This window comes from Balaenoptera ricei, chromosome 9 (assembly GCF_028023285.1).
Source record: "Balaenoptera ricei isolate mBalRic1 chromosome 9, mBalRic1.hap2, whole genome shotgun sequence".
Classification (NCBI taxonomy): domain Eukaryota; kingdom Metazoa; phylum Chordata; class Mammalia; order Artiodactyla; family Balaenopteridae; genus Balaenoptera; species Balaenoptera ricei.
This window is the reverse complement of record NC_082647.1, coordinates 73,641,990-73,714,078: the sequence shown is the minus strand read 5'-3', so window position 1 is coordinate 73,714,078 and position 72,089 is coordinate 73,641,990. Positions and strand designations below refer to the sequence as shown.

At 35.3% G+C, this 72,089-nt stretch overlaps 2 protein-coding genes across 4 annotated transcripts in view; one reads left to right on the top strand and one right to left on the bottom strand.

Moving 5' to 3' along the window:
* Positions 1 to 194, bottom strand: part of LOC132371555 (ADP-ribosylation factor-like protein 6-interacting protein 1) — a 916-nt gene extending 722 nt beyond the window's left edge. Inside the window, exon 1 of the mRNA XM_059932844.1 lies at positions 1 to 194. This exon is cut by the window's left edge and continues 722 nt beyond it. Coding sequence (XP_059788827.1) covers positions 1 to 131 — 131 coding nt within the window. The 5' untranslated portion in view covers positions 132 to 194.
* Positions 195 to 16,064: 15,870 nt separating this feature from the next.
* On the top strand, positions 16,065 to 66,602 carry TMEM196 (transmembrane protein 196). Of its 3 annotated transcripts, XM_059932846.1 has the most exons (5): positions 16,065 to 16,211; positions 58,138 to 58,194; positions 62,194 to 62,448; positions 63,606 to 63,679; positions 66,504 to 66,586. In XM_059932846.1, exons 1-5 carry the CDS (start codon positions 16,065 to 16,067, stop codon positions 66,508 to 66,510), a joined length of 540 nt encoding a protein of 179 aa, XP_059788829.1. In that variant the 3' UTR covers positions 66,511 to 66,586. The 3 variants fall into 3 exon arrangements, with proteins under 3 accessions (XP_059788829.1, XP_059788831.1, XP_059788830.1); XM_059932848.1 differs by lacking the exon at positions 63,606 to 63,679 and having other exon boundaries at positions 66,504 to 66,602; XM_059932847.1 differs by lacking the exon at positions 63,606 to 63,679 and having other exon boundaries at positions 16,065 to 16,229; positions 66,504 to 66,602.
* Positions 66,603 to 72,089: the final 5,487 nt, after the last annotated feature.

Below are 72,089 nucleotides of genomic sequence, written 5' to 3'. Positions count from 1 at the left end.
AACCAGGCTCTTCCCCATTGGAGGACTTCATCTGCCATCAGCATCACTTCTCCCCATCCTTGCAGCTGCTCTTCCAGACTTGCAGTCTCTGCAGCCAGCAGGTTAGTGCTGCGATTATCTCCTTCCGCCATTGTTCCCGAGGTGCCCCCTCAGCGAGCGCAAGACGCCCCCAAAACCCGGCCTTCCTCAGAGGCACTCACGACAACCCTAGCCCACACTGTGTTTTAATTTACATACTTTGACTTAAATCACCATTTCCAGAGTTTCTAATAAAAGTCATTACGATGGAGGCCCAGGGAGACATTTTTGTTTTGCCCAAGAATTGTTGTATAAGAGTTCAAGAGATCATAAACAATTCAGAAAGTTGAAAAATGATTTTGTCCTTGATTTATCGTGGTCCACCCTGAGAAGGTCATTATCCAAATCAACCCCTCCCCAACCAACAGTTCCATAAAAGTTAAGTCCAAAGCCCTAAATATTTCATTGTATATAATGATTAACTTTTTTCTTTTGCTCCAAGAATGGGACTACCTATAATTCATCCCTGGGAGAACTGACAAAATATTCATTTCTTGTTAAGGAAATATTCATTTCCGGTTAACTTTCTTGTAGAACCTTGGTTGGGAAAGGGTGGTCTGAATCCATGTCATCCGTTTTAAGCCTATTCGTTGACTACTTACAACATGCATTCATCTCCTCTCAGCCACTGGGACTGTTTAACATTTCCAAGGCCCCTGTACCAGCAGTCACGTGTACCAGTTCCATCAGATCTCTTTCCACCTCCCAGGCCCCTTAATGAGCATGAGGACCAGATTTCATAACCCAGGGAGAAATTACCTCCTTCACTATTCTTAATCCTCATAAATCCAGTCTTCCCCAACCTCTCTTCAACCCTTCCAAGAGTTCTCCAATTCTTCCCCCCTATCAAAACAAAGCCTCCTGGCTCTCTATTGGAGCAAAGGAAGTCTTAAGATCAACTTGCTCTTTTGAAAGAGGAAATAGAAATTACCTCTTATTCTTTCTTGAAGAGCCTAAGAAGCAATAGAGCAAGATAATTTCTCAGTTAGTCTGTTTAGACATGAATATCTGAACTGGCTTCATGCTCTTAACTGTTCCTCCCTGAGGTGCAGTATTTCTTAAGCTTCACGACCTTCTTCAAGTCATGGCACAGAGAGGAAATCATGGGGGATGTATGGCCCGTTGGAGAAAGATGGAGAGAATTTGGGGACATCTCTATGGGATTTTATTTTTTAAAAATCATTTCATTTCCTTTTTACAGCATAATTTTGATTAAAAACCATTTAAAGTATTAGGGAAAATATTACATTTTGAATTTGTATAAAATTTCTAGATATACTCTAACAAAAATTTTATGGAAAATAATATTATATCAAGTTTTTTTTCCATGAAATGGATACATAATCCCTGATCAAAATTTTGCTAAAATTCAAATTCTTGACAAGAAACTTTTTTTGGATCAGTAGTTGGTAATAATTTTTTAATTTTGTTTTTATTTTTTATGTGCTTCTAATACATTTTTTTATTGAAGTATAGTTGACTTACAATATTATATTAGTTTCCAGTGTACAACCTGGTGATTTGCTATTTTTACAGATTATACTCCATATAAAGTTATCATAAAATATTGGCTATATTCCCTATGCTATACATTACATCCCTGTATCTTATATATTGAAAAGATATATGCACCCCAATGTTTATAGCAGCATTATTTACAATAGCCAAGATATGGAAGCAACCTAAGTGGTCATCAGTAGGTGAATGGATAAAGAAGATGTGGTATATATATACAATGCAATATTAGCCATAAGAAAAAGAATGAAATTTTGCCACTTGCAACAGCATGGATGGAACTAGAGGGTATTATGCTTATTGAAATACGTCAGACAGTCAAAGACAAATACTGTTTGTTTTCACTTATGTGTGAAATCCAAAAAATAAAACAAATGAATATAACAAAACAGAAACAGACTCACAGATACAGAGAACATACTAGCAGTTACTGGAGGGGAGAGGGTGGCAGGAGGGAAAAAGTAGAGGAAGGGAATTAAGAGGTACAAGCTACTAGATATAAAATAAAGCAGATAATAATTTTAAATCATTACTATAAATCATCATAAATGATAACATTTGAAATGTAAAAATTCTAGCAGCAATTTTTTTCTGTAATTTACAAATGTACTTCTGAAATTTTTTATGGTAGTGTGAATGCTCTTCAAATTCAAGTAGATTTTTTTATATCAAGTGTTTCCTAATAACCATCTGTAATTGTAAAACTGTTTGCACCTGGCTTACATAGAACTAAAAGGACACAAGAGCCACGAAAGGAATTTTCCAATAAACATGAAGACACTACTACCTAAAGCTGCACCTTTCAGAAGCTTCCACTTGGCCACCATTCCTTTTCACTGACTCTATCACCTTGTACTACTCCGTTGATCCTTAGGTACCTGGAGTAGGGTTCCTCCGTGAGCCACTTTATCCAGGGAATATGTTTGCACCTGGCTAATTAAGCAGATGTCCAAAAGATAGAGCACCTCCTTGGCAATGTTCACTATCACATACCATACCAGCAAGTACTGGATGGTACTGAATAGTCTACTGCCTGCAATGATTGCAGATTCACCCAGCACTGAGAAGTATCCAGCAGTGGGTATGGGGAGTGATGAGGGTAAGGAGGAAGGGTTCCATCCACCCAACACCCCACCCTACCAAGCACTCTAAAGCCTGACAAGCCAGATATTTCTTGGCACATATGTAATACATTTTACCGTGCTGCCAAGTGGTGAAATACCAGTACCAACCGCTGACTTAGGCAATTTTACAGGATTCACTCTTCCTGATTGTCTCCTCTTTGATTCCTTGGCCTTGTTTCAATTTCTCAGTCCAGCACTATAAAATAAGATTGCAGTTGAATGTTCTACTTTTTAAAAATCTTCAGATTTCTCCCTTGTGTGATATTGTCAAAATGTACTTCTCACCACCTCTAACACTACCTTTCTAGTTCAAGCTTTTATTTACAATTGCAATAGACTCCAACTGCTTCCATCCCTCAGTGGATTGTGTCTGGAGTCAGCAGATTAGGAAATTGATTTTATTAAAATGTAAATCATATCATGTCACTTCTTTTCTCAAAATCCCTCAATCTATCCACTTAGAATTAAATACAAAGTATTACTACAGTCAAGCAGGCCTAAATAATCTAGGCCCTGGCTACCCCTTCAACTTCATTTCCACCCACTTTCCCCCTAACTTACTAGGTGTTTAGCCATTCTAAAAACACTTAATACTCACTTCTTCCCTTTGTCTGCTATGCTTTTTCTCCAGTTCTTCTTTGAGTTCACATGCTCACTTTATTCAGGTATCTCTGATCGTGTGTCATGTACTGGACACTATCTAAACTACCCTTTTATCACTTCATTCCCGTAACTTGACTTAATTTACTTCACTATTTGAAATTATGTCATATAATTATTTGTTGACTTGTTTGTTGTTTGAATCCCCCACGGGATGTAAGCTCTTTTAGGGCAGATATTCTGTCTTGTTTATGGGATATCTTCAGTAGCTAAACTAGTGTCTGGTATATAGTAAGCACTCCATAAATATTAGCCATTATTCATCTTCAATATTATCTCATGAATCAATATTACCTTGTCCTTTTGCCCAGAAAATGTTTCCAGAGTCTGAGTCCATACCTAGAACCCCAAGTCAAGATCTGGTGTGAGGGTGAGGTTAAACTAATTAGAATAATTCAGAATGAAAATTAATTTAATCAAACTTCAAAAATTATTATGTAATATCTCTCTTCCTAACTCGAGGCCCTCATAATAAAGTTTGATCTACTTCTTTAAATCTTCTTCTGTTATAGACAATGCCATTGTGACTGTCCAGCCAATCAGTAAACCTATAATTTTTAGTTACTGTTGGGTATGTACAGAGTTCTGAACTAAGAACCATTCATAAGTTATCAAGGAAATGTAAAAGCTACTTTTATTACTCGAGATTTTTCTGATTGAAGATAACAGGAAGTGAAATTAAATAGTAATTTTATTGGTGTCTACGTGGCCTGAAAATGGAACAGAACTTTCGATCTTTCGTGTTTATTCCCAATAATTGGCATATTTGCTAAGAGAATATAGTGTTGACTGAGTAGAAAGGGTTTCCTTTGAAATCTCAGAAACTTTATGCTTACTCAGCACCTGTGGCATAATGATCTACTACAGTTATGGCCTATCAACCCTTTCATATTATTGGATTTTTCATATTCCCTTATCATTACTTAAGGGCAGAGGAATATGCTTTTTTACAGCTTAAAGATTTCTGATTTTAAAAAAAGACCTGTTTAAAACTTGTAATTTATTCCCCTGGCTTCTTAAGCTGACAATATTTAACATAACTTCAATTTCCAAGCATTATCATTATTAACTTTAATTTCTAAATTAAAGTATCATAAAACGATGTTCTCTGGAGGTTTTGAGATTCATATGCATTTTCCCACCCATGTTAAGTGACCCCAGACTGCTGTGCTTTTTAGTTCCTGTTTCTTATTGTATGACTTTTCCTGATTAAAAAGTAATACAAGTTTTTGTTCCCAAATTGAAAAGTACAAAAAGCATAAGGGAGAAAATAATAAACATCTAATAAACATTAGAGTACTAATAAAATGGTTGTGTAGTTCCTTACAGTGTTCTTTATATTTATACTTTTAAAGAAAACTAGGATTGTTTTGTTTATTTATATGATTTTTAAAGTATAGTTTTAAATTCTATTTATAGCTAGAAAATATATGATTTTAATATAATTTTAACACTATGAATTATTCTATCTTATAACTTTACAATTCTTTATTTCACTGTTAGACTTTATGTGGAAAATTGGGCTGATTTTAACTTTTTTCCTACAATAATACTGTTGTTAACATTCTTATATGTAAATCCTTTTGATCATCAATGAGTATTTTATTACAGTAAAATGCAAAGGTTATTACTGAGTCAAAGTGTATAAGCGTTTTTAATACTCGATATGTATTGCTAAATATCTTTTTAAAATATCGTACCCATTTATATTTCCACAGTATTTATGAGAATAACCATTTAACTTTACTCCAGTAACAATAATTATTATTTTAAAATAATTTTTTGCCAGTCCAATAGGAGAATTAACGACCAGCTGCACATTTTGTTTGCTCCTGAGTCTGAACATTTTTTAACGTGTTAACTGGCCATTTGTAATATTTTGTTTGGGTGTGAAAATTGCCTACTCATACACTGTGACCTTTTAAATCAGGTTGTTTTCTTTTTGTTTGAAATAGTTGTTTATATGTGAAGACTAAAACTTTATCATAAATGTTTCACATTTTTTCCAAGTATTTATTTTATTTTTATCTAAATGAATCAGTGAAGGAAGCAAGGAGAGGCAGTCACCATGCTGATCTGATTTTTTGTAATTAAATATAACTAGCTGAAGAAGTTGAAGTGGATAGTCTTAGAAAAATAACATCGTTATCTCTCAGTTTTTCATCAATTCTTTTTTCTTTAATTTTTCACATATTTGTTAAACAAGTATTTATTAAGTATTTGTTCAGTAAGTTTACAAGTTAGTGTCAACTCAAAAAGCAGGAAACAAGCACTGACAGTAAAATATACACCCAAATCTCTAGAATACATAAGATGAGGCACTGACCAGACACACTAGTTGTAAGATAGCTGAACTGGACAGGATTCTCTTGAAACCAAAATTGTGATTATAACTACAAATTCCTCATTTGGGGGAAAATAAAAAGATAAAAACTATTAAGTCTTGTGCCTGCCCAGGAACTACTCAGCCGTGTATTTTGAGGGAAATAGGAAAAGCTAAAAGCGGGGGCATATACATGATGATAAACCTTTGAGTGACAGGAATCTGGAAATATAGAGGCAGAAAAGCAAGAGGCATAAATGAGCAGAGACTTGTTAAAAATGCCAAAGACAGTAAAAATGACATTTTTAGAAATGTTCAGAACAAGAAGAATGAGGCCAGAATAGGCCCACTGCTTGGGGGGAATATGACATACATAATTCTGGAAGGAATAGCTAAAGCATGGGATGACAAAAAGAAGATTCAAAAAGATCTCTACAGGAAAGCATGAAGGGCTGAAGCTAACAAGATGAAATTAGATAGTGATAAATAAATCAACCTGTCCTTATGTTAAAAAAAAAATCAACTGAACAAGTGCAAGATTGGGGAAACAGGACGGCCTACAGGAAAAATACTCTGGGTTTTTCATTGATTGAAAACTCAATATGAATTTGTCATTCAGAGTGCAGCCAAAAATGGCCACAATCATTATAGAGCACATTTACAAAAATACAGAATTACAGAGATAATTATGCTGCAGTACTTGGCCCTTATCAGAACACACCTGTTACACTTTACACAGCTATAAATGTTTTTACTTTAGAGAAACAGGAGCAAGTTAAGACTCACTACTATCAATGACCTGGACCATTTTGAATGATCTTTAAGAGACTCAGAAATTTCTCCTGTAAATGTTGAACATGACACAAGGCATGAAAATTGTAAACTATTTGAATGACTGTGATAACAAAAATAGGTTTTACTTGTTCTCTGTTGCTCCAGAAGATAGAACTGAGTGCAGTGGATGGAATTCACAAAAAATCTAGATGTTGGTCTAATATTCAGACTTTTTTTTAACGCATTGTGTTCCTAGTCACTGGAAGAGTTGAAGAAGAGGTCAGGAATATGGTAGAAAGGATTTAAATATAGGATGAAATCTAACAAGAGGGATTTTCGTGAACCTATCAACTCTACCATTCTATGCTAACCTACTTTTCATATTTGTTAATGTAACCTAATAGCTTTTTCTCATCAGTTAATCTGTTTCTAAAATAATTATATAAATAGTTGCTCAGTTAATAAATGCATAACAAAATGAGTATTAAATATCTTAGCACTCATTTTTTAAAGTGTTTAAGAGAGTATCAGAAATCAGAAATAAGTGTGAAAACTGTCTCTTTCTGACAGCAAAAATTTGAGCAGAACACTGCATTTCACTGAACCTCAATAGTCAAGCAGCTGGTTCTTTTTAAGGTAAAAAGCAAGTCTCAGCAGAAATTATCCCTGGTTTATTGATTAGGACAGTTGATGGATAGTTTTGTTTATTTCTTCTACATACTTGCTGATTTTTTTCTCTAGTTGTTCTAGCAGTTGGGTATTTAAAATCTCCAAATATAGTGGAATTTTCCATTTCTCTTTTAAATTCTATCAATTTGCCTCATATGTTTTTACATTTTCTTTTTGGGATTTTTTACATTTATGATTGTTATGCCTTTGTATTAGTTAGTTTATTGCTCTGTAAAAAAAAAAATTATGCCAGAATTTAGTGGCTTGAAACAACATTTATTATCTCACAGTTCTGGAAGTTGGAAATCTGAGTGCATCTTAGGTGGGTCCTCTCTTGCAGTCATGGTGTTGGCTAGGTATTCAGTCATCTCAAGGCTTCCATGGTCAAGGATCTGCTTCCAAACTCACTCATGTTGTTGGCAGGATTCAGTCCCTCCTCCTGTTGTTGGACCAAGAGTGTTAATTCCTCATTGCCCATTGCTCTGAGGCTGCCCTCAATTCTTTGTCTGTGGGCCTCCTAACATATTAGCATATTACCATCAGAGAAGGCAATAGAGATGACCATAAGATGGTAGTCAGAGTCTTTTGTAACCTAGCTACAGAGGTGACATCCATCACTTTTATCAAATTCTGTTAGTTAGAAGTAAGTCACTAGGTCTAGTCCTCATTCAAGGGGAGGGAATTATACAAGGGTTTGAGTACCAGTAGGCAGAAATCATTGTGAGACATTGTCAGAAGATAAGTACCACAATCTATTTGTTAACTTAAATTTTTATCCTTTTATTATGTCCATTCCTATCTCTGGTAATAATTTTGTTTTGAAGTATATTTTATCTTTTATTAATATAGCCACTGTTTGCATGGAATATCTTTTTCCTTCCATTCACTTTCTATCTAACTTTTTTTCCTTTAAAGTGTATATCTTGTGTACAATATATGATTGTTTTGTTTTCCTTCTATTGTTTCTGATAATCTCTGCCTTTTAGTTGTAATTTTTATTTCATTAATGTTTAATACAGTTTTTTAATATCATTGAATACTGTTGTGCCATTTTATTTTTTGATTTCTACTTGTCTCCTCTATGTTTGTTCCTGTGTTTCTCCTTTCCTGCCTTTTATTTGGATTCTAAAATATTTTTTAGAATTGAATTTAAGTTTCCTATTTTACTTCTTGGCTATATTTCTGTGCTTAGTTATATATTTTGCATTTCCTTTTGGTTACATCAGGAATTACAATACATCCTTAACTTGTCATAATACACTCAGAGTCAATTATGTACTACTTCATTTAAATATGAAAATCTTGTAAACATAAAGAATCATAGTTCCCACCCTTTTCATTATAATTTATTGTATATAACAATCTACATACATTATAAACCCCACAAGACAATGTTATGATTTTGCTTTAAACAGTTAAATGGCTTATAAAGATATAAAGAGGAAAAAGTCAAATAGAAAAAAGTAACCTTTGTATTAAACCAGATATTGACTATTTCTGATGTTCTTTATTCCTTTCTTAGGATCTGAGTATCATTTTCCTCACTTTGAAGAACTTGTGATTTCTTACATTTCAGGGCTGAAGGACGTGGATTTTTAGTCTTCTTTTATCTGAAAATATTTTTATTTTGCCTTTATTTTAAAGGACATTTTAGCTGTATATAGAATTCTGTTTTTGTTTTGTTTTTTTGTTTTTTCTTATTTAAGCACTTAAAATAAGTTATTCCACTGTCTTCTGGTTTCCATGGTTTCTGATGAGAAGTCATTGGTGATGACACATATGCCACTTTTCTCTTTTTGCTTTTAAGAGATGCTCTTTATCTTTAGATTTCAACAATTTGACTTGGCCTTGTGCTTTGTTGTTAGCCTCTTTATATTGTCTCTGCTTGGTGTTGATTTAGAAACTCAAATATGTGAATTTCTCCCTTTCATAGATTTGTGAAATGTTAACCATTATATTCTGAAATATTTTTCTGTCCAGTCCTCTTTCCCTTTCTTCTTCTATTCCAGTTGTACCTATCTTTGACCATTTGATATCATTTAAGATGTTCCTGCACCACCACTCATTTTAAAAACATTTATATTGTTTACTATAATTATTATTTATCTATATTTAAATTAGCCTATGCTGTCATGTTCATTGAACTAAGTCCTTGCAGTTTTATTTCAAAATTGTATTTTTTACTTCTAGAATTTCGATTTTAAACTGATTTTATCTTTGTTAAAACTTCCCATTTCTCTACTAAAATATTCATCTGTTGAAAAAAATGTTCTCTTTTAGATCATTGGGGATAATTGTAAGTACTGTCTTAAAATCCTAATCGGTTAGTTCCAACATCTGATTTATTTTCTGGTCAGACTTGCTTGATTTTTTTTCTCTCTCATGAGAGAAAATGTATTTTATTTTTGGTTCTTCATATGTTGGATAATTTTTTATTACATCTAAGATATTAGGAATATTAAGTTGTAAAGATTCTGGATTCTGTTATTTTTCTTTAGTAAGCATTATATCCTTTGTTTCAGCTGTTAATTTTTTGGGCTGTGCTGGAACTGTAAACTCTGTTTCTTGCACAGCAGCTCTGGTTTCTGTGCATATTTTTAGTCTGTTTGAGACAAAAACCGAAAAAAAACTTTTGTTCACAGTTACCCATCTATGTACCATTATGATGCTCAGAATTTCTTTGTGTAGATCCAAGTTTCCTTCTGATATATTTTAATTCTGTTTGAAGAATATTTCTTTTACTATTTCTTAAAGTGAAGATCTCATGTCTTCACTTAGTAAATTTACTAAGTAAATTGTCTCAGCTTTTGTTGGTCTGATGGATCTGTTTCCTTTACATTTTTCAAGGTATTTTTGCTGGGAATATAATTCTAGATTAATAGGTTTTTCTGATTCTTTTTAAGTTTCAGTAATTTAAATTGTCATTCACTTGTCCTCTGGATTGAATAACTTTAGATGGGAAGTTTGGAATTCTTGCCTCTTTTCCTCTACACATAATGCATCCTTTTTCCTCTGGCTGCTTTTAATTTTTAATCCTTATCACTGTTTTCCAGCAATTTGATTGTGGTATGCCTTGTTGTGTTTATTCTATTTGTATTTTACTGAACCTCTTGGATATGTGGGTTCGTAATTTTCACCAAACCTGGGAAATAATTGGTCATTTTTACTTAAAATATTTTCACATACCTATTCTTCTAGAATTTATATTATGTCCATATATCATTTCTTAATTGTTCTACAGTAATTGAGTCTCTCTTAATTTTTTTTCAGTCTTTTTTTTTTCCTCTGTGATTTAATTTGTATTGAGATTTTTCTCTGTGTAATTTAATTTCTGTTGTTGTATCAATGTTCACTAATTTTTTCTTCTTCGGTGTCTAATCTAATAAATCAGTGCACTATTTTTCATTTCAGATATATAATTTTTCTTCTATAGGAATTATATTTTGTTTTTTGCTACAAATTCAGTTTATGTCTTTATTACATTAATGTTTTTTCTCTGCATCTTTGAACGTATTTCTAATACTTATAATAGAAGTCTTCAAGTGTTAACAAATTCCATCATCTCTGAAATCCTGGTTATGGATCACATTTTCCTGGCTGTTCATATTTCAGGTATTAATTAGTATAGATTGTGACTGTTACATTGTTGAATGATTGTTTTTGTCATTTTATTTAAGATGTGTTAGACTTTGTAAGTTACTTACCAAACAGATTGACACTTTAGAAGCCTGTTTTAAAGCATTTTTATGCCAGATATAGAGTTGCCTTTATGCATAGTTTAGCCCCACTGCTTATGTGTGCTCTACCTGTTTTCTCCACCAAAGGCTGAGTATTCAACAAGAACTCTCACTGGCTATTGTGAACCTGAAAAATTTCCCAGACATCTTGTAAGCTTCAGATGTTAGTTCTCTGGTCATTCCATTTCTAGCCTTGTGTAGTTGCACCCCCTGATTTTGCGGCTTAGATTTAACAAGAGACTCAAGGGAGCCCTGTGGAGATTTATGGATCTCTTTCTCTATTAAACACCCTCCTCTCTAGTACTCTGTCCTGAAAATACTGGGTACCTCAGCCTCCAAGAATTCTGCAGTTTCTCCCGTGAATTCTGTTAAGACTACTGTGCTCTGCTTGGTACCCCTCTTGTAACACAGCTTGTTAGATGCCTATAGTCAAAAGACCAGGAGAGAAAACCTTGCTTGTTTCTCTTCTCGCAGGGATTAAAATTCTGCTCTGCCTGTCGTATGGTATCCTAACACTGTTTATTTGAATATATTGTATATAGTAGGAGAGTAAATCCAGTCCCAATTACTACATAAAGGCTAGAAGTGTAAATAATCACACTCTTTATTAAAAAATAGATGTCAGTATAAAATACATAATTTGGGTTTTTTACATGCTTAAGTCATTAATAATCAAAAGATATTTCAGACATAAATGGAAAATTGTGATAAATACAATACTGAGTACTATACTTATTCTAATTAATTTTCATAAGCACTGATGTTACTATTAGATAATGACTTCTAAGCTATATTATCACTAGAAGACAAAAAAGGCAAAAGATAAATTCAGGATTAATTATCTCTTCTTCTTAAGCTTTAAATAAGGAAAAAAAGGTCCTCACAGTGTTATTTCCTTTTTTCTTTTTTTAGCAGAATTACTTTATAAAGTCCTAGCTAAGTCTTAGGTATCATCATTTCTAGACACACTGACAAGAGTATTGAAATATTAAATAGACTTGTAGCACTTAAAAACTGCTATATGATTTGTAATAATTTTGTGATTTTTCTTTTTCTTCATCTTCTATACTACACTGGTCATTCAGTGCAGTTCCTAAGATCACCATACAAATTTAGTTTATAATAGCTTGAACAATTTAAATCAATACTCAAAATTAATCAGTTTAAAATTTTGACCTTTTCATTTACTAACCTTATATTAGTGACTGAATTGATTATTTCACCAACTTACTTGACTATATTGAGACAGGTGGTATTTGTTTACCAGCTCCTGGATTTTCCTTTTTCCATGTATTAAAATTTCTATATATGGCATAGGGAATATAGTCAATAATATTTTAATAACTTTGTATGGTGAAAGATGATTACTAGACTTATTGTGGTGATCAATTCATAATGTAGATAAATATCAAATCACTATGTTGTATACCTGAAACAAATATAATATTGTATGTTGACTATACTTTAATAAAAAAATTCTATAAATCTTATTTGGGTAAATGGATGTATGAAGATCTCAGAACTCTTAGATACATATTGGCAGAACTTAGGTCCGTAAAGAGAGCAATTACAGAGGATTTTCTTCTGATTCGCTAGTAAGTTTAATAAAAATTATTTTGAGATTGCCTATACATTCATATTCACTGTATCCTACATAAGCCAGCAGGTGGCAAACTTGAGATTTTTTATACTATTGCTCCTATTGAGGAAGTACAAGTGTTGAACCATATATCTATCAATGGATCTTATGAATAGCTTTTTTGTTGTACTGTAACATAACAAAAATTAAACCCTCTAATTGTAGAGCCACTGGTGTTTAGATACCAATGTATCAATACTTTATTTGTGTTTCTCTTGATTTATTGTTTTATCCTGTAATTCTTTCTCTAACAAATAATTTTGAGAGATAGAGGATGCCAATTGAGCCCCCCCCCTTTTTTTGGTCATGATTTCCACGATTAAGAATAAAATTTAGTGTTGCTGTATTTAATTGGGAGTGGGGATCTTTCCATCATTTGAAAGGGCATGGAAAATATACTTTGTCTCCCAGAACAAGTAATGTAAGATATTTTTGAAAGTCCTAACAACATTGATCTTCATGTTGTTAAATACAAACAGTAACTTGTTCATGGTAACGATTATTGTTTTTATTTTATTCCTATAAATATTTCTGTTTTGGTGTGACTCATTGGTAGTCATTTATAAGTGAGGATGGATTTAATTTCTTATTATTTTAAATTTTCATTGGAATATAGTTGATTTACAACATTTTGTCAGTTTCAGGTGTACAGCAAAGTGAATCAGTTATATGTATACTTGTATTCACTCTTTTTTAGATTCTTTTAGTATTGAGTAGAGTTCCCTGTGCTATACATTAGGTCCTTATTAGTTATCTATTTTATATATAGTATTGTGTATATGTCAATCCCAACCTTCCAATTTATCCCTCCCTCTCCCCACCCCCTGATAACCATAAGTTTGTTTTCTACATCTGTAAATCTATTTCTGTTTTGGAGATAAGTTCATTTGTATCCTTTTGTTAGATTCCACATATAAGTGATATCATACATGTATATTTGTTTTTCAAAAAATGAAGATTGGTTATAGTCAAGCATATGATTAGGCCTTGGGTTTATAAGAAAACACATTTCTAGCCATTGCAGTCAGAGATGAAAATTCAATCATAATTTACTCATTTCTTTCTCTCTGGGAAATTCATCCATTGTTAACACTACCTCTAAAAATTAATTTTCCATCCTGTAAGTTACACTCCTTTTTATATGGCTGCATTAAGCAGTCTACTTTAACACTTACTATAACTTTCTCTTCCAATGGGGAAGAATATAAAAAGAAAAAAAAAGGAAAACAGTGACTAAAGACAAACAAAAAGTTAGGCAACATAGTTACTCCATTATTTCTACATATAAATTGGATCATTTAAATGACTTTTACAAGATTTAAATAAAATAAACTATCCTTTATTAAAGCCAAAAACTATATGAAGGATTCTAATGATTGGCTGTTTGGTGGACTAAGTTTTCAAGAAGTGGAAGGTGAATTCACTAATTATTGAAAATAAATGTTTGAGTTTTTCTCCAAATATCACAGTAGCTGAAGACTCTTTAAGACTTATTAAGACTCTAATAATTCATAATTCTTCCTTCCTTGCTTTTTTTTTAAGGGAAGAAGACTCAAATTTTCTAAAATGTGGAATATAAATACATCAAAAGGAAAATAAATTATACTGTACATTTGAATTTAAACTCTGAAAGAAGCTCTGAAACTTAAGAAAACTAAAATGGGCACTTACGATATAGATTGTATATTATTCCACTTTAGTGTTCTCAGCACTGGGGCCTTAAAAAAAAAAAGAAGCTTCTAATCAGAGGAAACTGCCCTGCTCTAGTCAGCATGCATTCAGAGGTCAAGATGCCCTGGTCTTGTGCAATGTGTTCTAACTCAATCCTCCTTTCTTCTATTTTCCTTCAATCCATCTCCAAGTTCCCCAGAAACCAGTTTTTGAGAAAGATGACCCATAAACATCTTCTCATCCTCCCCACTCCCTGGATCTTCCTGGTGGAATACCTTGGGATTTTTCATGAAGTAAAATCAGGGACATGAAACTGGGCCCAGACTCAGTGATACCCAGACTTCTAGAGTCCCACGTGCATCAGACTACAACACAAAAATACCTGAGCCATAGTTGGCCCTTGCTCTAAGGATTCTGACGAGGTCAAACTGTCATAAACAGTTGTGCAGTGAGCCAGATTTTTATTTTTAATAATTCCCTTTCCAATGTAGTACTTAAATATACACATCTCTTGAATATGAGTGAGAACACGCAGTTCCAGGCATGTGGTCTGGTGATGCTACCCCAGAACGCGTAGCTGCGCTGCTAGGAGAGAGCTGGGGAGGAACCGCGGCCACTTCCCCCGCAGGGGTGAGGCCCCAGCCAATTGCATCTTCCCAACCTTCGGACATGGAAGGTGACAGGTTGTGACAGCAGGGAGTGGCCAACTCCTTAAAGCAGGCTTGAGTGTAACTCTTCTTGAGAGGGGAGTTCCTGATGAGTGTCCTTTGGAGTCCTAGTGAATTTAGGAGTCTGTATTTTCTCCATCCCCTGTGCTCTCTCTCTGCCTTTCTTTACACACTGTGCTCCCACGTCACCCCGTGTACACGCAGAAGAAAGTTTTATACAGAATGAGCCCCGTGTTGACGTAGGCATCCCCTCCCCTCCCATCTGGACAGAAGCCCAGAAGGGAGTGAGAGGGGGGTTGGGGGAATGCGAAGGTAGGGATCGCTTGGATCCCTGTGTAAGCGTCCCGAGGCGGGGCCGATCAAGGGCCAGACAAGAGTATTGGTTCTGGACCCACAAATAGATCAAGCTTTTCCCTCCTCCATCACCCTCTTAAATCCCAATGAGGTCACTGCAATGAGAGAGAATCAGATCAAGAGAGAAGGGGAGGAAGAGGACGACGACGAGGGAGAAGAAACCCAGACGGAAAAAGGCCATCAGACAAGGTCGCTTTTTCTGGCGACACAGTAACTGTGAGGAGTGTGGTGCTGAATATCATCTGCCCGCTCAGCCTGGGGACCAAGGGACTCGTAGAAGCACTTTGTGTTACCACGAAAACAAAGGAAAGAAGACGAGAGGGAGGGAGAAGCTCTGAGCAGTTCCGCCTTGGATCTGGGGAAGCAACGCTCATCTACTTGGCAAGGAAAGAAAGGGGAGCCTGAAAGGGTTTGGGAGGCTGAGGAGGGAACGGGATTTCCCTGCGGAGACTTGGGACGCGGCAGAACTCTGGACAGCGCCTCCCGAGCCGGATTGCAGGCTCGGGGCTCCGGAGCTCCGTGGCTCCCCCAGGGTTCCAGCTCCTTATTGAAAGCCCTTTCTCCCGGTGTGCTCTCCTCTCCTGGACTCTGACCACCGAACCGAACCGGGAAAATCCTTCTACGATCCCTGTCTGAACGTGCCAGGGGGTGGAGCGACTCTGCCTCTGACCCGGTCAGGGAAGAGGGTCTCCAGTTCTGGAAATCCAGTCCTTGTGGATAATGCTTCGCTGGTGAAGAAAGAAAAGTTTTGGGGTCTGGTAGGGGGCAGAAGGGGTAAGGAGGATAGTGGAAGAAAGAAGGTGGATGGTTGGCTTCCCTCTCTGATCTGGAAGGAATGATGACCGAGGAAGGATGTGCACCAGCGGCCAGATTATTGGGAGCCTCTTGGTTCTCTCTGTGCTGGAGATAGGGCTGGGGGTGTCCAGCGTGGCCGTAGGAGCGGTCAGCTTCAGCCTGGCCCTCCGAGAGCACAAGCCGCAGCTTGGAGACTCGTCCCCGGTATGGAGCGGGGTGTGTGTACGTTGAGCCATTTCACTCTCTCTTTACCTCTTTACGGTGATGGTCAGTGTGCGTGCGTTAGTCACTCCCTCCCTGGGGAAGGAAATTATAAATCTCCTCTGGCTTGCATGTAGGTTCATGTTGGCAGGCTATATTTCTTTATGTTGTCCTTTATTTATTAGTGTGTGTGTGTTTTTTTTTTTTTTTCTTAACTTGACTTGATACCAAATTAAATGGCTTTGTTTAAAGTTGGGGGGAGGGCAGTTTCCACTGGCTGAATCTGCAAAAGCCTGCGGAGTGGTGCTGATTAGGGGCATTACACCTGTCAAGGGCAGACTCACTTAGCTTAGTTTCTTTTACAAGGAAAATCAAAATGAAAGTGTCATTTCATTTTCTTATACCAGGAACAAGCAAGGATAGAATTGTGCATTTATTTCTGGGTAACATTGCCCAAAGTACACTAAAGGCAACACCGGTATCACAAAGAGAGAAATGGGGTGTGAGTGTGAAAGGAGCATTTTATCCCAGAAAACACTGCTCTTAATTTTCCCTTGTTAGCGTCTATAGAACTCCTTTGTAAGTTCTAGGCAATAAGTTAAACAACAGATTATGATATGTAACATTCTAATTGAAGAATAACTCAGCTTAAAGAGTACCTAATGCTCAGAGAAAATGTCATAATTTTCTCTAGGTCAGAGGGCAGACCCAGTGAGCTTCTTGTTTATCTTGTGAATCTCCAGGAGAGCTTTGGAGACCCATTCCTTCCACCAAGGATCAATAAAATAACTCAACACTATTCCTAGTGTGAGCCTAATTGTGAAAATCAGCTTTTCTTCTCCTTTAAGTTATATAGCTTCTATATCCATATCCTTCTGGGTCTCTGGCTCGATTCTATTTTCTCAGATAATTTAATAGGATGTTATTCTGTCACAGATAATCAGTGAGTATAATTAACAATCATGGCTTAGTCATGCTCTAGGTCACTGAGGAAAAAATTATTTAGAGTTCAAGAATAATTCTGAAGCAATTTATTTTTGAGAGAAGTTCTAGCATTCTTAAAACTGGCATACTTGTGCTTTAGAAAATTAGTTTTTATATTTTAACTTTTCAGAATGAAGTGTTTTTAAATTGCAGAAGTTAAAAAAAAAAGAAAAATATTGCTCAATTCTAACATTGAATTTTTCTAGGAATCCTTGTTCTGAATTCAATAAGTTACCACTAACCTCAAATAATTACCTTTTTCTTTATTATGTAATTTTATCAATGTATATTTTAAATTTAAGTATGAAAGACTAAAAGGCAAATCTTCAACCTAGTAATTTTACATCTTATATGTAGTAGTGATTATTTTGAGATTTGTAGTATTATTTATTGTTATTATTAGTTAAATAGAAATTGTTAGACTTTAAAACTTCTATCAGACAGTTGTCAAAATTAACTGTCAAAATTAACTGTAATGTCAACATTTAAATCACGGGAAGAAAATGTGATCTTTTGGTGGCTTATGAGGAAGAAGCCTCAAATACTCTTCAAATCAATTCCCCTCTGAAATTCAAGAAACTGAGTAAATAAATGTAGGTTATCTCTAAGTAGCATTAAAGTATCCAGTTTACCTTCAAGAATAAAAAAAGTGGTTACATTTGCTTAGTGTCAAGTAAGAAAAATAATTAAATTATTTTTTTCTTTCTTTCCCAACTATTTACTATTATCTAGGTGAGTCGACATATGCGTATGTACAGAAAATGAAAATTCTGAAGCAGCTCAGTGAAAAGCAAATAAAATAATTATACAGTCATTATCATAAAGAATTATTTCCAGCTTTAACATTTTGTTTCCTTAGAGTAACCAAAATTCACCTAGGATTCTCAAATAACAGTTTCAAATTCTATTGTCTGATTCAGTTTAAAAAAAAAATCCATATGATTGAATGAATGGATTTAAAACTTGAGTGCCCAAAGAGTTGGTCACTTTTATAACTCAACATAAAAAATCAAATTTGTGGAGATATAAATATCCAGATTTGATCTTTGTTTATCACATTATAGGCATGCTAAATTGATTTTTGAAATAATTTTTCAGAGGTCATTTGTGACACAGTCTGAATTATCTCTTAATTCTGGCAATGATGAATTCATATAACCAATATTTATAGAGGGCTTACCATACACAAGGTGTTTTACTATTTAACACAAAGCCTATTAAGGTGAATCAGAATGCCTAGCAGAGGAAACAAGATGGGTATGTCGCAAACTATCGGTAGTGAGAAATTAGTTTGACTTCAGGGAGTTACAGGAGTAGATAAAGGGGAGAGAGGAAATACCCATGGGAGAACTATTATTTTTCTCTTGATCTTTAAAGTTTATTGAAACTTGGAATTAATGTATCACAGTGTTAAGTAATGTGTCAGAGTATGAAATCTGGAGTTTGCTTGGGTACAAATCCCAGCTCAGCCATTAGCCATCTACTATCCGGATGACTAGCCAAAGTTTCCTCATACTCTGTAAAATAGGGTTGCTAGAAGTCGCAAATGAAATAATGCTCTTAGTAAAATGCATGGTATGTACTAAGCACTGAATAAATGCAAACAGCTAGTACTGGGTGCATAGACTAACAGTGAAGGGCATGAAAAAGAGAAACTTTTAGGCAGCAAGGATGAAGACAAAAAACTGGGGCAGGATGGGTTGTGTTTCAGGTAGAATAGGCTCTTCTATTTTTCTGGGGCTTAGGTGTGTGAGGGAGAGATAAGGATGGAAAGAGTGGAAGGGACCAGACCATGGGAGGCTGTGTGCCAGTCTAAGGCAATAGATTTATTTCCTCACAGTTTTAATATAATAATAATAATAATAATAATAATAATAATAATACCAATTCTTAGTTCCCAAAGAGACTGCAGGAATATGCAGCAGAAAACTAGATTGAAAACTACTAATCTCTTTGGTATTTGGTGAATTAAAAATCTGTGTTATTTATAAACAGTGGATGGGATTTTATATTAATTAACCTTTCAGGTCATAGTGTATAATCAGAATGTGTTTTGATTGGTGCCATGAAGTTTTATTCAACACATAAATATCATTATTGCCAGATTTTGAATTAAATTTTAGAAGCCAATGGAAATAAAAACTGCACTATGAAGGGATTACTTATTATAATGGACCTCAACATCATAAGCTTTTTTCTAGGTCAAATGCACTAAGAGTTCAGGCAACTATTTGATTATTTGGACTTAAATTATTATTGGATATTTTTGGATTGTTGGAAAAATTATTGGACCAAATTTTTTAAGTGGCTTAAAAAAAGAAAAAGGGCTTAAAATCCACAAGGTGGATGCTTATACAGACTGTCTCCAGTCACTATTTCACAATCAGGCAAAGGGTACATCCTGGGACCAGGCTAAAAGATGTGGGCAATTAGAAGGAACAATTACTTAACTATAATTTCATAGTGAAAGAAAGCTATAAATGCCTTATAGGATTTTGGCTGCCTCCTGATTCTTTGTTACAGTTTATATAGACACCTCATTGAGAACATGAAAGAATACATTATCACTAGATAACAATAAATGTACCATTGAGTAAACTGCTTTGGAAAAGAGATAGGCATGGTGAAATATAATTGATGTGTAAGGTATATTGACAGGGAGTTAAATAGACAGGGCTATGCTTCCAAGCTGCTGTGGGATAGTCATTTTTCTCAGTCTCACTTTTCCAGTGAATCATCATTTTTCCAGTGAATCATCTATAATGGAAGTGGATTATATTTAGTGGTACACAGATCCAAGAGAATTTTATTTTGTTGCTCTAAGTTGGTACTTGAAAAATCTAAAGATTCAAATGGCGGTGTCCAGAGAAGCATCTGATACTGAGTTTTATTTGATACATACCATACTGAATTCCATCCATCTATATCTGATATTCATTCTATAAATTATATTAAAATAACTTTTCTTAGGATCCTTGCCCCACATGTAAAATAGTCTTTTAAAATATTCAAAGTTGTTCTGATCAAAATCATATAAAGTTTGAGTGATTTTTATTGCTTATTTTTCTGAAGCATACTTGATTTGTACATCATAACTTCATCTGCTTAAAAAATCCTATACTTTAGGTGAGTGAAGTTTATAGCATAATCAAGTCACATACTTAGTATGTAGACTCCTGATTCACCATGGCAGCAACTCAGCCAGTGGTAAGATTGTGTTGAAATTCACCTACTGTACATTCTGACCCATACCGTAGCACCACAAATGAGGTGCTGTGTATAAATGATACTTGCTAAAAAATGTTATTTCTAATATTTAAGTCTGTTCAGTTCATTTAAGGAAAAACAAAATAAAGTGAAAGAAACCCCTCAAACAGTTACTTCAATTGTACAAAATTTGAAGCTAGTGTGTCTCTGGCCAGATAATACATCATTTTTCTCTAAAGTTAAAATATATAATATAAAGGACGCATATAATTTGTCATGAGATGAAAACACTGCCCCTATCCTCAGAAAAAATTACAAATGTACATTTATATCCAATTTTTAAATTTTAATTATATAAGTAATTCATAAATATTGTTTCAAAGGGTTAAAAAAAAGATCAAAACTGAAGTTCTCTTCCCTACCACCTCATCAAGATTAGCCACCATTATAAATTTAGTGTGTAATCTCAAGATATTTCTTTATGCATAAATAGTATTGTTTGAACATATAGACTAATTTTAATACCAAGTTTCTGGATATAATAAAGCCCCTTCATGCACTCTCTCTAGAGCCCAGGTAAAGAATATCTTCCTTATCTGAGTCACACTCTTATACTCAAGTCCTACTTGTTATCTACTCAAGTCAGGGCAATTAGATAACTGGCAATTAGATAAGTTAGACAAGCTAAACAGTTGGAAAATGTAGTTATTATTCAAGGAATCATACTCTTGTGTCAAAAAAAATAAAATGCCGATTTCTGGTGTTGATTGATAATGGTAAGATGGAAGAAAAATGGTGAGTTTTGCCATTATCCGATGATATTTTTTTGTTTTAGTCTGTATTTCACCCACATGTAAGTGACATGTGTTGAAATTTCTATCCAGAGGCCATGAAAAATTCTGCTTCAGGATTTTGGCCCTTATTCAAGGGTATAACTGGTCTTGAAGAATTTGCCATAGAAACATTAGGGAATAAGTGATAATAATAGCATCAGTCACCTATTTGTTGACAATTTGCTCCATACAACATGATCTAGACAAAGTCACATCTTTTCATTTGGATGTTTTTGCATAAAATGTTCAAGTTGGCTCTCTATATTGACTTAATTATTAACCAGATCATCCAATATGTGCTTTGAATATGGCTAAGCAATTTAACTTTCCTGTATATTCACTTAGCCCTCAGATAATACTTAATTTTATTAGTAGATGGGAGGCATAACCCAGCCCTCCAAACTTCATCCAAACCTATCTTTAAAATTCAGTAAAAATTAGAATAGATTTTGTTGTGTGTGTGTGTTTACACACCCACCAAAGGGGAAAAACCCCAACAATTTTCTGTTCAAATGATGTTGGCTCATTCACTTATGAAGTGAACAAAATTTCATCCTACTACTGCATTATATATATATTGATACATAATTCTATTCATTCATATGGCATTTCTATACCTAAATGAGCCCAGGGTTGTTCAAAATATTTAACTTTATTGTCCTAATTTAGTCAAATTACAAGGTGGTTACTCTGCAGATAGGTGTCCATGTTGAAATACATGGACAACGGCAGAATAATTAGAGGATAGTATATAAAGACTCTCATTGAGCATCATTCTAGGAGAAAAAGAGAGAAAGAAAAGACACTATGTGACTACTTTCCTCTGTGATGTATAAAGCCATGCAATCCTTGTCATGAATGCAGATCTAATCTATATATACTTTACTCATATTGAATGACAGATGGGATTCATACATCTCACTCAATATTACTGTAGCTCTGGATAACTTATGTTTCTTCACTGAGTCAAGGAGTACCTATTTTACGGGTTGCTGTGAAGCTAAGACAATGCTTATAAAGCTGTCAGTAACGAGCCTGGCACAAAGTAAGCGCTCAGTGAGCATTAGCTGCTCCTTTCTTCTACTGCCCTGTTCGGCTCCATGACTGCCTGGGACCACTAACCCACTAGTGGTGCACTGGTTCTTAACATTTGTCCTACACCCTTAATCAACTCTAGTTTGACTCATCATTTTTGTTTTTGTTTTTTGTTTTTTCTTTTCATGTATAGTATCTAGTTAACTTTTGATTTAATCCAGGTATATACATGAACAACTACAAAAATGTACCAAAATATCTACATTAGAGAAGTCATGTAAATATTCAGCTTAAAACCGAATGGGGAAACAGCTGCTGCTGTAAGACACCTCTCTCTTTGTTTTTCTGTTGGAGGTGGAGAGGGTGGTAGAAACCCTGTGATAAAGATATTTGATAATCAGATAAGTTAGACAATTATCTAAGTTAGGCAAGTCAGACAGGGGGGATATGGTAACTACTTTTTATACCATAAAACAAAGTCTTCGAAACACATATAAAACTATATGTTACTGTCATAAAGTCAGAATAAAAGTACAAATTAATACTTCTGACAGATACTCAATATCTTGGAAATTCATATGGTTTTGCCCTAATTACCCAAATAGCTTTTGAAGCAATGTTGATTACATGTTGTACTATTAATAGATTCATCAATGAAATATCTAGATTTCAACAATGACTCTTATAATGTTAATTAGTGATCATGATTTTTAGTGCCAATATTACAACTCAAGAAGCAATTGAAAGTTCCTTTAGTTCATGATCTGTTATTAAATATTGGAAACAATTAAGGCAAAAATAAAATATTAGTGGTTAAGTATATCACCTTGGGGGAGAGGGTGCCTTGAGCTTTTTATCCTATAGAAATAATACTAGACATGATTTATTAATGGTTAACTATGGTCCATATGCTTTCTTATACATTTTATTTCTAATTTTAACAACTTTGTGAACAATGTAGTGTTTTATAAAATTTATGTAGGAAAAAGAACTTACCTAGGGTCCACCATTATTTAATCAGCTGAGTTAGTATTTAAAGCCAGAGCAGTCTTATTTCAAAATCTGTACTTCTTTGATTGCATTGTGTGGAACATGGGATATTTTCATGAAAAAGTCATTCACTGAGGCCTGGCCTCATTATTTGCTCCCATCCCTGTATCTACGAGTCAGGCAGGATGGCATAAAAGCCGAGTCCCGATCACTGTTTGTATCTATTTTCCGGAAGAGACTGATATAGTCAACTGATCAACGACACAACCCCGATGTTCTCAAAAGAGTGTGAGATAATAGATTAAATTGTTCCTATCCGTAAAACTTAAGCTTTAGCCTTGAAAAATAAAGCTAAATTATGCATCTCAAATAATCATTAAACATTATGAGGACAAATCAGGAAGACACAAAATAACATATTTGTTTAAATATGTTCAGAAGGAGAGGTATCAATGAAGGATCAAGGGTATTCTTCCTCATGGAGGGAGAACTGTACCCAGGCCTTGGAGATAGGGCAGATTTCCAGTGGGCAGAGGAAAGAAGATGATGTGCTAAGCAGTTATTAGTATGTGTAAAGTCATGGAAAGGATAATAAAATGGAGAGTTTGTGGAGGATTGAGGAGACTAAACTTGTTAGAGCAAAGACATGTTCACAGAAAAACTGGTAAGTGAAGATCTACCTCACCTGAATAGGATGGGTCCAGCTTCAAAAGGGTCCTGAAAGAATGGTAAGACTAGTCTGCTCTTGATTCCCAACTAAGCTTGGTGAGTTCTGCTCAGTAGAACTTGGGGATCATGAGGCCAAGGCAGTGGGGCCAGGCATTGCTGCTCAGTTTCAAGGCAAAACACCAGCCCTTGGTTCCAAGATGTGTATGCAGGATCAAGAGAAAGACTTGAGGGAAATCTTGAGACTTGAAGGAAGTGAAAATCTTTCATCACAAACCTAACTCCAACTTCAAATGGCTTTCCTATTATTGACGGTGGATTTGTAAGATCATAAGTTCCTTTTGTTCAGTTATTCTTACGGCTGCCTGACATACAAAAGTAAGAGTTCATTTGTGTAATTGGAAGTATTGGCATGACACACAGAAATGAAAACAGGTTTTGGAGGTATTAAGACTTGGGTTCACATTCTAGCTCTAGTATTTTCTAGTTTTTTAGTTTGAATGATTTGAATTATCTCACTGAGCAGTCAGCTAACTCATTGGTAAAATAGCAATCCTACTACCTATCTCATGGAGTTTTCTAAAAATTAAATGTAGTACTCCCATAAAGGGCTTGATAAATGCAGTAACTGTGACTGGTCCACAACAATGACTGCACGCTTTTGCCATGTTTCTGGAAAAATCCATTTTCTGTGTGTGGTTTCTATTGTGCGTTATAGACATTTTATTTCTATACATTTCTGAAGGGGAGCTTATTGTAAGACCGTTGATGAAATTGACCTTGGACTCAAGACTTAGCAACATTTAGGTCATATATCCTCTCTTAGAAAATATGTACTAGTCATAACCGATTTTGGGCATTAGTAGTGGTGATTTAGTGTGCTTGTCCCAGAGTCCCAGGAATATTTTCTAGGTCAATATTGAGATAAAGAGGTATAATTTTTGTTTGTTCTATCAAATACAGATGTGTTCTTGATTTTCTCATTAATTTTGCTGGGTTGTTGGAATTTTTAGTTCTTTCTCTACTTGTTTTCTGCCAATTAATCTCCTATATAGATTACTCTGAAGAATTAAAATAATAATTAATGATAATAATGATGACATAAATAATAACAGCAATGGCAGCTTATGTTTATAATATACTACATTGCCTAAGAATTCCACCTACTTTTGTTATAACACTTAGCAGGTGAGTTTCTTCACTTAAGGGATGAGAACCTAAAGGGTTTAGGATTCAGTGATTTAAGATCGAAAAGCAAAGTCAGTTACAGGTGTAGGGTAGAAACCTAAATCACCTGAAGAAAGAATGTATATGTATGTGTGTGTCAGTGTGTGTGTGCATGCGCCCATGCAGGTGCTCATACATGTACAATGGAGATGGAGAGACAAGTAATTCCTAGGAGGAAGTCAATAATTATCACTGATACACAATATAAGCTGCATTTAGGCTGCTAGTGCCCTGATTTGGGGGCAAGTTCACAACGTCGTGACCCTCTATCAGCTGCCTCTCATCTCCATAACTGGCAGGCTTTCAGAAACTGCCAGGCATGTTGGATGGACATTCATTCGTGGTGTTGACAATTCTTAGGAAGAGTATAACTTCTACCCTCCGGTCTCCTGTATCCCCTGGATATTTTCAACTCTGAGAGGACAGGCCACAAATCATAGAATCAAAGCTGGCATATACCCAAGGAAGTATCTCTTTTCCTTTCCTCTTCACCAAAGCTGTCTTCTACAATTTTAACTTTATTAGATCTTCCACGTGTATCAAGTCGTGAGCTTGATATTTGAATGTTGCCCAAATATATTATAGTATTTAAGTTAATATTATTTATATGACACGAAGGAATCTTAAACATAAAAATACAAGTGAAAACATTGCAAATTGGGACAGCCCACATTAATGTAAAACTACCTTAATTTACATAAAAATACTTATTAAGTTGTTATTATGAAATATATAGAGCTCCTGTAAAATGTATATATATAAAAAGTTGATGCTACTTTAATAAGTAGAATGTCATGGACAGCATTATCTGTATCTGGATGTTGAATATTGATTGCCTCTTCCTTTACTTCCCTCTAGAACTAATCATTTTTTAAAATTTTAAGTAAGTTTGAATTTTAAAATTCATTTATATGTTATATTTGGCTAAAATAAAACTTTGGACTCAGGAGGTAAACTCTTCTGATTTTTTCCTATCTCTGAAATAGTTTTATTTTGTTTTGTTTTAATAACGAACATGAATAATGACTATACCTAAGATTTACTTGGACAATTGCCACTTAAATATACTGCAAATTCAAAGTCCCTCTTGCTGAAAATTTACAAGTTTAGTTAAAATTTTCCTTGCTACTTTTGGAGCAGAAATAGCTCGAACATCAAAAAGCCTTATTTACTTAGCATACTCAAAATATTCAACAGATTATTTTTTACAAAGAAAATCTATCACAAAGAGTAGTTGTAACAGAACACAATGCATAATTCATTAAATACAAGAAAGATTGCATTACCTAACCCCTGAGTGGGGGTGTGAAAGAATGAATGGCATTCTGAGCATCAAGGCTGATTCTTTCTAAAGAAAGAAAGAATTCCACACTGAAGGATTTGGGTCCCAGGCCAGTAAGAAGTTTCTGAGATTTTTGGACTTGGGTTCATTTAGAAGAGCTTGGCCTGCCGATCAGCCTTATGCTATGTTTGATGCTTTCTTCTGAAATTCATTCTTGCGTGTTGATAGTTTCATTCAGTTACTTTGCAGTCTCTGCAAAGGTTTCTTTCACTACTTGCTGTGCATCCCCATTTACTACTGTGGGGTTTTTCTTTCCATTTCTCCCTTGAGTGCTTTTGGTTTAATTTCTTTATTTGCTCTGGTTGCCTCTTACCCCATGCTGTCTGCTAGGCTACCAAGATGGCCTGGTGCTAATGGAGGACTGCTCGCTTATCACATCCGCATAGCTCTTGTACACTTTATCCTCCTGGTATTTTATTTTCCTGTGAAGGTGATTATATTTGTGAGAGGTAATGGCTCTGTTGATAAAAAATGTACATTTACCCTTTCCCAGTTGAACTTTTAAATTTTTTTAAGTTTCAAATTTTCCTGGAGTGGAAGAAACATAGTATATGGATCAATGTATATAGAATGCCTTACTTTATTTCAGTGTTCTGTTTTGGGATGGAAAACAAGAAATTAGATCTAGCTTAAGGGGAAAAAAAGAACACTGCATATTAGCAGGATCTTCCATAGACTAAGAAAAGAAAGGAATATAAATAGGAAAGTAGAAAAGTGACTTATTTTTAAAATAAACGCTTTGCTGAAAATGCAGAATAATTGGGAGAGGGGAAAGCAGAGGCCATTGAGGAGATCTATAAATCTAATAAAGGCAGAAAAAGCCCAGGAAACTGGGTTGTTAGATAGCATGGTCAGGGCCTGGGAACCCCCCAGGGGTTAGGCTTATGAAAATGGGGCCAAATCAACGTTGAAGTCAGTGACAAAGACACTTGATCAGCCTGAGCTACATGGTCTACACTGGGTTGGGATGAGTCAAGAAGAGGAATGACAGCACGGTATGGAGGAAGAGCTATGGAAAATGAGGAGAGTCTAGTTCCTGTTCCCATTCTCATAAGCCAGATGCTATTCTCCTCAATTCACTTTCTTATAAGATTTCGTTAACAAGTATTGATTCCACAGCTACGACATTCTATGCTCTGAGTTAGGTTCTGAGAATTTAGCAGTGAATAAAATGATCATGATCCCTGGTCTTCTGAAGCTTAATTTAAAAAGGAATATAGACGATGAACAAATAATGCACAACTTAACAATTAAAGGTTGTACCTGTTAAATAGGAGAAGTATAGGCTTATGAAGACTATAACAGTTGTCAATAATGGGAGAATCAGAAAATGCATCTCTAAGGAAGCAATATTTTCTGAAGGATGATGAGGCATTACCCAGACAAAGAGGGAAAAAAGCATTGTTCCAACAAAAGGGAATACCGTGTGTAAAGACTCTGAGATATAAAAAGATCCATGTGTTTGAGAAACTGAAAGAAGGCCAGGGTAACTGGAGTAAGACTAATGAGCAGGAGGAGATATAAGGCACTGGGTGAGGTGAAGAGACAAACGGAGGGATGAAAATCACTTTAGGCTTTATATATATGGTACAATGTTTTTATTTTCTCCTAATTATAATAGGAGCCACCAAAAGATTTTAAGCAGGAAAGTAACAGGATTATACCTGCGTTTAAAGAAGCTCATTTGGGGCTGCATTTAAAAAAAATTTTTTTTGGAGTCAGACAAGTTCTTAACTTGTCACAAATTAAGTCACGAGTCTAGTTAGGAGGCTGCTGGGGTGTATGAAGCAATAGTTACATGGATGAGAGTTAAAGAATAAAATAAAAATAAAATAAGAACAGATATTTGAGATACAGAGTTGACAAGACTTTGTGTTTCATTAGATGCCATTGTAAAGTATTAAGAATGAGTCTCAGATTTCAGGACTGAGCAACTGATAGGGTCCTATTTACTCTTGAGATTAGAGGATTAGAGAAGGAAAAACTCTTTGTGTGTGTGTGTGTGTGTGTGTGTGTGTGTGTGTGTGTAGGGGATAATTGTGTATGGTGGGAAGAGATCAAAGATTTATTTGTGATCTGTTAAGTTGGAGGTGCCTGTGAGACATCCAAATGGAGAGATGCTGTGGGCTATTAGATGGGTCTAGAGTTCAGGGCTGGAAATCTAAAAATGCGAGTAGACTGTAAATACATTAAATATATTTAAAGGTATTTAAAACCACATGACTTGTAGAAACCACCCAAAACAATGCCTTCAGTTACTGTTATATTCAGAAGCTGGACATTCAGAATTTACTATAATACTCAGAAGTAGAAAAAAGAGACTGAGAAGTTGTGACCAGAAAAATATGCTAAAGACCAGGAGAGTGTGTTATCAGAGAAGCTCAAAGGAGAGAGGTTCCTTGTAAGATGAGGAGTGAAATGTGGAAGTCATTACTTACTTTAGCAAGAGAAGATGAAATAAAACATGGTGTAGAAGGCAGTCTGAAGTCTGAGAGAGAACGGGAAGTAAGAATGCAGAAATAGTAAGTGTAGAAGCTTGGCAGTAAAGGGAAGATGGCATAGAGAGAAAGAACAATCAATGTAAAAAGATTTGGAGTCAAGGAAGGCTTTCATTTTTAAGGGAGATTTTGGAACACTTTGGCATGCTGATGTGAATAACGGAGTAGAATGGGAGAGTTATAAAGGGCGAGAAAGAAAGTCTTTGAGTAAGTGAAGGGTGATTGAATTTAGAGCTAAAATGGAGGTTTTGTGTTGATAAGTTTTATCTTTGTTTCATGTAATAAAGCAAGATAATATGAGTTAAGATGCAGAGCTTGTCACATCTAATGGTGAATAGAGAGAGGATTCTCTGACAGCTTTTGTGTTTTCTGTCTAATTTGATATATGTCAATAGCTAAGGGTAAAGAAGAAACAAATGTCTGGTTTGACTCTGAGAACATGATTAAAATGTCTTCTCTCCCTCTTGACTGAGAATTATAATTAAGTCATACAATATGAACAGGATAGAGACATAAAAATAATTTATTCCAATTTCATTTTACAGATAACTAAACAAACCCAGAGAATTAGCACTGGTGGCTAACTACAGAACCAGGACAAGAGTCCAAGTCATCTAATTCTTGGTCTAACACTATTTGCCAAGATGCCTCAAAACATTAAATATTATTAAAATAAGTGTTCAACCAAAAGGATAATGAAATTATGTGGCTATGCCCCAAACTGAACAGGAATGATCTCAAATTATTGGCACTGCTAGCTATCATGGAGATGTAATAATTATTTTAACAGATTTCAGGGGTTTCCTCCCAGTTGGGAGTTTCAGGGAAACAGCTTTCCAAAGAAATTGTGAAATTGTGAAATTGTGACGTGTTCTCCATGGTGCTTTTCCAAACTGACTGAGATAAGCTAATTTTTTTTTTTTTTTCCACCTTGGGTCTTCGTTGCTGTACGTGGGCTTTCTCTAGTTGCGGCGAGCGGGGGCTACTCTTTGTTGCGGTGCATGGGCTCCTCATTGCGGTGGCTTATCTTGTTGAGGAGCACTGGTTCTAGGCACGTGGGCTTCAGTAGTTGCAGCGCACGGGCTCAGTAGTTGTGGCTGGTGGGCTGTAGAGGGCAGGCTCAGTGGTTGTGGCTCACGGGCTTAGTTGCTCCACGGCATGTGAGATATTCCTGGACCAGGGATTGAACCTGCGTCCCCTGCATTGGCCAGCAGATTCTTAACCACTGCGCCACCAGGGAAGTCCCAAAGCTAATTTTTAAAAGTTACTAATGTTTCCAAACCCACAAAAGCTAGTGATCAATTTAGGTAAGTAAGTAGATTGCTTTCAAGAAGGCTTTAAAAACAAATTCCAAAGCTCATTTATCAAGCTTTATGCATTTGTAGAGCTTGGACAGGGAATGTCAAAGTCCTGTAATTCTGAATATTTTCTGTCTGAGGCTATTCTTTTTAATTTAAACATCTAGAAATAAAAATTAAGTCAGATTTAGTACAGTTTGCCTAAAGTGGCTAGAAACAAATATGCGTATGCTTATATATATATGTATATATATGTATGTATGTAAAATGCCCTTATCCAACACTGTTGTAAAAACTGTCAAAATATTTTATAATGATAAATTTCTTTAAAGGGCCACACTAAAAAAAAGGTGCTCTTTTCCATAAATGTGTCTTTGGCCATGAATATAGCAGAGTGTACTTACTAGTGATGGGATAAGCTGAGTTTTCTAGTGTGACATTACAAAATTAAAATATCATTATGAAAGGTTAGCAATTTTCACCACCTTTGTACCCCAATTACATGTAGTTGAAGGAAAGGATTTTCTCAAAGGAACTGTTCATTTGGCGAAAGAGGTGTAACTTTAACTTGTAATTTTTGCTAATGTCTTTTCAGCTCTAGCCAAGGAGTATCATCAAACATCTTCAGCTCTCAGACCTTCAAAATAGTCTCTTAGAGGGATACTTGAGGAGTTAATGAAATATCGAGTTGAAAGTATCTACTGCGTTAAAAGATGCAAGTTTGGCAGACATCATGCAGTGGGTTATCAGGAAACTTAGGCCTATAGAGAACAAGTTGCATCTAGAGCTCTCACGTAACTGAAATTAACTAATTTAGGAAATCATTGTATCTCTTGGGTGATATTTGGTGGTTGGGGGGGGCACTTGTTTTTCTTTGACTTGTGACCATAACTAGGGTTAGGTATTCTCTAGATTTGCACAAATAGCGTAGCCACTAGCCACATGTGGCTCCTGAGCACTTTAAATGTGGCTAGTCTGAGTTAAGATATAAGTGTAAAATGCACACTGGATTTCAAGGACTGAGTAGGAAAAAAGGACATATAGTACCTCAAGTTTTTTAATGTTGATTTCATGGAAAAATGATAATAGTGTGAATATATTGAGGTAAATAAAATATATTCTTAAAATTTTCACCTTTTTCTTTTTAATGTGACTACCAGAAAATACAAAGTTATACATGTGGCTCACATCTGTGGCTTGGGTTAAATTTCTATTAGACAGCTCTCATCTAGATATGTTTTTCTCACCAAAAAAAAGTAGTCAGCTGGTCAAGAAAATTGTCAAGCTTTGTTTACCTAAGACATGAACTATAGATGAGGAAAGCCTTTTAGACAATTGGAGTTCTTTGTGAACTGGGAAGGCTGTGTTGGCTTAGTCAGCCGATAGAGACACTAGAAGCAGCTACGTGTTACAGTACAGCATTTCCCAGAACGGATACCTAAGGAGCCTGCTCCCATGACACGAGCCTTTCAACCTCTGTTTTTTAAATGGTGAAATCAAAGACTCTGTGTGACTTTTTGTTAAAGGGATTTCAAATATTATTTGGCAAGTATCAAAAGTGTTTTGGGAGAGGAGAAGCTTTTTCCCATTTCTTTTACTAACCTGAAATTAATTAATTCATTTATCCATTCATCAACATATATTCAGTGAACTTTTTGTATGTGTGAGGTCCTGTGTTAGTGCTAAAGTTTTAAAGATTAAAATATATAACACCTGACAAGAAGGAGTTCAAGAACTTTTAGAATGACAGCTATATAGTGAATAATTACCATAAAAAATGATCAGTGCATCAGTGTTATAATAGACATGAATATAATATATTTTGTTAGGTTCTGACTAGGAGTACATAGAGAGATTGAAAAGGCTTCACAAATAATGGATCTTGATATTTAAAAAATAATTTTCCAAATAGAGGGAGAAAATAAACATTTATTGGCACCTGCCATGTCCCACAGTCAAGGCTAAGCACTATCACGTGGGTTGTCTCTTTTAATTCCATAATCGTGTGATATTAGTATTAGTCTCCTCATTCTTATAAAAGGAATGGAGAATATCATTTTATTATAAATGATAGAACGTGTCACAGAGCTGCGATATATGTCATGGTAGATACTGGAGAAATATTTGGTACATATGGTCAGTACTGGAGAAGTGTCTGCTGAAAATGAGTGGAGAAAAAATAGGGTTGCTTGGTTTACGGATCAGAGAATGTCAGAGCAGGGAGAACGTCACAAATCCCATCCAGTTCATATCCCTCCTTTTAAAGATGAAGCCCAGAGAATTCAATTGATTCACCTAATATAATTAAATGACAAAGGAAGACTGAATGAGAACCTTTTTTTTTTTTCTCAGTAGTGCATGGCCACAACTTGTTAAGCCCATGACTACAGAAAGTAATTCTATCACAAGCTGCACTTTGGTAACAACACATTATTTACTGCTCATCATTTACTGCAAGCTTTCAGCTTATTTGTACAAGATTCCTTTCTGTATTCTACTATTTAGAGCTGCAATTACAATATTATTGCTAATTTTTCACATAATTTCTCCTGTTTTGAAATTCTGATGATTTTCCCTCCTCTTTCCTTGCTTTCCTAAATATGTGTTCCTTTAACAAGACCCATCTTGTTGAGAGTTATGGTAATCTAAAGCTTCAGGATATACACAGGACCCTAGAGCTTCCCAATAAATCAATTTGACAGATAATTACTGGTCTTTAAATGAAGTGCTTTGCTGAGAATTTGAAGATAGATAATTATCTGGACTCTGGATTTAAGGGTTTTATAGCTGGTGGGGGAAATACATGTAAACAATAACAGATATTGAACATGAATTCCTCTAAGTGCTTTACACCTATTATTTTATCTAATATTTATAGCAATTCTATGAAGTGTGTTCTCTTATGTATTTAATTAAAGGGAAAACTGTAGCAAATTAAGTAACGTTCTCAAAGTCACACAGCTGGAAAATGATGGAGCCATGATTCAAACTCAGCCAATTCGATTCTAGAGCAGTCATTCTTAATCACTAAACTATTGATATATTGACTCCTACTAATCCAAATAAGATTAAATACAGAATGCGGTGTATGAAAATCCTGCGAAAGGAAAGTGAAGGGGGAGACAGATGGCGCAAAGGAAAGTGAAGGGGGAGACAGATGACTTCATGGAGGATGTGTTTTAGTGGCAAGTCTGGAAAAAAATGAAGTAGGGAGGGGTTGATGGGAGGTGAGGAAAGAAAGGCATTTCAGGTTGGTTGCAGACATGATCCGTGGAGAGCTTGAGAATGGTAGAGGATATTGGTTTCAGAGCACAGAATATGAAGAAAGATGAGAATCTGAAGAGGTAGGGTTGAGCTAACTGTTAGAAACTTGAGTACTATACTGTGGGATTTGAACTTACACTTTTTAAGAAATGGACAGGTACTAAAAACGTTTTAAAGGTTTTGAGGATATAAGTAACAAGAGTCAGTGTATTTTAGGAATAATCACCTAGGAAGCAGTGTGAAGAATTAGAGCCAGGGGCATTATGAATATCTTTCATATTAAAATTTAGAATCAGGATGAAGGTAACTCCAGTAGGAATGGACATTAAAAGGGCATATGTGAGCAACTTTATGGAGATAGATTCAACAAGACTTGGTGGGAAGCAGGTTATGAAAAATGAGGCTGGAAGAGATTGGAAATTAAGGCTGCCTTTCTGCCTGGGTTAAGGAGAATGAGAGAGTTTCACAGAGATGAGGAAAACAAAAGTGGAGGCATGTGTGGAAGGCAAGAAAACAAATTAAGTTTAGACAAGTTGTGCTTTGTTAAGTCATTTATTCACAAAATATTCATGCGTCAATTTATAACAGACTTTGTGTTATATACTGGGAATACAATAAAGAACAAGACGATGAGGTCCCGACCTCAAGACAACTACAGTCTATGGTAGGGAGGCAAACATTAAACAAATAAGTATAGAGATAAGTATTTAATTACAGTGCTACAAAGGAAAAAGTCAGGATGCCATAAGAGCATAAAATGGGAACTCAATCCAGAAAGTTAAGGAATTCGTCCATGAAGAAGTAGTATTTAGGCAGTCATATTTAGATCCTATTTAGATCAGGGATAGTACTTAGCCAGTCAGAGAAGAATAGGACTATTTCAGGCTAAGGAAACAGCATATTCCAAGTCCTTTCCTTGAGTGGGATGAATTCCAAGAAGTTAAGAGAGAGATCGGTGAATGTTGAGGTTGTAGAAGAAGGCAGATCATGAAACGGTTTATAAACCATGTAAAGATTTTGGATTTTTTTCTTAAAGACAATGGGATAACATTAAAAGATGTAAAATGTGGAAGTAACAAGTTCAGACATGAGTGGATTTGATGAAGGCAAGGGTGGTAAGAACAAGTTGAAAGCTTTTGCTGTAATGCTGATGAGAGATGTTAGCGGTTTGGAAGAGCGTGGAAACAATGGAAGTGAACAGAAGCAGGTAGATTCCAGCTATGTTCTGGAGACAAAAAGAAGAACACTGTGTGGTTCACTGCCTGTGGTAGATGAGGGTAGGAAGGAGGTGTCAGTAAGCCGTTCCGGATGTCAAGAATGAGAACTGGTTGCATGACTGTGCTATTTCTGGAAGTGAGAAATGCTGGAGGAGCAAAATATTTTCAGGGGGAAGATGACTATTTTCAGGCGAATACGCTCACAATATTTTCAGGGGTAGAAGATGAGGACATTCTGAGTGTAAAGCATTTTTGTGAGGCACCTCGGTGCCTGGTCCCCCTAGTTGGCTTCATTCTTAGTTTTCACACTGTGGCCCCCAGCAGTTCTCAGGTCATATCATCACTGGACCAAGGCCAGTAGAAAAGACAGTCTGCTTCCTGGCTGATGAAACAAAATTTCTAAAATATATTCTCTTTCCCTAGCTTGACCTTAACTGTATCTTGTGGTCACGTCTGAAGCCATCACTGTGACAAGGGGACAGAACATCCTAATTTATTATAGCTGGCTCACAGGTCTGTGGGGGATGAGAAGCACATGACTGAGAGTGAGAGATGGGTGGTTTTCTAGCAGAAAAATGAGGTACAAATTGCCAGATAAATACATTCGGAAGAGCAAAAAACAGCTTTCTACCACCACACGTAATCAGTGATGCCATAGAAGTGAATAAAAGAAAGAGAAAAATGTATAGTGTGAAATTTGGGGAGGACATCGTTGTGAAAAAGACAGTTGGCATTCTGTTTCAGAGTTTAGATAACGGTCAGTACTTGATGTACAAGATGTGAGAAGTTGTTGGCAGAGAATAATAGTTCTTCTACCAAGAACACAGAGGGAGAAGAGAACTGAAACTTCAGGAATAGCAGCCTATAGCATAAGATGGAAAAAGAATCCAACAATGGAGGCTGAGGAGGCCTGGGCAGAAGAGTAGGAGGACAGCCGGGGGAGTTCAGTGCCATGGAATCCAGTGAGCAGACTATTTCAGAAATAAAGGAATGGCCAATACAGTGTCACTGATAATCTTTGAACGGGCAATTTTAGTGAAGTGTGGGAGTAAAAACTGTATGTATCACTGTATTTACTCAACAAATAATTACTGAGAACTTACTGACTGTGAAGTCCTGTGACCAAGAATCTTACTCTTCCATTCCAAAAATTTAGAAAGTGTGCCCTATAAACCAGGCACCATGCTAAGTTTTCTGGGTGGGGATAAAACCTAGAGTAAAAAAGAGTCTCTTTCTAAAGAGCTTACTGTCTAATGATATAGATAATAAACACATGAATAACTGTAATACAAGGGAAATATAATAAGGACCATTAAAAACAGGCGCCTAAGATACTATGAGAATTCGGAAAAAAAGATGGGATCACACCTGGTGTGATTTGAGATGGACCCTGGAGAATAGGTAAGAGTAACATTTTGTAAGCAGAGAAGTGAATATAGGCAAAGATGATAAACTGAGCGTGTACAGGGATTATTAAGTTCACTTTGGCTGTAGGATATCAGCAAGAGACCAGTTCGCAAATTAGATTGGAACTACCCATCTGGGCCCTGATGACAAGCCAAGAAGTTTGCTGAGCCATTGGGGAAAAAATTGTATGAGGCACTAAAAATCATGCTTAGAAAGAACTTAGGATGACACTGGAGAAACGGAAGGCAGAGAGATGCTCTAGAAAGCTCGTAGATAATCCAGAGGAGGACTGGTGAGAGCCTGAACGAAATAAGAGGTTCATTGTGGATGTAGAATTAATAGCACGTAGTCACTGATTTGATGAAAATGATATGGAAAGGGGGAAAAATCTAAAGTGCCTCTGAGTTTTGAAAGAACAGTAGTAAAAAGTGATAGAAATAGTAAAGTTACGAGTGAAAGTAGATCCGAGACTCGTTTTGTGAGTGTCCCTAGTGGGCCTCTTTCTTTGACTTCCATGCATCTGGCTGTAAAGTTACGAGTGAAAGTAGATCCGAGACTCGTTTTGTGAGTGTCCCTAGTGGGCCTCTTTCTTTGACTTCCATGCATCTGGCTGTGAGCACCCTGAATTGCAGAATGATTGTAGGCTGAGTTAAAAATAGATGAAGCTTTCATGACAACCAACATCCTTTGTTATCCTCTGGTCCCTTGGAACACGGGCCCACTTTAGACATAACATTTTGCTTTGAAACATCACGTTCAGAAGCAAATATTATTGGCAACATTTAGAAGACTTCCCTTACATCAAATAGAAATTAATACATTTGATAATTACTTTCTAGAAGGTAGTCCACTTATAAACCTTGAAGTGTTCATTGCAGCTCAGCATATCAGGGCTAGAAGTTTGAGAGAATAATAGTGCCCAAATCCCTGAGTACATATTGTTTTGATGTGGGACAACCCACATCCATGAAGGAGCAAATATTTATACAGTTTTGGTATAAGACAAGATTTCGTGAATGAGAACAAAATAACAAAGAATGCACGCACAAAATATTTTTATAATTCCTGTCAGGAATTCAGACACTGGTCTATACTCATCAGATACTCAAAAATATTATATAGTTTTAAAAATTATTATGAATAGCTCCATTTGCTTATGGTTCATTAGGTATCAGAAATTATACCGAGCACATCACAAGCATTATCTCATTAATCATTTTAATAGCACTGTAAGATAAGTGTTAGGATACCTGTAGTAGTGTATCCATTTCACAGATGAGGAAATTGAGGTTCAGAGAGTTTAAGTAGCTGCTGTAAGTCCTGCTACTATGTGGCATAGCCACATTTAAAGCCCAGGTTTTCCTGACTCCAAAGTCTGTACTCTTAACCATTACGCTGTACTCCATCCATTTTTTCAAGCCCTGGCTGTGAAGAGTAGCTCTGGTTCTATAACCCAGACCTTAGTCAACAGCGCCCATTGATTCATCTTTTCCCAGAGTGAGAAATGTCCTAGAGCATAAATACGGCTTCTCTGATTGTTCAGAGTACCCAGCAGCTCAGTGTGAAAAGAAATTGCAGATACCTTTCTCCCACTTGTAATTCCATTCTTCTAGCTGATGCACAGCCATCATGCTATCTCTCTTGTCAGGGGAAAGAGGTTATTTTCTCTTCCAGTATTTGTGTTTCTTCTTCATGTCGATTAACAGAAAAACCATGCCAACCTGCTTCTTCCTAGTTCTGTACTTAAACAAAATAACACGACAGCCTTTTCCTGTAATTAGATGCTCTTGTTATTTTTTTCCTCCAGAAATCAGGGTCAAACTTAAAATTGCATTCCATTTTTCACCATCCCCCTCAATTTGTCCCAAGTATTACAGTTACTTCACACAGACACCTTTGGAAACAAAACACTATTCAAGGAAATGAGCACTGGGAAATTATAACCTCTATAACAAATATTTAAAAAGAACATAATACACAATTTGTTCTCCTTCAGAGATTCTGAAACTGTATTTTGGCTATAAATTGTGCAGGCCTCACTTTATTTCTGAGGGAATGAGGTTACTTTTATTGAGTTCTGTAAAGTATAGAACTATCCGTAAAGGAAAAGAACTAGATAATGGATCGTGTTTGTTTATAGACTTCTAAACATTGTAGACCCCATATATTTTAATCTCTGTTGTCCTGTTTGAAAGTAGAGAATGGCCTGGAATAGACAAAGGACACCAGAGGGGCACTGTTTGAAAGTATCTATCACCCAACAGCAAATTTCCACCAGTTTAAGACTGATATGTGTTAATTCTTCTGAGACAGAAATATCTGTAGGGAGGGTGGACCAGACACAATAATGATTAGAGACATCAACGATCTGGAAATCTGCTAGAAAGAAATCTTCTCCTGGCTAGAAGAAGGTCTGCCAATTTATTGATTTGCTTTTCACACAGTTCCATTGCTGACAGAGGACACCAGAGCATTCAGGAGAGAGTGATCATGAAGATGGCTGAGAAACCAGGGCATGTTTGCCCTAGAGAAAACACAGGGTTAATGGTGTCCTTGTCCTAAATTGTGGATGATGGGTAGCTACCACAGGATTAAGGCTTCGGGCTTAATGAAAGAAAGAACTCTCTGACAATCAGAGTTACTTAAAGATGAAGAAGGCTGACTCTTTTGATGGAGCAGATTGAACCAAAACTGTAAACACTCTTGTCAAGCAAGGAGAGCAAGTAGTAGAGTGATATTGGTTGGGCACGTTATGACTATATGATTCACTAACATCCTAATTTTCAGTGCAACAGACTGAGCTTAGCCCCAGTAAGTTGGAGAATTGTTTGTAAGTGTTGTTTGCTTGGAAGCAGGAGGATAAATGAAAGAAGAATTTGGAGGAGTTGTTAAGGAACACAGGCTAACTCACAAAAAGCCGTGACCTTCCCTTTCACCAAAAACAGAACTCTCTGTTTTATTACCAAGGGTCTGACATATACATAAAACAAGAAAATGGTGTTAAGTCCTTCTCTTAAAAACAGAGAAGTTTCTACTTATAAAGTATAATATGGAAAGAGCTAATCAAAATATTTCCCTCCTTGGCTTTAAGTTCCCACCATGTGAATGACACTGCTCTGGATTATTACCAAGGGTTCTGACATATACATAAAACAAGGAAATGGTGTTTTGCCCATATGGATACTAATTTTTGTATGTAAAACCCACCCAAGTTGTAAGTTAGAATTTAAATGGATGCCCTTTGGGATTTTGTAACTTAATTCAAATATGTCATTCACACGGTGGGAACTTAAAGCCAAGGAGGGAAGTATTTTTTTTTTTTTTTTTTTTTTTTTTAGGAGGGAAGTATTTTGATTAGCTCTTTCCATATTGTACTTTATAAGTAGATCCTTCTCTGTTTTTAAGAAGGGTTGCCTCTGCTGTCTTATTTTCCATCTTTTTCATATTCATTAACTCCTCTAAGTGCTAAAGCCATAGGCTAAGCCTTATGTGGTGTGATCAGAACAAAGTTCTGGAAATACTAAGTGAAATATCCTATCATTTTGCATAAGTTTACTGTAGAGAATTGGGAAAATACAAAAGAGCAAAAATGCCATTGAAATCACCAATGATTCCACCACTCAGGGATAGTCAGTGTTTATATTGTGGTATATTGCCTTAACTTTGTATGAAAATAATAATTTTTGCAATATAAAGTGTGCATGAAGTTTTGCATTCCACTGTTTTGTTAAAATAGTATTATAAGCATTTCATCATGACCTAACATATTCAAAGTAAACACAATTTTAAAGACTAAATTTTAGCTCTTTGGTCCAGTCCTCTGCTTTTTAATAGTTTCATACAGTTACTGAAGATTAATATTATCTATACCTCGTAAAATAGATTTGCCTTTAGTAGACCACTCCAACTTTCTACCTGACTTCAAATTGTCTTCTTTATCCGATAAACTGATTTCTTCTTATCTCTACATCAGAGAGTTGAGCGTCCTTCGAATTTTGATATTCCCTTTTGAGCTTGAAAATTAGAAGTCTTTCATAACTGCTTCTTTCCTTGGACATGATAATACCATTATCAGAGTCAGCATGAGACAGTGGAGAGTATGCATGCTGCAGAGGCAGCTGGTTCTGGATTTGAATCCTGATGCTGCCATTCAATAACTTTATATACCATCCAAGCATATCTTGGACAAGATCACTTATATTTTTCTCAACCTCAGTTTCTTCTTCTGTAAAATGGACTGGTTTTGTGGATCGCAACAACATGCTTGAAGTTTCTTGCTTATTTTAAATGTGGATAAGTTAATACTCAATAAGTCAATGATTATAAGTCTCCTTCCACTTATGTTTTGATAAGCCCTTCTATGCATTCTTACCTAGCTCTGTCATCACCCTGTTTTGGCCAGCTACACGATAAATACCTTGAAAATCATAAGGCTGAATGGACGAAACTTCTCTATAGTAATTATGTATAGTCTTTACTCTAAAGGGAATCAAAGGACTTTAACTTAGGAGAGGCCGGAGGGCATCCAAATAACATCCAAGACATCATCATCATTATCATAAAGCTACATGGGAGAAGAACTGGTAGAAGTAAATGCATTACATGAAAAGGTTAATTACTTGAAGGGAGAAATTTTTAAGAAATCACTCCCAGCTAAAGACCAGAATTTCTGTTGTAAATTGAAAAACAACCCTGTAAATTAATTGGTAGCTACTGCCCTCAAGTGGTAGAAAAATATTTCTTCAGAGACAAGAATCCAATAGCCTTTAGGGGGGAAAGCTCCGTTATCACAATTTAGTAATTCCCCATGGACCTGAATTTATTTCATCCCTTCCTATTGCATCATAACCACCCAAAATCTGATCTTCATTAAATGCCCAGCTGTCTTTGATTTCTATTACCACACTACCAAAATATCTTCCTGTCTAAAGAGAAAACTTAAGGCTTATTTTGATGGCTGTCCCAGGGGCTTTCTCCAATACAGAAAGAAAAAAGAAATATAACTGCAATGAATGCTGACAGAGTTGGGGTAAAATCATGATTGGAAAATCCTAATGTAGTTCGGTCTCTAGAGTTAGAAAGATAGGTGTTTGAGTTCTGCCACATACCAGCTGTGTGATGTGGGAGAAAAAAAAGTTGGTCATAGGATCTGTTTTCTTAGTTGACTGTGAGGATTCAGTTAGATGATGGATGTAAAATGTTTAGCCTAGAGGCTGGTATCCAGCAAGTGCTCAATAAATGTTAGCCCGTTCTTTTATTACTATGACTATTATACTACATCTCCCTTCCCTAATCCTAAATAAATATTTATTGTCCTAGCAATTAGTACTAATATCATTCAACCCAACCCTAAAGAGCTTCAAGCTAAGAAGGTAAAATCCCTACAACAACAAACTTTGCCGACCATGCATGGTAGGGACATTCTGTGATTTGTCTAGCTCCACAGAGAACTAGGCTGAGAACACAGGAATGAAGAAGAAACCCTCTAAATTCTAAATCTAGATCTGGCAGTCATTCTTTCCTGCTGAGGTAATTAATGGTCATGACAATAAGTAGCTCAGGACACTGAGGAGGCTAAAATGTCTTCTCTTTCATCAGAGATAGATAGCATGGTGCCGCATGTTTGTCACTGAATTCCAATTCTTTGAAAATTGATCATCTAGCCATGTGGTATAGTACTCTCAACTAAAATGTCAGTATATTTCATAGGATCCTACTTCAACCCCTTGTCAAAACTGTAACAACCTGTCGTCTGCATCCCAAGAGGTGATATTTCAGTCACTCCCAAACATTTCCAAAGGGACCTCATTAATTTTATGAGGAAGCCTAAGCTACTTTGTGGACAGGTCTGTTCATTGGAAAAATTTTTCTGGTAATGAGCGGAAATCTCCATTCATGTTAACTCCTATCCATTATTCTTGGTTCTAGAATTTAAATCTAAAAATAATAGGCAACATTTTAGGCTATGCCCATTTCCCAGATAGGCTAAAGGCCAGAATTTGGGATAATACTAGCTTTACCCTATGAATATGTGTATACTGCAGCACAAAATGTACCTGTTCATTTAAGTTCAAATAAGCTAAAAAAAATAGCTTATTTTTCAGCAATTATGCAGTGTCATGGACAGACATTTTAGTGGTCTCAGCACTTTAAAAGAAATAAAAATAAAGATCCTCTGAGTTATTTGATTTTTAAAAATCTGAATAGAAATCAGAATGAAATTCAAAAGAGTCACCATTTTTATTAAATCAATTCACAGAATACTCCAAAGAATGATTTCAGTTGGGAGCAGATGACCACAGAAGTGGCCTCTGGCCCCTTGTCTCCTAAGACTTGATATCCTTTTGGAATCATCAGTATGGGGTCCTTCAAACAGGATGTGGGATGGAACACAGCCTACATATTAAATGAGTAATGCACCAGGAAGGGGACCATTTCCATGCATCTTACAATTGCTTTGTTAATTTTGCTTTTGTATCCCTTTGTTTTTTTATGAAGTTTCTTTGAAAACATCAGCTTATTTTAGTTGTGTTGAGGGGATAATAGAAAGGAATTTATTTTATGCTAGGTTTTATTTACAACTGAGCTGCAGATGTAGCTGGGAACCTCAAGCTAAGTATGATAGTGGCTTTGAGGAAAAAGATAAAAAATTTCCAGAGGAAGGTTAAAGCTAAGGTGATAGTCATACTTATATAGCTGTCCTTCCTACCAGGGAGATTTTCCTTAAAAAAGCTTTCCACTGGGAACATTTTATGACTTGTCTATTAAAAAGAACCTTTTTGACAAGGTGCTTCTAATATACTTAGAGCTAACGTGAAGCAGGGTGGAATGCACAAAAAGCAATGATATGGGAACCCCAATTTTCAGTTTTCATTGAACTTCTGCCACTGACTTGCTATGTGATTTTTTTTTTTTGACATCTTAATTCCTCCATCCACAAAATGGAAATATTAAGGAGTTTTTTCAGCCTTGCCAGAAATACTGGGAGAGAGAACCCAAATAGTAAGTGTTGCGAACTTCTGAAAAAGTAAACTATGGAAATTTGAGAATTTATACCAACAGAATACTTGAGAAACTGTTTCCATTTGGGGTTCTTTAACAGGAATCAAAATAAAGAGACTGGATGATGAGGATAAAGGTTCATCTGCTAAGACATCTTGTAAACTTTCTTCCAGTAAGGCAAATAGTCTTTGAGCTGAAGAATATTGATGGAGAGTGCAGCATTTAATATTTTCTCCAAAGCCTATAACCCAAGTGTTTTTTTATGCTCCACAATTATTTCTTTTTGCCACATTATTATTTCTTCCTGTAATCTTTGTGGGGTTTTCAGTAAAAGCACACCTTAACTCCAGGAAATAGAAAATCTGTCAGGCTTAATTTTTCTGCTTCTTTAAGAGCCAACACTTATTGTCTGGCTGTGTTGAGAGGTTAAGTTATTTTTTATTCACAGTCGTATCATCTTATAATACTACAAAGACGTGTAAGTGTCTGTGCCACTACTGGCATAATAAAGTTGCTGAGTAATAAAGAAATGAATCAATGGAAGGCTGGAATAAGTGTTCAAAATTATTTTATGATGGTCTTCCTTATCCAGAGAAAGCTGAAAGCCATCCCATTTATAGCATAAATCAATGAAGCTCAGAAACCATCATTCAGAGCTATTCTGAAACAATTCAGAAACTCAGCATCTTCCCTGGGTTTTTTATTAGCTTAAGTTTATAAATCTTCTTCACCACTATTGCACTTCGATTACAATGATTCCTTCCAAAATTTGGTCTTCAAAAACCTCACTCTCCAGATTCATTTCCTAGAATCCACTAGTTTTAACAGCCTGATTTATGTTCTTGTAAGATCGTACTTAAAATTTTTTAGGCAATGAGAAATTTATAATCGATTTTCAATTTTATGTTTTCTAATGACCTCTTTTGAGAATTGACATACAAGTCTCCCTATTTACCTTATCAAGGTTTTAGGGCTCTCTGCGAATCAAACTGAACCAGGTACAGGAAAGATGGTTGCCGGCATTTAAAACCAGTTTAAAGTTAATTAAATAGGTATGTGGAGAGAAGGGACACTTCACCCTTAGAAATGTCAGGCGAGTTATAAATAGTGCTCTGCAACTCATTGGTTACCCATGGTTTATAGAAACACCCTATTCTAGTTCACTCTTTCCAATCTTGTGGTTTTCATAGTCCTATTATGTATACTGACAAGCTCTGGCATAAATATATTCAGGAAGAAAACTGTAATTTCCTTCCTGATCCAAAATATTCATTATAAGAACTGTAGCAAACAGAGAAAGCCTGGCTAAGTAATACAAATTATAATACTGAACCACAGAGTGAAAATAAAATTTTCTGTGTTTATTTCACAAGACTAATCAACTGCTCCAGACTCTATTAAAAGAGATAGGGAGACAGAGAAAGTTGGACAAGAAAACCTCCCTTTTGTTAATGCCCTGTAAAAAAGCAATTCTCTCATTTCTGAGAGGCTCTATGTGGAATACTGATAGCCCCACTTTCGCTTCAGTCTAGGTGTTCTGATCACCAGAAATGATCCATCATCATGGGAAACAGAGGAAAAAAACAAGGCTTAAAAGACCTTAAAAGCCCCAATATACCACCATTTCTTGATGGGAGAAGTGAATCTGCCAAAGATAAGCAAAGGCATGAAGTATCTACAATAGGATCCAGAGAAAGCAACATCAACTTCTTTTCCTCTGTGGCTGATGATATGTATGAATAAAACACTCTTACTTCTGCTAGAGTTCTTCTGACAACTGACTTAACACCTGGGAATGGAAACAGACATGTTTTCTATGAGAGTTTAAACCCTTCAGGAAAGAGAAGAAGATTGGTTGACCATATAAGCCTAGGGAGTCTTCAGAGTCTTATATTAGACATCCATTCCTGCTCCCTTTGGGACTACTACTCCTATGCTAGTTTCCATAGGTGGCCAGTTCCTGGTAGGGTCAGCTCATCTAAGCCAAACTAGAAAGTTAAATCATTCCTTTGATTCTACAGCTAAGGTTCTCAAATTATAGGAAGCATTAACAGTTACTTTGGAATTTATCCAAGATGCAGATTCTTGAACCCTACACCACGAACATTTGATTCAAGAGGGGCTCATGACCGTGCTTATAACAATTATCTCCATGTCATTATGATAAAAATGGTTTGTGGTGGTTATTCTTGGAAAAATTCTAGTCAGTGCTTTGTAACTCAGTCATTTCGGCTACAGGGGGTCCAATTGTTAAGACCACCAAAAGCGTATTCTCAAAAACTGTTCTTGGAGAAGAAAAAGGGATGTAGCGTGAGCAGCTTTTATACACTGCCTAAATCGGAAGAGTGTTGGGGGAAATCTTGTTACTTGAAACTGGCTGGATACATATTCAGACGGGACTATTATGTGACACATATGTCCTCAGATGGGGAGAGCTCCCTTTATTTTGAGAGAGATCTTAACAAAGAATTTTAAGTAGAGGACATAAAGTCAGGATTAGTTTAATTGTGGCATAAGCCCTAAGGTTTGATGGAGCTGTTTTTATGGATGCTACTGTGCCTGCCATAGTATTCTCTTTTTCCCCAGAAGGAACACATGAAGATAATAATTACCTCCATTTAGTCATAGCCATTTCAGGACATCCCACTGCTTATAATCAGAAAATGAGGTACTCTCCTTGCTTTAGAATGTCTGTTTTCAGACGTGCTCAGGTTGCCAGGTGTAGTACAAGAAGACTTAAAAGAACCACAGAGTAACAAAACAATTGACCTATATTTAAAAAAAAAACAAAACTGTATTCTCATAATTTGATGTCCTGAAGCTTTTTGTGATGTCCTTTGATTATGTTTACATTATTTGATCTTGACTGAATGAAAAGCGTCTGGATTTTTTCCAGGAGCAAATTTCTGAATGGGATTGGAATAGTGTGCATCAAGGTTAAAGTGTGATTAAAGGAGAGATTACATTATTATCACTCAGAACAGTTTACTATAGATCAGACCAGCAGATAGTAGGTAATAGCATTCAGATGAGAGTACTAAGACACTGCTCAACTTCTAATTTCACCAAAGGGGAAAAAACTATTCTGGGTCTATTCTGAAGCCACGCTTGGGGTTCTGAGAGAAAATGAATCAACACCTGGGATATATACTCATTGGTTACTTTCCCAGATCATTTTCTCTCTCACAGAACTAAGAACACAAACTCATGTAACGTCAATTATACCACAGTAAAAAAAGTTAAACATTTTTTTAAAAAAGAGCACAGCGTTTTCTAGTTTGGGAGGCTACTTCTCATCTTTAAAAAGAAACTTCTGGCAATTATCACTCAGTGCCAAGGTACTATCTTTTTCAGTGTTTTTGTTTGTTTTGTTTTGTTGCTGTTGAAATGTCTACTTATGCTGACATCTCAAGAGCATCTGAGGTTTGTGAAGGAAATTTTTGAAACCCACAAAGCTACAGTTGTGACATTTAAAAGGTCAACACATCGAAATTATTTTCAAATGCTACCATTGATAAGAGAATTAACCTAATCTGATCAATCATGAGTGTTTCATAAAAACAAAAATTAATTCAATTTTATTCAGTGAAAAGGCTAATTGCACCCAGTTATATGTCTTGGAATTGGCTAAATTTCGTTAATTTCTGCCCTTCCCCATGCATACTGTAAATACATTAATGCATCCACCTACTAATTCATTCATTCAGTTCGAAATTCCATTATGTCATCTAGAAACTTTATTTCAACAGCACAACTTTGTCTGAGGAGATATGGCAAAGTTGGATATAAAAATAGATGATTTCTCACCCTAAGAGTCCCAGTAATGGCAAATGAAGTAACACATTGAATTCCATTTTTGTAGTGATATGAGGTTCAAAACTGTTCTTTTGCTCCATTATTTCTTTTCTTCATTTACTTGTCCAACACGGAGCAAAATTCCCTTTTTTCAATCCATTTTTCTTCTGGAGGGTTGAGAGACTATCAAAATGCTTTGCAAAATAAAAGGTTTATTCCCGCTACTATTATGAATGTGTAGAACTACAAAACCTTTTCTAAATAAAGATGAAATATGATGGTCGTTGAAGGTGAAGCTGCATCTACTTTAATATGTAGTGGTTTATGATTCGTTATACTTAACTGAGAATAAAACCACATTCAGCCTTCAATCACAATTATCCATGATTGGCTCCATTAATTTCAAAAGGACTGAACCCAATTCTTGTAAATTATTCTGCGGCACTTTTGGATTTGTGCCTGAAAGCTCTGACCATAGCAGGTTCCAAACTCAGTTCACCAGGCTAAACCAGCCTTGCGTAAAAGCAAGCAAATGATGGCCTTAGTGTTGTGATTGAAGAGAGACTAGCACAGCTCCTTGACTCCAGAATATGGGCTGCCATCCTCCTTTCCAAATATGCATTCTGAAAACATATAGATTAGGGAGTTTTTAGTTTTTTTTTTTAATACTGACAAGAGGCATGGAACTTTGAGTCATTCACCAGTCTGTATATCTATTTATCTTGCCTGCTTAGCCACAAGACGGAAGTCATTCTCTAGTAAGGATGAATCTTCATGGGCTATTCTTTCCTAATACCTCACTAATAATTTGGTCTTGAGCAAATAGGGGGCTACTCATTTAACTCTTTGAGTAGGTAACACCTGTACATGGCTTAAAAATAAATAACCAAAAGTATTCAACGAAAAGTCTAGTCCCCTTTATCCAGCTGGCATCAGTTCTCCAGGCCACATAATCACAGCTACTCTACTGTATGTTTCTTACATGTTTTTCCAGAATTACCTTATGTGTGTAAGGGCAAATATGTACATAGATTATTAATATTTCTTTTTGTAAAAGTAGTTTATTACATACACCATGTTGCATCTTGCTTTTTTCATTTAACTATATATGGTAGGGAACTTTCCATATCAGTGTATAGAGAACATTCTCACATGTTTTTAATAGACACAGAGAAGTCCATTGAATTTAATCAACTCTCTACTGATTGACAATTGAGATTGCTCCTCTTGTATTGTTACTAACAATGCTAAAATAAATAATTTGACACATAGATCGTTTTGCACACTTGCAGCTATATGTGATAAATTCTCAAATGCAGGATCACTGAGGCAAATGAGATATACAGGTATGCTTGTATATCTATATGTGTGTGTATGTGTGTAATATATATGCATATATATATAAAATTTTGATAATTGTTGACAAGTTCCTCCCAGTAGAGTCTGTATCAATTTATCTTTCCACAAGCAATGTATGACAATCTGGTTTCCCATATCTTTGCCAAGATTATCAAACTTTAGGATTCTCACCAATCTGATAGATTGAAAAAAATGTATCTGAGTTCATTTGAAATTACATTTCTCTCACTGTAGATGAAGTTGAGCATTTTCACGTTTAGCAGTCATTTGTATTTTAGGGAAGTATCTTTTCATATGCTTTGCCTGTTTTTCTGTCAGATTGTTAAATCTTTTTCTTACTGATTTCCAGGAGTTCACTTTAATTTAGGGAGATTAGTCTTTTATTTATAAACTGCAAATATTTTTCCCAGTTTGTCACTTTAAACTTGTTTATAATTTTCTGCCATGTAGCAAATTTTTGCTTATCTTCTTGCTTTAATTTTTGAACAAATCAGTCTTTTATTTCATGGACTTTAATCATAATTAAAAGGTCTTTGTAACTTCAAAGTAATAAAAGAATTCCTCTTTCTTCTAGTATTTTTATGATTTAGTTTTAAATTTAAATCATTAGTACATTAGGCTATTACCCTGTCATATGGTGTAAAGTGTATATATCTAGTTTCATTTCTTTTTCCAGATGAATGCACGGATGTCCAAACACCACTTACAAAATTGTTTTTTCATAAATGTTTAGAGAAGACATTTTATTATATACTAAATTTCATATACATTCTATTTCTAGGCTTTATAATTCTATTCTTCTGTTCAGTTTTTCTGTTCATGTGTCAATGTCATTCTGTTTTACTTATTGAGGGTTTATAATATGTTTTGATATCTGATGCTAACATTCACCCTCATTGCTCATCTTTGCCAGAGTTTTACTGACAAAGTTTAGGTATTTATTCTTTTATATTAATTTTTGGATCATGTTTCCAGTTAAAAAATTGATCCTGTTGTTGTTTTTATTGAATTATGTTAAATTAACAAATTAGATTAGAAAGTACTAGCATGATTTTTATGTTAAAGCTTTTTATCCAAGATCATGTATTTTTCCATTTGTAAAAATATTCTATTACCTTATTTTTTAATGTTTTTAGGGTTTATTTTATTCATTAAAACTTGTATTATAAATGTATTTTTAAGAATTTTATTATTTCTTATTGAAAATGGGATTTCTTCCCTTACAGCCTCCAGTAGGATGTTGTTTGTTTACCTTAATTTATTAGTTTCCATATATTAATTTGTGCCTTGCTACCTTACTAAATCATCTTATTTTTTGTAGTGAATGTTAGAGTTGATTCTCTTGGAAATTTCATGTGTTAATCATACTGTCTGCAAACAATGATATTTTTAACTCCTCTTTTCCAATTTTAATACCTTTAATTTCGTTCTACTATCCAATTGCATTGTCTAGTTGTGTAGTAGCTCCATTCCAATATTCAACAAAAGTAGTGATACTGGGCATACTGATTATCTACGTGACTTATTGCTGCTGGTGTTGACCATGGTCACCTGACTGAGGTAGTGTTTGTTGGATCTCTCCTCTAAGTTACTCTTTTTTCCCCCCCTTTTCATATGATACTCTTTGGAAGGAAGTCTTTATGTGTGGACCACACTTAGGGAGTGGACCACACCTCTCTGAGAGTGAGGTATCTACATAAAATATTTGGAATTTTTCTGCATAGATTTGTCTCTTCTCCATAGTTATTTATGTATTTATTTATCCAATCATTTATTTATATCAGTATGGCCCCATGAATATTTATTGTACTCATTGGTCACAATCTAATACTATTTTATTTATTTTGTTGCTCAAATTGTTCCAGCTTGAATCATTGGGAGCTCTTTCAATTGGCCTCTGTATCCCTCTGGCAAACCTCAATCAGTGTGGGTTTTTTGCTTGCTTTTGAGTATCTCCATACTTTCTGACACTATAGTATGCTCCTAGCCCGTATCATATATTTTCTGCTGCATTCCAAGGAACAGACATTTCTTTAAGGATTTGTGATTCCTTTTACTGGAGGACAGTTTTAGAAACCAAGAGCCGAGTGATAGGTGTGTTCTTTGCTACTAGTATCATTACATCTAGGCCCTCTCAGCTGACAGCAAGAAAACGTGTGTATACTAATGTGTATATGCACAGACCTATAAATAGTTCTATATGTAGCTATATTTATAAATATTAAGTTAAAAATTACTTCACACTGCTATCTACAATGCTAATCTGTTACCATATGGATCATTCTAGGCTGTTCCCCATGCTTATCTATAAACTCGTGCTCCAATACTAAAAAACCTATCTCCCACTGTCCATCATCCATTTAATTTAATTGTTCAATTTTAGTATACATATATAGTAGGATCAGAATTGTTAATCAGTAACCCTGTAGGAAACAACTTTGTCCGACAGAGTATGGTGCTTATATACAGTTTCTTTTGCCTTTATTTACTCAGGTCAGTATCTTCTCCCTCACCTCCTTCAGGGAAACCATTTCATACATTCGTTGTTATACCGTAGATTGCTTTGTCACGTTCTGCATTCCATCCTGTGATTCCATGACCCTTGAAATGATTTTTTAAATTTGCGTGCATTAAGGTTTATTCTTTGTGCTGTGAAGTTCTGTGAGTTTTGACAAATGTGTAGTGTCATGTAACCATAATTACAATGTAATACAGAAGAATTTCACTGCCTTAAAAATATCCCCTAGTCACCTATTCAACTTCCTCTACCTTCCCCCAAACGCTGGAAACTACTGAGCTTTTCACTGTCTCTTTTGTTTACTTTTTTCAGGATGTCATATAATTGGAATCATATGGGATGCAGACTTTTTAGACTGGCTTTTTTCATTTAGCAATATACATTTAAATTTCATACATGTCTTTGAGTATCTTGATACCTCATTTATTTTTTATCGCTGAATAGTATTTCATTGTATGGATATACCTGGTTTATCCATTCACCTATTGAAGGACACCTTGGTTGCTTCCAGTTTTTGTCAGTGATGAACAAAACTGCTATAACGTGGCAAATTAGATGAGTAAATACCTAAAGGCACAATTGTTAGAACATATGGAAAGACTATGTAAGGACTTTGTAAGGACTGCCATGCCGTCTTCCAAAGTAGCTGTACCATTTTCCACTCCTATAAGAAATGAATGAAAATTTCTATTGTTCCACACTACCAGCAACTGGTATTTCCAGTTTATTTTAAATTTTAGCTATTCTAATAGCTGTGTAGTGGTATATCATTGTTGTTTAAATTCATGATTTTTTAACAGTAAATGATGTTCAATATCTTTTCATACGTGCCATCCTTAGATCTTCTTTGGATAGATGTCTGTTAAGATCTTTTCCCCAAGTGTTAATTCAGTTGTTTGTTTTTTATTGTTGCTCATGTTTTTATTTCAACCTATTTCCTTCCAATATTTTTCCAATGATGATTATTTGCATCAATGTCTTTATTATGCCTATTTTCTTAATTCCCAACACAAAATTAGTCAGATTCTTCCAGATAATAATGTATCATGCTCAATTCTAGATCTAGTTAACTAAAACAAAACACAGAAAATTTAGGGAAGATTAGGATTTCTCTTAAGAGAAAAATCTATTAGCAATGACAAAAGACACTGGGTAGAATAAGCTTAAAAATTATGAAATAGTGATCTCTATTTCTGTGAACCATTAGAGACCAAACAGCCCTGACACTTTGAACTTATGTTATGAACAAGGACTTTGTGTTTCTCCCTTGAAGAGCACTTTATTTGGCTTCGTATTTGTTGGTATCTCACTGAGAGTAATTAAGGGGAATATCACTGCTTCAATGAAGAGCTCCAAAATGAGTAGGCCTGCTGGCAAAGCACAGGTGAACAGATTGAGTGCAATTCCAGACCATGAGAGCACATTGGAGTCACCTGCGAAGATTAAAATATTGATGCCTGAGTCCCAGCCTGGAGATCCTGATTCTTAATTGTCCACGGAATCAGGAATTTTAAAAGCTAATAAGCAGCCAGGTTTGAGAATCACTGCTTTTGGACAGGCTTTCCAACTTGATAAACTGTCCTCACTTTACACATATAATTGATACTGGTACTGGAGTCACTAGAGAAATGGGATCCCAAAAGAAAAGAAGCCCGTGACAGAGAGGACATCCTTAGGAGTCTAGCCAGGTGTCATATAAGAAGTCAAAATCATATCAGCACAGTGTCAGGAAGACTATGAACTACGTTGGCATACTAGCATTTTGTGAGCTAAACTACAAAATAATCCTGTTAGAGACTTCAGTTATTATTCTTTAACACGTGATTGAAGTAGAGTAAAAATATTCAAGAACTGATGGTAACAAAACAAATCATCAAACTTTTAATCCAGGTACAAGGAGAAATATACCATTTTAATCAGAGAGATTTCTTTTGAATCAATTTCTCAACACTTATTATTTTTTTGTGTGTTTTCCTATTAGTTTTTCTATATGTTTTAAAGAAACTGATTAATTTTGATGAAACTGTATAAATCAGTAAATTTTACCAAAGCATTAAGTTCAATTTGTGGTTCATCTCATTATCTTGAAGGGGAGAAAAGTACCATTCCTATTTTTGAATGTGTGTATCTTCTGTAATGGCTAGTGAATTTCAGTGAAAATTAATTCACCTGAGGTGGTTAAATGTTACGTGAGAAAAATTTTAATAAGCTGTGTTAAAATAAGATTGGCCCACTGTCTTTCATAATCCCATCTGCCCAGCACTTGCTTGTTCTCCTAGCCAGCTGATAGAACCATTGCTTTTATCTGCTTCCATTGCAACCATGGTTCCCAAATTTTCGATTACATAATTTAAATAGAAATTCTACAATAGCCTTTTTTCTCTCAGTCCTTTCGCAAAATAAGCTTCTTGGACAGAAAGAAATAGTAATAAGGAAGTCATTAACTAGCATCTAGGTCAGGAGAAAGAGAGAGAGATTGAGAGAAAGGGAAAACCAGTGAGAGAGAGAGAGAAAGGGAAAACCAGAAAGGAAAGACGTTTTCATTCATTTTAGGAAAGTTTTAACAAATCTTTTCCTCTTTACCTAGCAGAGTGTCTCTCCCTCTCTCTATTCTCCCTATTATTAGAGAAATTGAATACATTCACATATGTTCTGATTGCTTTACATTACTGAAATTATTTATACCAACTTACTTTATAGTTTCACTTTATTTCCATTCATTTTTCAAACTTTCCTGACATCTGTTGGTTCAGTCTTTATTGTCGTTGTTGTATTTTTTTCTCCTTACTTTTATTTTTCTGGTCTTTGATATTTTAATGCTCAAATTTAAACTTCTACTTTTCCATCAATATCTGGCATGTTAGTGCCTCTAGTACTCTGCCAAATGATACAAGAATCTTAGAACATTTTACTTACATCGTCTTTACCTCTAACCCACCATCTCTCATGCCAACATCACCTGGGATATTCATTCTAAACTGATAGTATTTTTTCTAATCAGTACATTTCTATTTAAAATATTTCCTGTTTTGCTTTATTTTGTGCTCTTGCTACTATATTTCTTTCTTAACTCTTGTCTTCCCCTGTTTGTTTTCCTGAAGAACAACTTCTAGTTCTTTTAACAGCTTCTAATTCTTTTAGACACTGTCATGTGAAATAATGTTTTGGAGCCTGTATTAGTTTCCTATTGCTGCTAGAACAAATTACCATAAACTTAGTGGCTTAAAATAACAGAAATTTGTTCTGTCACAGTGCTGGGAGGCAGAAGTCTAAAATGGGTCTGCAGGGCTGCATTCTTTCTGGAGGCTCCAGGGGAGAATCCCATTTCCTTACCTTTCCAGTTTACAGAGGCTACCTACATCGTTTGCCTCATGGCTCTCTTCCCCCATCTTCAAAGCCAGCAGTGTAACCTCTTCAAATACCTTTGTCTCTGTGTCTTCATATAACTGTCTTTTGACCTTCTTGTGTTCCTCTTAAGGGACCTGTGATTACATTCAGCACCTACCTGATCCTACATTTAGCACAATGATCTCCTCTTCTTGAGCTTCTTAGTCTAATCACATCTGCCCAAGGCTTTTTTGCCATATAAGGTAACATTCATGGATTCTGGGGATTAGGATGTGTGTATATTGGGAGCCATTATTCAGCCTACCACAGTTCTTTTGCCCAAATGAGCACATCTCTTTGTAATCTCTTGTGTAATTGAGAGATTGGCTGAATGTACAGCACAAATTCAAGTTTTTCTTTCAAAATCTTGTATTTTAATATCTTCTTTTAGGCTGTTAGTGTGAAAGGTGGAGTCATCCTTGTGAGGAATTAATTTTACTGTTACATTGATTATCTTTGGTGCATCAAGTCTTCAAATTCCATTAATGGAGGGCTGTGGTTACCTGAACTTTTTCAGTGTCAGTGCCTCACCCTCAGCTTTCCATTGTCCCTGCTCACTTCTAGAAAAGTTATCAGTCTGTAGTTTATTCACTTTTTCTTACTGTTAAGGTGGTATTGCTTTAGGCTTTCTACGTCCTAAGCAACAGCAGAAGCCTCCATGGACCTTTCATTAAGAAAACCCACTCAAAATATAGAATGCTATTTCCATAACAGCCCCATTTCATTCTACAATGAGTCGCAGCCTTAGTTATCTATTGAATTTAATCTAAATTGAAAGCAAACAAATTCCACTTGGAGGACTTAACTAGTTTTATTACATAGTTGCCCTTGATGCCCTATCATTAGATTGCTTCATTTATATAACTTCCTAGTAAGAGCAAAGCAAATAATTCTCCCTGGATTAAAATTAAAATTAAGCAAATAATTCTCCCTACCTTCTCAGAAATAAAATTATATTTTCTCATGTAAAATTGTGTATCTAATTCAGGATAGAGATATATAGATATCCAGCTATCAGTTTTCCTTTTTTTTTTTTTTAACTAATTTGTTTTTCACTTGTTTCATAATTTCTGTAATGTGGGTCAGTATTCTACATCCTGGATAAAGTTATGTTGAACAAAAATAGTATCTTGAAATACTATAACAGACTCCTTATATAGTAAGGTACACTTAATTTTAGACTGTGATACAGTCAACTAATCTTATAATTACTTTTATTACAACAAAAATTAACAAATGGCAAGGGTAAAGAGTGCAGTTATAGATGATGAAGTGTCATTGAATGCTTATGGTCGGATCTGCTAGCATAATGCAGTCTGCACTAACACTGAAAAATCCTTTTGAAAAGCATTCCCATTATGTAATTAGAAATAAATTAACTTAGACACTTAATCAAGCCTGGGATTTTATGTGTGATTTGTGACCTTGGTGTGTGACCTTGAGTAAGTCACTAAACCTGTCTGGACCACTCGTTTCCCATGTGCAAACTGCAAGGGCTGAATTAAGTCATCTTTTAAGATCCCTTGTGGTGCTATGACTTGGGGTAAAGTTAGCCAGTAAAATAAAAGATTATTTACTGCTTTTTTGTGCTTTTACTCTTTTCTGTAAACTGTGATGGCTAAACTCAAGCCAGGATCCCTTAAAGCCTCCTCAGAATTGCATGATTTTGTATACTTTCCATTACATGGGTCTACTTTTTCTCGGGTTACAGTTTTCTCTAAGGAGTGTGGATTTTGGATACCCAACAGAAGTATTTACACTGCAGGCCTGCTTGAGAGTGGAAAAACATTGTTGGATTCCCTTCCTACTCTACCTTCCCCCTCCCCAAATTTCTTAGAGGTACAATAGGAAGAAGCAATTTTATTGCGCTTAGTTTTTCCAACCAAGTGAATGGAGAGTTAGGTTGGAGAGCTCTGCTTATGGTCCTGAGGTCCCCTTGGGCTTTGTTGTGAATAAATAATTGCAATGTTTATAGATTTCAAAAAGATCCAAGGAACACAAAACTGCACTGCTTTCAAATTATTTCAATAATGAGTTCTGGGTGAATGGACTTTCAGGGTGAATAATGGGTTAGTCAGGGAAGCAGGAGTAAAACATGCTGAAGCTTTGATTTGGAGCTTGGAAGCACTGAGAGGCACGGAACTGGTCCAAACTGGAATGACTTGAGCATAACCTTGAAAGGTCTGAGATGGGATCAGTAAGAAAGAGTCCATATGAGGACAAGATCATCTAGACTTAGAACACAGAGAGGGATGAGAAGTAGTCACTCAGAAGTTGCTTTTTAAGGCTTCTGAAAATTCTGCACATATTCACATTTTATAAAGTTCTGAGTTTCTATCTGCTCATGGTTTTATGGTATGAAAATTATTCTGTTAGATCTATTTATATGGTATGTCGACCCTTTGTCTGTTATATACTTTCTGAATATAATCCCAATTTAATTTTTTGCCTTTGAGAGTTATGATATTTTGTACTATCAAAATTATAATTGTATGTGTTAGTATTTGTAAGTATTTTCCATTTTGGTCTGTGACTTTGCTGCTATGTTTAGAAAATCCTTCCCACTTCTCTAAAATCATATAAATCTTTTACTTTATCATCTCCTACCCCATTTTTTTTTTTATACATTTAACTGTTCAAACTGCTTTGTAGGCATTTGGTGTATGATGTTAGGGAAGATTAACAAATTGTCCCAATTACATTTATTGAATAAATAGTTCTGATCTTTTCCCCATGAATTTGAAAGGTCATCTATATTATATACCAAATTCTTATATATCTTTGTGGTCCCTTATCTGTCTTGCTGCATCATTGCTTGCTTTCTAATCATTTTGTTCCCCTGTATGGAAAGTTCCCTGCGAAGGTAAATTTTTCTTACCTATTATTTTTAATCAAATTTTGTTGGTGCTTCCCACAAGCATATTACTTATTTCAGATAATCCTTAGAGTATTTTGATGTGTATATTTTAAAATCTATTCATGTGTATAATACTCAGTTAAAACCACTTATATTATTAGTTCTGACTTGAGATAGCAACATTTAAAAGAAAAATCAAATGAAAACAAGCTTAACCATTTTCAGTTTTCTTTGCTAATCTGAAAGTCCTTATTAATGAGTTTATTATTTTACTTATATGGTTTAATTCCAGCAAAAGTATGCACAAATGGCCCTAAACGTTTGTCTCCAAATTAAACAATTTATCCCTTTCTGATAACCAAAATGTGTAATAGTGTGGAACGGGTAGATGATTTCACGCAGCTGCTTTTGCAAAGCAATTATGTCACCAATGTGCTTATTTACAAGCAATTACATACCACTGATAGCTTCATCCCGTTGTGTTCTTCTGACATTTCTGGTAGAATGAGGAGGCAGCTATTTTACCTGACACAGTTTGAGAAGTACAAAGAATATCTCTACGGAAAAAACATCTCCCTGTCTGATGCCTTCCCTTTTTATGTGTGTTATATTCCCTTCCTGTAGCAGAGCCCATTGATTTCTAATTACTTAGTATGAATGAATGTACAGTACAGCCATACCAGTGAATGTACCATACCACTTTTCTCCTGAGAAAATAGGAAGAGATAAGAAGACAGTGAAAGTAGACAGGAGGAACAAAACTCTAAATTCATCTACTTCATCATTTTGCCTGGCGGTAAAACAGATTCAAGTTTTGCTTAAATTCCACAATCACCTATATCAACTTTGCACAAAACTTTCTTTAGAGTTTGCATTTTTATCCCTTACTATTCTAGAATGAGGTATTTTCCTTTTCAGCTTTTGATGGGAATGTAAAATTTTCAAGCTTCCCTGGAGAAAGTGTCATGAGTGAACTATAAACTAAAAACTAGGAGTTCTCTTATCTTTGGATATGAAATAATTGTTATTCTTTTCCTTTTCAGTTTCTTCTGTGTGGCATATGTGGAATATTGTGCGCCAAAAAAAAATCTGGACTTGTCGTAAGTTTTTGCCTTGTTTGTATTGTGCATTGAAGTGTTTGAAATGTAAGAACTCGAAAAGGGAAATGATGACTAGCCAACTTTCATATCCTGAATGTTACTCATTTAGGATAAAAAGAAGACTGACAAATAAATCCTGGCTTTTTTCTTTTCAAAGAAAACCATCAAGATTATTATAGACTATGGCAAAAGAAAAAGAAGGAGCTTTGATATACTCTTTAAATACATGAATCTGCAACCCTTAATGACTGCTGTGGATGGCAGTCTCCACTTTTCATTTATAGATTCCCAGACACTCACAGGAATCCTTCATTGAGCTGAAGAAGACAGAGCTTGAGTTCATGGGAAATTTAACTGTTTAGATATGGAACTGGGCCTAAAGATTACTAGCCTTGACTGTGAAGTTAATTTTGCAAAGCAGCAAAACAGCTGTGTTGTTATAGTTGTAGTTAATTCCCAAAGTTTTTTTATTTAATTTTATTTTATGACTGTGAATGCAAATGTAAGCGTTCTCAGAAGTTTTATGGTACTGCTGTGGGTTTGGGGGGTTGTGGAATACACTCCCAGTTCACTCTGATATTGGCTGGAGGAGGATTTCTGCGTGCTGCAGTGTGGATTCCCTACTGCCTTTCATGACATTTTTTGAGAGTTAGAAAGTAGGAAAAAGCATGTTTATTTTATTGAGGACAATAGGAAATATCACAGACCTTTATAAGTTGGCAAAATTAATATTGTACATGGACCCTAGAAAGTGGTCTTTGAGACTGAAAAAAGGAGAAGGGGACCAGGATACCAGGGAAGGGGAAGTATTGCAGTCATTTGTTCAACTCCTTTTTCTAATCACAATTTTCTTTGTGAGAATACCTATTGTGACAAAAAGGATGAAGCCCCCATTGCTTTAGATATGTGAGATGTAATTTTTAAAAATTACATTAAGGGAAACCTTTGGATAAAAATTTTTTTGGAGGCTTGTAATTTGCATTTGTAATTCTCCCATCACTCTTTACTATGGTTTGCTTTCTTTCTACACTTTTCCTCTATCAAGACTCTTCATGGCTATATAGTAACAATTTCTTGGAACATGGATGAAAGAAAAGGAAAGGAATAAAGGAGAGAAGGAACAAAAGAAGGAAGGAAGGAAAGAAAGGGGGAGGGAGGGGAAGTAATGAAAAGGGAGGGAGAGGAGAGGGAGAAAGGGAGAAAGGAGGAAGGGGGAGGGTCGGGGAGGGGAGACATCTAAGTCCGTCTGGGCTGCTGTAACGAAGTACCATAGACTGGGTGGCTTACAAACAACAGAAATTTATTTCTCACAGTTCTGGAGGCTGGAAGTCCCAGATCAGGGTGCCAGCATAGTTGGGTTCTAATAAGACTCTCTTCTGGGTTGCAAATTTCTGACTGTGTTCTCTCGTGGCAAAAGAGGGAAGTGGGCTCTCTAGAATCTCTTATAAAAACAGGGACCCCATTCATGAGGGCTCCACTGTCATGACCTAATTATCTCCCAAAGGTTCTGCCTCCAAATACTATAATATTGGGGATTAGGCTTCAAAAATGAATTTTGGAGGGACACAAACATTCAGTTCATAGAAGAAGGGAAGGGAAGGGATTTTTTTAAAGGCCACTAGTGTCTTTTCTGTTTTCCTAATTTTCTTATAAGTTATAAAAAAAAAAAATTATAAGATCTAAGCTTTTTAGAAACTACCATCCACTTTATCCTCTTGTACCATCTGAGGTTCCCATAGATGACATTAACTGTCTAAGATTCTCTACCCTTTAATCAAATTGTGTGAAAATTTCTCCACTCCAAATATCTCTAAAGTTTAGAATCTCTAGTCTGGTAAGATTTAAAAATAGTATGTGGTTATAAACTTGGTGCAGATTTTAACGTTTTAATTCCTGGGTGAGAATGTTCTGTCTGCACATGTTAATGAAGTATCATGCCTTTAAGGAATTAATGGCAATTAAATCAGGAGAGATAGTGTTTTCCTGTAATAGTCTATTAAATTTGTTATTTATTTTATTAATTAACAGTAATTCATTATTTGAAGGCTAGAATGTAATATCTTTCCATATTTTCTGGGAATGAGTAAACACCAAAATATATTCCCAAGAAACAGCATGTCATTTGAATGTACTTTAAAAGGAAATATAACTGATTGATTCTATTTGAAATTGGGAGCTACAGTTTCCCACTTGGGATGATTCGTTGATTTGGTAATTGACATTCAATGCTATATTTCATCAGCCATTAGAAGATTATACTCATCCATCACTGGGTTTTCAGTTTTGGTGATAAGTACAGAAAGACAGACGCAAGCAGGAATGCTGAATTAAGTTAGAGAAACAAAACAAACTACCTGTAGTTCTTTCTGCCCATTGTTCTATTTCATACATCCATGGCCTTACCCTTTGCTGGGAACTACATGCACTTAGCCTAGATGAACTGTTGTCAAGGAGGCCTTGTCTGAAACCCCTGGTTGGGCTACATTCCCCTCCTCTGTACTCCAAGGGCTACCTTTCATCCTTCTTTCTTAATATTTGCCATAACATGTTGGAACGTTGGATCTTCTCTCACACAAGGCTGCAGTGTTCTCAAGGGGAATGACTATCAGCTGTTCTTTTTTTGTAATGACAACCGCTGCCTCACTCATGGCCTAACAGATGCTAGGTGCTCATTAAGTGTTTGCTAAATTCAACTAACTGTCAACAGAAAATAATACCTAATAAAGTAAAATTAAATGCTAAAGTAAGTTATGTAGCTGTTTGCCCTGTGGACTTATGCCAAAGGAGATCAGTCAAGTCCAGGAATGCTTTCTGAGGAAGTTAGGACTAGATTTGAGTCAGTCTTCCATCTAGGGAGCCAAGAAAGAAGCAAGATAGTTTCCAGGAAATGAAAATATCATTGAAATGGGAATGAACAAGCTATACTGAGGGACAAGGGAGGTGATTAGAGTAGAGACAGTGTTTCAAAGAAAAATGGAAATAGGGTTGGATAATTAAGTTAGTATCACACTATAAAGTATCATCAAAGCTCATGGGAGAATTTAGACTAGACACAAATACAGAATAAAATTATTAAAGCTATTGGAATATTCAATTAAATTTATTAAACATGCATAGAACATTTACCACACAAAAGGCATTGTGCCTGGTTCTGCCAGAGATCCTATGATATTTAGGTTGAATAAAAACCCCTAGCTCTATTAACAGAGACCCGGATCAAGCGAAGAGTAGGATCAAAAGCAAAGCCACATCCTGCGTTTCTCCATAACAGTCAACCAAACAGTGGTTTTGGACTATCTATTGTGTGGTGTCACAGAGTAACAAAAGATTTGTAACATAAAGCACCAGTTCATAGAGGGTCCCTAAACTATCTGTTGGGAAAATAGATACTGAAACAAGAAAATTCTTATAAATGAAAAAAAAAAAAAAAAAAGGAGTTGACTAAATTCCCTAAGCTCACACAGCTAGAGAAGTACAGAGTTTTGAAGCTCACTGGAACTAATGACAGTTCAGGGAGAAGACATTTAAATATTGGGGGTGAGGGGGTGGGAATTAACAGTGAAACCGTAATTTGAGTCAAAAAAATCTGGATTCAATTCCTAAATTTGAGTGTTAACTGATCATCATTCATTTTCCAAATGTATATCACCTCTCAGAGGATAGCTTGGTGGGTTAATTGAAATGCATAGCAGCATGCAATAGATATTAGATATTATTTAAATCTGAATCTACCTAGAAGATAAATTTTGCTTACTTCAGAGTTTTCATAAGATGTATCCCTGGCCTTTATATAGTCAACTATTAATTCCTGAAACACTGTGGTCTACGCCCTCTCCATTGAGTCAGAGTGCAGAGAATCTTGGTGAAAAGAGAGGCCCTGTCCTCTAAGAAGCACCAAAAGCACCTTCTCTTTATTGTAACTCAGCCATCCTTGACGTGCAGCAGGACGGTGCCGTGTGTTCCAGTCAGCTTTAACTCCCCCTCTCTTTTTCGTATCAGATGATCCTCTTTTCTGCCTGCTGCATCTGTGGACTCATTGGGGGCATCTTGAATTTTCAGTTCCTTCGGGCGGTGACAAAGAAGACCTCTTCCCTCTATCCCCTGCATCTCGCGTCCATGTCTCTTGCGTGCATTGGGATCGGGGGCTGCACCCTCTCTTCCTGGCTCACTTGTCGACTAGCCAGCTATGAACAGAGGAGGATGTTCTCCGAGAGGGAGCACTCTCTGCATCACTCTCATGAAATGGCTGAGAAAGTGAGTTTGTCCCTCTACCTCTCATTGCTGTCACTCGATGAAGACTGCAGCCAAATCTAGGTGAATCAACTTGCAGCTTTAGATGAGAATTCGAGGAATTGGATTTTATAAAAATGTGGCCTTATTGGACTAAGAATAGGAATTTTAAATTATTTTTTCCCTGTAATTCTGGACACACCTATTTTTGACATAATTTTCTCTATCTATACAAAAACACAGCTCCTAAAATAGAACTAATAAAATATTGAATGTCTTATGAATATGGATTTCTTACGTATTGTATTGAGGAAAAACATAAACTAAAAACACTCTCAACTCAATAATGTCAGTTTTAGAAATCCGATGGATTCTCCTTTCTAGCTCACCCCTTGTGCTTGTAAGTAGATGCATTTGATTATGTAAATTAGATTTTCACGCATAAAGGGGCCTTTTAATAAGGCAACAAAAAGCCCTGCCTATCCGTGCAGATATTACAACACACATAAAGCTTCATTTAATTCTCATCTAAGCTTCAGGCATATTTGGGTAGCTTTGCCTGTGTTTTAAATAATGTTCCTTGCATAATTGTTTCATGATACCCATTCAAACAAGAAGTTACATTTATTGCATCAAAGGACAAATGATATAGGGAGCTGTCTGTGTTTCTTCTACATTTTGTCTGTATTTCTTAATTCAGCTCCTGCTACTGGATCTGTTAAGGAAAAGATAAAACATTTGTAAAATAAACTCACTAAGATAATGGCCACATCACATTTTACTTGATATCATGGAAATAAAATTGCATAACAACAGAATAGAAGGAAGAGTAGCAAGAGTTACAACTGCATACTTCTTTATAATGTGATTTTGAGAAAAAATATTCTGTAGTTTATGTGTTTCCCTTTCATATACAATCTGTACACTCAAATAAGGAGAGTAGATGCTCTTAAATTGTTCCAAGAAAGCAATTTTAAACAGATCTACATGTATCCTTCAAAAAAGAATTAATAGTACAAACAGCAGGACTGGTAATTTAAAGAAATGGATTGTTAAAAGTAGGTTATCATTATATATTTGGATAATGGCTCTTTTGTGCTCTATTTTTGTACTAGTGTGATTTAGGTTTCTGTGTATATGCTTGTGCAATATTTATTGTATGATTGTTATATTTATATTAGAGATTGAGGGCTATTGAAATAACCGACTTGCCCAGCTGCCCGGTGGTGCCCCCGACACCAGAGTTACCTACAAGGTACGCTGATTTCTAGGGAGTTACCATGTTGTAATGTCACTGCAGGAAGCACTGCCTCTTCTAGGAAGCCATGATGTCAGCAGATCAGTCTGGACTGATGCTGTGATATTGTTCCTCAAAGTATTGCTTTTGTGAGAACTACTTTGAGGACCTGACATAAACCAACATGGCAAAGTCTTGCAGCTTGAAAGTTGGTTGAGTATTTAAAATATTCAGCCTGCCTGTAAGCATCCAAACACATTTCTGCTTGGATGATTTGTGACTCCTTTATTCGCTGCTACATCATGATTCTGACTCGATATCATTCACAGACCAGAGTTCTGTTTTTAATAATACATGTGTCTGATAAAGGCAAACTTTGTATCGCTCTCATGCTAAAGCTGCGTGAGTAGATAACTTAAGTTTGACACTAATACAGTAAAAATTCTGTATAAAAGCTTTCTTCTTGTAAACCTATCTGATATGATACATTTCAAATTTATTTCCCATATTTTATATTTCTGAAAATAAATAGTCACCATTCTTGCTTTGGTTAAAAAATAGAATAAGAAATACAGGGAGTCACACAGATATTATGGCCCAATTGCAGAAAGTATATCCATTTGCAAACAGTCACATTTGGTCCTCCCCAAATTTAAAGTATAATCTTTTGCTAAATTGGACATGCCTATCTGCAAATAAACTGAAGATACTTGCCCACTTAAAAACTAATTTTCACTGTTTTTTTTCCTACCAGTGATTTTTCTGTGTCCATATTAGGGTGACTTTAGTTAAGAAGATTCTTTCTTTTTGTAAGGTTTTTAAAAACTGGATTTTTTTCTTAATCCCACAATAAAAGTTTATACCTTAATTTTTTATGATTATTTTTAAGCTACTTTTCGAATGCAAAGTTATTTTAGGAGAAGAAAAGGCATCTATGAATCTTACTTCTATAAATTCCTTGGAAAATTGTTTTTGTCCTACTAGAAGGAATAGAAATAGATGGATGAGTAAATTTTATTAAAGATCATTTTGGAGAGATCATTTCTATTTTTCTTGCCACCAGTAGTGAGTTTTTAAATGAACGTCAAATCAGGTATCTTATCAATAAACTTACCCTCAGCCCAATAACCCCAATGTATTATCAGACCTACTTTCACAGTATACGTCTAGCAGAGACAGCCTCTCAGTTATAGTGAACCATTGCCAGACAGTAGAGGCAGGCTATTGGCGCCCAAAGAACTTCTCCACTTTTTGTCAGAGCTTTTACCCTAAACTGGTTTGAGTTTTTAGGCCTTAGGCAATTCCTCAGCACCTTATTAGGGTAGGTATAGTGGATACCCACATACAAGACTACCCTTATGGCCTGGAAGGGGCCAGGCACTTTGCATGGAGAGATGGGTCTTGATGTGAGAAGAGGAAGATTCTTCCTTGCATATTGTCTTCTTCCTCAGCATTTTCTTGACTGTAGCTCTACCCCGTCTTCTAAAAGACACCAAAGTTTTCAAAAGCCAAGTTCCAAAATCAGACCAATTCCTACGTTCCAGCCCCTCACTGATTCTCCTAAGCAACTTTCAAAACCACCAAATCCAAGAAGTAAGCATCTATATTTTACTCCATCTCCTATATTGAGTTTTCAAAGAGAAGATACTAAAAATGAGGCATGTGATATCTTTTCATTTTTGAAATAAAGATTTGGAAGAATTTCTAAAGTTTACAGAAGCAAACACATTACTTTTTACTTTTAATTCACCCAAACAGAAATTAGATATACCTGATAGGCTTAAGATCATTGAGAAAATAATTTATTTCAATTGGAGTCCTCTTTACAGCTCTTTTGCAAATAGGCTTGTTCAAGTGTGGAAAGATGTTTTCATCTATTTTTAGATAGTTTTGCCTAAATATTATTTATAATATGGTGCACTAACCATTATAAATGTGAATGGGCCTCACATGTCCTCATTACCTTTTATTGTGTAGGGAAGAGTTTAACGTTTAACAAAACATATGACTCCAAAGCATCTGAATTTTTCTTAAATTAACATATTTTCTAAAATTGCAAGTGAAACTTTTTATGTAAGTTCATTCTTGATATCGAAATTTCTGTTGCCTTCCCATGTAGTTTTCCTTATTAACTACTTAGTAATTGATCTCTTAAAAAACATGTTAAGAGCTTTATTTTAATTTTTTTTTTAATTTTTATTTTTAAAATTTATTTTGTGTGTGTGTGTTTTTTTTTTTAACATCTTTATTGGAGTATAATTGCTTTACAATGGTGTGTTAGTTTCAGCTTTTACAGTTTGTTTTTTACTGTATGAGTGAAGTGTCGTGAAAAGCAATCTGTCCTACTATGAATTACTAGTGATCATCAGTTACAGATAGGCAATCCCCTGGTGGACATTTTTCAGTTCTTCACAAAAAGCCCACACATTTTTCTATAGAGCAAAGGTAACCCCTAGAATCTGTTGGCATTTTGTTGACATGCTCAACAGAGGAACTTTACATTGAAAAAACTTGAGTATTTAACCATCTTCTTTCTAGGTGAGGTCTTTCCAAAACAGAGTTGAGGGCTGAGAGGGGAAACTAAGGGGGCTGAGGAGAGATTGAACTGTTGCTGTGGGTAGAAGACTTCGGTCTAACAGACTGTCACTTCAGCGTTTCATGGGTTCCAAGATGCCATGAAATTTCATTTCCTCAATTTCAGCAACAACACTAATCCTTGTCCTCCCCCAAAAGTCAGCAAGTTTTTCAATGGCTTGAAATTTCTGTTTTGTAAACCCATTAATCAAATTAATGTCTTACCCTGAAAGTGAATTTTAATTAATTCATGTTATTTTCCTAACAGGAAATGACAGACAACATGAGCAATGGAGGACCACAGCTGATATTCAATGGAAGAGTATAATCAATATTTTAAAGAACTGAACATTTTTAAAGATTTTCATGAGGCAAAGAAATACCAAAGGACTAGGAGATAAGTTAAAACAGTTCTTGAATTTGCTGTTATCTCTCCTGAGTACTTACTAAAATTATTCTTCCTCTATTTTGCCTCACTTTACTTCTTCAGCTTTTTTTTTTATTGGTGAAAAACTTTCCAGAAATGTTCTAGTACAGTAGTTTCAACCAACTTTCCAGATTGTTCTAAAAAAGACTTTTCAGGAAAAAAAAAAAAGGAATAGATAAAATAGAAAGATTCACATTCTACACAAACACTATTTGACTAGCATGAGTGTTAGATTTGTAATGACATATTTCATATAAGTAATTAAAAAGTGCAAATATCAAGAAATAACAATAATTTATTGATGTCTTTGTTCTGAAAGACAATGGCTTCAAAGAATGCCACAATTTAAAACCTCAGCAATGCCTTGTTATAAAAACATTGTAATTATTTTCAATTTGTGAATGAACTATATTTCATAATTTATTTGTAAATTACCAAAAAACCTAAAACATAAAAAAGAGGTTTTTTAAGAGAGACAATATTAATCCGTATGATATTTTTGCATTTTTCCACAGAGCGAAAAGTTATAAATGAATATGTTTTGATTATACTGTGTAGATTGATGGGCATGTTTATGAATGAGCCTAAGAATAAAATAAAGTATGTGTGTGTGTGTGTGTGTGTATGTGTGTGTATATATACTGTAAATATAGAAAAATATATATGGGACATACTTATAGCATTCATGAATGTAAATAAGTAGTAGAAAGGAAATTGTGGTGTTGTGGGGATATTGTCAAGATTCTATTCCCACAGAAATGGGAAAGTAATTGTTCAAGGCTTTTCTATGCCCACAAAGTCACATTTAATTTCTACTATATTTTTTCAGTTTTATTTCTTTATTATGTATGCTGTGTGTAAATATCATTGTGGCTGATATTATGGAGTTAAGTGATCTGAATAGTGTAGTATCAAGATAGATTGCTTAATTATCTGGCCATTTTACTATTATTATGATATTTATGTAAAAACAATTATTAATATTGATTTATAAGCATAACAACTTTAATTCAAATACTTTCACATTTATAAATATAGACAAAATGACTTGCAATTATTCATGTTATTTGTATTTCAAACACTTTACAGCCCAATTAAATTATATAAAAGGACAGATGATGTACGCCCAAAAGATGCAGGTACAATTAGCTTTGTTAGAATTTAATTTAGGTTTTTTTGTTTTGTTTTACAATTCACATGGAAAAATACAGACCATTTTTTAAGAATGCCTATATCCAAAGAACCTGAAAGAATTCTCTGTAGAAGGAAATTAAAAGATAGGCTTATATTTACACAGCTAAATTCAACCCTCTCTTCCATAACGGAATGTTAAAATAGTAACCTATGACACTACATATAGGTGAGAAAATAGCTTTTTGAAAGTCTTTGAAAATATTTATGAGAATATAACTTGTGGCAACAGATAAAGAAAGTATATATTTTAAAATATATAACTCTCATTGTATTGTACACTTTTATTATTCCCCAAAGCTAATCAGTTTTCAAGTCATTTTTTATGAGTTACTTACTGAATGATAGGTAAATTAACACTTTTAATATCCAGTATGAGAACATGTTATAATTTAGAAGCAAAATATAGGTTTTAGTTGTGCTAACAAAATAAAAATAATGCCAGTTAATGGAAATCTGAAGGTCTTTTAGATTTATAACAACTTGATCATCACCTACCCTATTTAAATCAGCTTATAAAAAATCTGTTTGTATATGTTCAAAAGAAATGACGGGACTGTGGTTGTCTGGTGTAGTTTTTTAAGTCTCCCAACTCGTATGAATAACTTCACTAGCCAGCAGATTTACGGAAGTGGCCCACAAATGCAGCCTCAAATAATGAATCAACTTCATTTCTGTTTATTTGATGCCATAAATAGGCATGATCTTTGTCACTGAAAATCTATACTATATAATGCAGGTATTTTGTGTGTATATGGTTCTACTGATTTTATGCAAGGATGTAGTTTTGTACTGAAAGAATAACCACTGACTCTAATTTTAGGTGGCATTTCTTTGTAGACATGTTTGTACAATACAGAGTTATAATACATCAGTAAGATGTTTTAATTCCTTTTGAAATGAAATATGAAATCACCCATTAAAGGACAAAAGTAGGCATATCACTGCTTAGACATAGAGTTAAGAAGAGATGCCATCATCACAGTTATTCCAGTAGTCTACAGTGTATTTAACCAAGTATAGATATATCTTTAATGTAATTATTTTAACTTAGTAGTTTCAGGACTCAGTTATTTAGAGTGATTTATTTGGGATGTGTAGTGATTCTTTTTGAGATAAGTAGGGGAAGTTAGGAAGACATTGTTCAAGTACTTAAAAATTTAATTTTCATAAAACATTGAACTATGAACTAGAATATTTTAAGTGACCACATTACAGTTTTAGCATGAGCCCACACTTGGGAAAAAGTAATGTGATACTAAATTAGAAAAAAATATGTGAAACTAATGTGGTGGTGTGCTGTAGAGACTAGCTACAGAAAGGTGCAGTAATTATAAGCATAAAACAATAAAAGCGGACTCTGCCTGAAAAATTTTCAACATATGTGTGTGTGTCTCTACACATACATATATATAATATGAGTTGCTTAGAAGTGGGACATAGTATGATGACTCTATTGATATGTCTATATAATAAATGGTGTGTTTTGAAACTACATATGGTGTGAGCTTTCTTTCCATCACGATACAAAAAATAATTTCCCCGATAACTTGATGAACAGATGTGCAGTTCTGAGATTGGCAGGGGACAGGGTGCTGTGAGTGAGGAGAGGACATGGGAGTAAGAAAGGGCATTTAGTCTTTCCTGTTTGAGCAAATGGGAAAGATTAAAGTACGCTCTAATGTAGACAGGAAGTGGTTGAAGATACAGGATAAAATGAGCATGATAAAAGAAGGTGAGATCCCTAAAGAGGCAGGAGGAAATAGGATAGAGCTCATAGGAGATAGAATTAACTAGAGATAGGAGATCTCACAAATGAAATCTTTACCTGAACTATTTAGAGAACTCTGCTGACCTATTTGGATTTGTCAGATTGGTGGCTACTGGCATTTAGGGTGGACAGTAATTCATTGTGCAGACTGTACTATGCATTTCAGGCCATTAAGCATCTCTGGCCCCCACCCACTAAATGCCAGGAGGACATTTCAGTTGTGACAATAAAAACTATCCAACAAATTTGCACCTATATCTTTGGTAGGGAAGTTTTGCCCCCTAATTTAGAACCACTGAGGAAAACCCTTGAACATGAGCCAGAGCAACCAATGTTAGGGCTACCCACAAGTGTAGATGTGAATTGCTCAGGGTCATAAATTCACTGTTCTTAGGTCTACTATATTATCTGATACAGTAGGCACAATCCTATCCACATGTGATTATTTAAATTTAAATATAAATTAATTAAAGCAAAATCAAATATTCAGTTTCTCAGTTGAGCTAGTCACGGTCCAAGTGCTGAACAGCCACATATGGACAACAGTTATAGAATATTTTGCATCATCTCAGAAAGTCCTATTGGACAATGCTAGTCAAAAGCACATCGAAGAGAATGGTTCCTCACCCTCAGTACTTATAAAACTTCTTCCACAGTCAGCCAATTATCATTATAACAGAATGTGTGAAAAGAGTTGGTAAACACTCCATGGAATTTGAAGTTGGTGAACCAGTTAAATCCAAGGACTGAACGAAACTAGCAAAACTACAGTGTAGGTCAAACACGTAGTAAAGTTAAGTTGCTTTAGAAATTTCATGTTTAAAAACAAAATCTGTTCATGCAAAGATTCCACTAAATTATTAAATATTTTATGTTTGACAGATAAAATGAGATGTATAACTCCTATTTTCGAAGACATTTATTCAGCTTTTCACCATGTGTCAATGGAAAATTCTGCATTTCTTGGGCTTGAGAAGGTGAGAACAGTATGCTGCCCTCTACTTTTTTCATTGACTTAGCTTGAAAGTGGCATGTTTAGAACTACATTTTCAGATTATTTAGCAAATACATTTCAGAAACTTACAGAGAGCATCTTAAGTACCATTTGGTTAGAACACCGTTTCCAAATAAAGTTTCAGAACTTGGCATCACTTCACTCTTTTCTCCCTTAAATCATTTTTCTGGAAACATATGTAATATTTCTTACTCAAAGTATATGACAGCCAAGAAATGCAATTATTCCAAGTCCATAAATCACACGTCATCAGTTACTCACAGCAGAGGAAACCAATTCAGAAATTGCTGGAATGTGGATGCCGAGTAAAGTTATACAAAAGGATTTTTTAAAACTCTTTTTGTCAGGAAAATTATCTACTGAATACAAAATCTTTTACTAGGAATGTATTTCCCAAGAAATATATTGTGAAAAGTCAAATTCTAGATCTAAAATAATTTATTTCACTATTTTAACAGTTCAGTATCATCTACATCAATTAACTATAGGCAGAACTAGGGGCACCTTCACTTTCCTTCACATCAGCTAAAGACTACTGATTTCAAAGCTTTTCCTGCTTTAACATCCAAAGGCTGTACTTCTTTAGCCACACGAGGCTTCGCAAGCCTTACCCCCAAAGCCAAAATGTACTGTGTTACTGAAAATTGCTAGAGAGACTCTAGGAGCTTCACAGAAAAACCTAAAATCTTGTCAAATTTGCATTGTCTTTTATTGACTACAGTGATCGCTCCTTGTTATTAATCAATCAAGATATTGGTCCTCACCTACTCACTAAGGCAGGGGACCTCAAACATCATTCCATAACATCTGGGGCTGAGGCTAGAAGAAATCCCTTGGGCCCTCCAAGCTTACTGCCCAGGCAAGAAAGCCACAGCCCTTTGCGGGTGGCTATACAAGCCAACACTGTCCTTCACTCTGTCCCTTACTGTGAATCAGCAAGGAAAGAGGTAACACTCAACCTTTTTCACATAAATGGACTTGAAGGGCCCTATGCTGCTAGATGTCCATTGCCCCATTGCTATCCCGAAAGTCTTTCAAGATTTGGACATATCTGTCTTTTCTGTCTTCTAAGTGTATTAATACTTTTACATCAATATCTAAGCAAAATACAATAAAGGCTCTGTGTCCTTTATAATAAAACAAATTGTGGGAAAGAATATCAAGTTTTCAAGTCATGATAGAGAGGCAATATCAGCCTATTGCCATCTGTCAGCAAAACCTATGGTGGTGCAGCAGGTAAAAGACAACCATTTGTTAAGTGCTATTATAATGTACATTGTCTATAAATGTGACTATTCCTCTATCATATGAATAGCATTTATGTTATTTGAAATAAAGAAAAGGTGGCAAGACATCAGTATTTCACCCAAAAGGTGAGGTCATTTCTGGCTGTAACCGTGACTCTTAAAGTCATTCAACCAAATCATGCAACTTATATACACTTAGGTCT

Bases quoted from the DNA above. Each gene is read 5' to 3' on its own strand.
- TMEM196 (XM_059932846.1), top strand. From the start codon at position 16,065: ATGTGCACCAGCGGCCAGATTATTGGGAGCCTCTTGGTTCTCTCTGTG. The intron at 58,195-62,193 runs GTAAGTTTTTGC...TTTTCGTATCAG, and splicing joins AAAAAAAATCTGGACTTGTC to ATGATCCTCTTTTCTGCCTG. The intron at 62,449-63,605 runs GTGAGTTTGTCC...TATTTATATTAG, and splicing joins CTCATGAAATGGCTGAGAAA to AGATTGAGGGCTATTGAAAT.